Genomic DNA, 72089 nt, shown 5'->3' on the forward strand with positions numbered 1-72089 from the left:
CCACGCCATCATAGATTGGTTTGTTCGTTTTTGGCCTGCCTCCCATCCCTGCACGTCATTGGTGTCCTCACTCTAGAGCACAAAAGGCCCCTGAGGAGTAATCTGAGCTTTGTGGCCACAATCCATACTCCCAGTAGGATGTACGAAGAAGAATATGGCCCTTAAGCAACCACAACAAGGACAAGCACCTGACTTCATTACAGTGAGTGTGACTGGTGTTTGATTTCCTTTTTCTTTTGGCCTGACACCTCGCAGCTGGGGGGCAGTAGGGTCGGTTGCACCATCGGCCCTGGGAGTGGTTCACCCTTGCACCCAGGCGAGTATTTTTGCTTCTTGTCAATTCACAGCCTGCATCTACCTCTGTTACCTATGCGCTCAGTCTGCTCCCTGACATCCTGAGACAAGGGAAAACAGCTACCCCCACTGCTGGGCTGGGGACATATTCTGCAACACTACAACACAGGTGTGAAACAGGTGAAGGCCACCCATGCCGTCCATTCCAGCTCCCAAGCTTTTTGCGTGCAATGGACCCCATCTTCACGGGCTGCAAGGTAGAAAGACTGGGCTGATCATTGGAAAAATACTTTGCTGCTGTAGTGCTGAGCAATGGCAAAAGGCGGCCAATGCTCCTGCATCTGGGTGGTGCCACAATCCACAAAATTGAGAAGTCTGTTGAGAAAACTGGCCCACCATTTACATACAATACCGTGAAGCATGCACTCACATTTCACTTTGAACCACTCACAAATCCTGACTATGAGCAGTTCCTCTTATGACAAGTCAGGCAGCTACCTGAGGAATGGGTGGACATGTTCTACGCTTGTCTAAAAGAGATGGCCAGCACATGCATGCTACCTGATGCTAACGAGAACAAGGCCCAGTTCTTTCACGACTGTTCATCTGCAAATTTAAGGGAAAATATCCTTCAGGTTCCTGGCATGTACATGGCCTATATGCTCATGATGGGTCGCTCCAAAGAAATATCCAAGCCACTTGCTGTGCAAATGGGGGAAGCCTAAAAGCGAACAGTAAAAATGGAACCAGTTAATTTGGTTTCTGTAACTGGCAAGAAGAAAAGTCACCCTAAACTCACGACAACTCCCAAAGTCTGTCACTGGTGCGGAGGCCTCTACCCATGATACAGCAAGATTACCAGCTTGGGTTAAACCTAAAAACACCATCCTCACCTGGGCCCATAAACATTCAAACAATAAGCTGGCAAACCTCTGCTGTTGATGAGGACTTAGTCTACCCTGAAAAATATTTTACCTGTAGACCTTTCTTACCAAATTTCAACACCTTAGTGCTTAATTTCCTCTGGTCGATAGCTCAGGTTGTTAGCATAATAGGCATAAATAACATTTACTTTTATTTCTTTGAATGATCACAGACTCAGGAGAGTATTAAAACCTTTATCTATGCAATATTTTGTGAGTCAAATACCAATACATGTCAATCAACAACTTCTCAAGAAGGAAAATAATGATCAAAGCAAACATTTTTAAAGACTTATTAAAATCTCTAGGGATTGGTACCTGGGAAGGGTGGAAAAGTAAAACGGTACAAGGACATACCACACAAATTTATATTTACCTAGAATGGTGTGAGGACCAACCCCTGGCCAAGGTTTGAAAGACGGACTCTGGCTAGTGGCAGTCTAAGGATCAGATCAGGTGCCGGACAGGTCAGGTAACCTCTTCTAAGTGCAACGCCAGCATCACACCCCTCTCAGGCGCTACTCCCATCGATTTCCCCTTCTAGATGGATCAATTCTTCTTCAGCAATCTAAGACTCTTCTCCTTCCGACTCTCTCTAGATTCTTCTCTCAGAGTGCTCGATTAGCCTTCTGACCTCCGTGGCATCCGCCTTCTTCTGCTGCAGTGTTGGGTCAGTGACCGGTCTGTGACAGGTCGGACAATCTAACTCACTGAGCCTACCTTAGTTATACTATTCTCAGTGTATGTACCAACCCCCAATGTTTCAAAAATCGTGTATTCCCTTCATTTGATTGGTTCAAAGGGATGGGCAGAGGTCATCACACCATACTAATTTCATGTCTTTTTGTAACGTTCATTGTTCTATGTTCCCACCCTTAAATTTACTTTCCCATGCTTTATTCCTTCCATCCATATTTCATTGAATCAACAACAATGTATTCAAATTGTTTTTCTTCTTCCCTTCTTCAGGTCAAAAGGTGCACTTCTCAGGCGCATCACTTGTTAGACAGTTCTTGGCTGTGGTTCAATGTCATCGGCACAGAAGTCACACAAATCTTTTACGCATGTGCAAGTTTAGACAAGATAGAGAATTCAGTCACCCTTCTGGCCCAAATACGAACTAATAATAAAGTCAAAGAAGAACACATTAGATTACAAAAATAAATTAATTCACTGTATACCACTTATTTCTACTCTAATCCCCTTAATTTATTGTAACTATTGCATTAACAGTTTAGCAAGACATGCAAAGTTTAGTTTGAGCATAGCCATGTGCATTACCATTTGAGGTTCAATGCGGCCATTTTAATACTACTGCACAGCTGCAAAGAATTCCCACCAAAAGAAAAGGACGTCATACAACATAGCTGCAGTAGACACATGCGCAAAAGAGTTCCTGCGTTTTCGGCAGCCATTTTAAGTCACCCGGGTTACTTGTTAGTAAAGCACATTGGTAAGCTTCCCCTAGATGAAGAAAATGTTGTGTGGTGCAATTATTAGTAATCACAAAACATGTTGGTTAATTATTACATGTTATTTCGAGAGAATTGAATCTGAGCAAGTTTCTTTACATATGAAACCTTGCTCCATCACCCACATCAAGGCACCTGTCCGGTGCAAGGGAAAAGATGTTCTACATGCAACAAGCTCAACCATTTTGCCAGGGGCTGCCAGTCCACAGCATCACAGAAAGTGCAAAAACAACAAGTCAGTGAATGTTGTGGACACACCAGGAAAGGAAACAGCCACTACAACACGACATCACATTGCAATGCCCTTACAACGTGGTCGTTACAAAGACAGCGTTGTTACCACGCACTGCCATTACCACGCAAGCCATTACATCAACCTGCAGTAGATGGCGTTCTAACATTAGAAATAGTATAGTTTACTATTCCATCACCTTCCCTACTGTTACATAGGCTGGAGTTGGAATAGTAAATTATACATTTCTAATGTCAGCACGCCATCTACTGCAAGTCGATGTAATGACTTGCACAGTAATGGCTTTGCGTGGTAACAACGCAGTCTTTGTAATGACTGCATTGTTATGACACGCGTTATGTTGACACGCGTTGTAATGAGTCATATTCCACCAGGAGCCCTGGACGATGATGGTGACATGGACAATGACAACATCAGTGGTGCAGTGCACGTAATACACACCATGCAACTCAGAACATGGCATGGTTGAAGCATTTCAAACTGTGCAATCACCACTGCTGGCCATCAAATCCCGACCCTGATCACCACAGCATGACCATCAACATCCTGGCACAGCCGGTAGTTCAGACTCTGTCAAAGCCACCCATTCTGTGCCCCACATTAACCGAGATGTATGAATTTGGATCATCCACATCTCTTCCACTAGTGGGTGTGTTCACAACTGATATCTCTCATTTTACCCGTACCACAAGAGTCAAAATATATATCACCTGTGGAGGCCCTGGGATGCTACTGAGCTGTCAGATGGTGGAGTGCTTCCAATTGGTAACCTTTGCATTCAGCGTACACCTGACAACCATCAATGCTCTGCTGATGGAGTTTGCACAGCTGTTCAAAGACATCTGTCTCAAAGACTGCACGATATGCCTTCACATCGATGAGTCGATACAACCTGTGGCATTATGTCATCATAGAGTGGCGTTCCGCCTCTGCCCAAAGGTGGAGAGGAACTCTGAAAATTGGAACAGACAGACATCATTATGAAAATGGAGGGTCTGACTCCCTGGGTATCTCCAATGATAGTGGCCCGCAAATCCAAGCAACCAGGAGAGGTCTTGATTTGTGTGGGCATGTGTTTTTTTTTGTTTTTGCATTTCTGAAGAAAGAACATACCATTATGCATAAAATCACTCAACATTACCCCCCTCCCCCGAGTGACAGTAGGTACAATATTTTCCATGAAATTAGCATACATCAGTCCGATCATGAGCACATATCATCCTGCAATACAATGTTGACATTCACAGGTGAATTCAGATCTCCTACCACCACTTGAGTAGTAGACAATAAATAAGCAGTTAGTGGCGACCAGACATCTTTCGACCGTGATGGTGAAAGACGTTCTTCAGCATAACACGCCAATTGGTCTCTGGAGTGTACCTAGTCCTTTATCCAGGATTCGAATTTTAGAGACAGTTTACTATCCCACGTTTGTGCCACCTTCCTCTTTGCTAGTAGGACTGCAATCAGCACTAATTTCCTATTCTGGGGTTTCATGTATTGTACCAGGCCTAGCAAGCAAAACCGTGGTGAGCAATCTACCTGCTTCATAACCATAGTTGTGAGCGCTTGTGTAACCAACGTCCAGAATTCATGAACTTTGGACCTGTCTCAAGTGAGATGCTGGAAATTGGCCTCCTGTGCCCCACATATTTTACTACAGTGTGTATCTCTCAAACCATATTTGTGTAGTTGGGATGGTGTGTAATATAGCTGTTGGAGATACTTAAAGTGAATTATGCGCAAATTACAATTAGCTGGGGCAACAAAGCTCCCAATTCTCGTCACAAAGAGTGTCGCCCAGCAACTGTTCCCAGCGTTCACGGGCACCACTGGAGGTGGGCGCAGTGTCAGATTGTAAGATGTTGTAGTCGCGTGACTTACTTGCCTCGAGAGGGGCCTGACAAGAGTGTTTGTAGGGGCTTCAAGATAGCCGGTTCTATGGGATGACTGGTGTTACAGACCTTGAGAGCCTCATGCAATCTGTAATATGCAAAGACTGAAATTAAGTCACATGGTGGTGTTCTTTCAGTTCCTCCATCAGTATGAGAGTGTCCTATAGGTATATATCTCCCATTGTGAGCAAGCCAAATCAGCCAGTGAGTTTAGCATCCTTTTTTCTCGAGTCACGAGAGCTTAGGATGGTGTGCTATTGGTAAAGCAGGGGCGTACACTAGTTCTCTGCCCACACGTTTCGCCATTGCGCCCCATGCCTGAGCCATGCAATCAGCTTGGCATATGTCCCTAAATGGGTAGGGGGACTTTGATTGAGATATCAGTGTTATTAAGCGGTCCAGAGCCATGTCATCTGCTTCCAGCGCCACATGCGGAATAAAAGGAGGAGGAAAAAAACAATAATGGGCAAATTGCGCCTGTGTGCATAGATAATACATATACAAATCAGTTGCTGCGAACCCCCCCTGTGAGTAGGGCCTAGTCAAGGTGTCCCAACTACATCTGGATTTTTTGTTCGCCCGTGGGCATGTGTTTACCCAACCTGGCAATCTGCCGGTAGGGACATTTGATACCTACAGCCGATTAAATTGTGGCTGAAGTAAGCGGTTCGAAGTGGTTCTCCAAAATGGACCTCAGGGCTGGGGGTCATCACCTAATGTTGGCCCCAGAGTCCAGGACAATCACCACATTCTCTACCCATGTGGGTCTGCCAAGGTACAAATGCCTCAGCTTCGGAGCGTCCAGTGCTGCAGAGGTGTCCCAAAAGACAATCAGAAGTGTGCTGACAGGCCTGCCGGGTGTTATCAATGTCAACGATGACATCCCTGTGCTCACTTACACCCTCTAAGAACACCTCAGTAGACTGCAGGCGACATTTCAGCGACTAATGAAAAATGGCCTCACTTGCCAGAAGGAAAAATGTGCATTCCTGCAGAAAAATATCAGCTTCTTTGGTTACCGTTTCTGCAAAAATGGTGTCATGCCAGACTCAGCAAAAGACCAGGACATTCAATCCACTCCTGCACCCACTAATTTCACAGGAATCCACAGCTTCCTAGGAATGGTGACATACTGTAGCCGTTTTATTCGAAATCTCACCATGCTCACGGGCCCGCTTCAAGAACTAACAAAGGCCGATGCTGTCTGGGAATTGGGTCCTCCCCAAGAAGAAGCTTTTCAAGTGATGAAACAAGCTCTCTCTGCACAAAGCTTGCCAGCCTACTTTGACCCTCGCTACGAGTCTGAACTCTCAGTTGACACCAGTCCCTCTGGCCTGGGAGCTGTACTTTTGCAGAAACAAGACAATGGTGAATGGGCCACTGTTGCTTATGCCATTTGCACCCTGACAGACGCCGAACAGCGTTACTCACACATTTAGAAGGCCATTGCAATTCATTGGGGTTGTCGCCATTTTCATATCTATCTCTATGGCCAACTGTTTACAGTTCATACTGACAACACACCACTCCTTCCTCTGTTCACTGGGTCCTTCTCAAAACCACACCTGTGGATTGAAAAGTGGATTCTCCAACTGCAGGAGTTCAGTTTTTCTATAATTTATAGACCTGGGACTCAGAACCCTGTGGACTATCTCTCCAGGCATGCAAGACCTGCTCCAATAGGTGAGGAGTTGGTAGCCGAATAGGTGGAGGAGTATGTCAAGCTGGTGGATGAGATGTCCAGACCACTGCCCATCTCGTCGCTGGAGATTGTGGAGGCTATGAAAGTAGACGACTGCCTCCGGATTACATCAGCCGCAGTGACGTCAGGCAATTGGAACAGGCTGATTCAGAACTTATCCCATCACACTGTCAAGGCAAGGCAGATTTTGTTTTCCCTACACCATTCCGTCATGAACTAGCAGTCTCTCCAGAAGTCTGTCTGCTGAGATGCCACAGGGTGATGATACGAGGACAACTGCAACAGTCAGCAGTGGATGTAGACCACAACTCTCACCAAGGGGTGGTCAAGATGAAGTCCAGGAGACTCAGATGTAAAGTGTGCTCCCCTGGCCTTGATTAAGGGATAGAAAGAACAGCGCACTGATAGTATCGCACTGCTGTTGGAAGGTGTTTTTGTTCTAAGCCAGCTATATCACACAGGTGATAGATACATTTTCCCCTTGCTCGTGTTCTTCTGTGATTGCGATTTATTTGGATGCATTTGCATTTCTGATGTTCAAAATCTGAACTTTTTGATTATTGTGTTTTGCAATCAGTGTTGGATTGTGAGAGAAGTACACAGAATGTTCAGTCGAATGACTGTCAGTGATCTTTTTCCATTTTTGCTTTTTAAATTTTCAACGAAAAGTAAACAAGAACATTTTAGCAGAAATACTACAACAAAAGCGCTGCAGCTTCGCCTTGATTGTCTTCTCCTATTCTCTCACCATCTTCCACTATAAAAACATCGCAGTTGATATGCAATTATAGTAGACATGGCGGGGGTCTTTGAGAAATAAAGTCTTAATTTCTGGAGAATTAAATTGCATTTTAAAAGTAAAGCACTGGCACAAGCTGGAGTGCCATGGCACATGAAGCACGGTTTAACAAAGAGTCGAGAGAAACGTCATATTACTGAGGAGAAAGACCTAGTCATACATGTGTGCGTGTGTGCGTGCGTGCCTGCCTGCGTGCGTGCGTGGGTGTGCGTTTATTGCAGTTTTATATAGCACGAACTCACATGGTCAGCGACTGGCTGCCGCCCCCCCCGATCTGACCACACCGACACCTGACACATGAACATGAGACCTGGTTATCTTTGGAAGGCGGGAGGTCGCAAGACCCCCCGGCCGTATTTATTAAGATATGAAATTAAAAAAGGTTTTTTAATTGCATGGTCAACAATTTATACAAAAATCAACAGAACATTAGATACAATATTGTCAACAAGTTTGAGAGGCTAACCTTAACAGAAACTCTAATACAGATTGTTTCCTAACCGAGTCTAACATCCTCATCTTGATTTTTGTATACTACATTTCTGGCCATATGGCAAGGTCGCTAACTGGTGTCAGGTCCTACTAGCTGCGCCTCACCTAGAGATGTGCGCATGCGCAGCCGGGCCTGGTAATTACCCGGTCTACGCCGTGAACTCCATTTACCCACTAAAGGAGGGCCCTTACTCTGCGCCATCCGGTGACGTCATAAGTATGCGCCAGTTACCTTGCCCCTGAAGTTCTAAGAGTGGCCAGTGGCCCCTCCCCCTGGGCGGGAACCTCGCTAGGATGATGCCCGCCCCCTCAGACCTTAAAATAGCTGCTCACCGGTCATGACCTTACCGCATGCCCCAAACCTAATAAATACGACGACCTAGGAGAAAAAATTCTAATGACAACTACTCTAGCTAACACATACATCAATTAAAAGCTACAAAGGGAAAAAAGTCCTACGCACAATTGCAATATCATAACATGTTTCATCACAGTTTACTAAAGGGGGAAAAAATTCCTAAAGAAAGCATAACCAGCATAATATACAAACCAGACACAAATCACTTATGAATATCAAGTATAGCAACAAGCACCTACAGATTACGCTTAACTAGACTAAGACAACATCAACAATTTAGTTTCAGGGATGGTGGGTGGGGAAACCAGAAGCCCCGAGCGCAGGGCACAACACGCTGTGGAGGAGCGTCCAGGAAGAAGAGGGACTCCTGGGCACTCCTCGCCTCTTTATTCCCAAGGGATTGGGTGGGGGTGGCTACGCCCCCCACCCAGCCCCTGCTGGCACGCCCGCCTCTGACCCGGACATCCTTCCATGGTATCCGGGTCAGGGAGGGCACCAACCAATCGGTGGTGGGGCGCGCCCAGGAGGGCACGCCCCACCACCGAGAGGCACGAAGGGAAGGGGCGATCGCCGCGCCGCCATGCGGGCGGGGGGGCCAAAAGCCCCCCCTTTTCACATGGTCAGCGACTGGCTGCCGCCCCCCCCCCATCTGACCACACCGACACCTGACACATGAACATGAGACCTGGTTATCTTTGGAAGGCGGGAGGTCGCAAGACCCCCCTGCCGTATTTATTAAGATATGAAATTAAAAAAGGTTTTTTAATTGCATGGTCAACAATTTATACAAAAATCAACAGAACATTAGATACAATATTGTCAACAAGTTTGAGAGGCTAACCTTAACAGAAACTCTAATACAGATTGTTTCCTAACCGAGTCTAACATCCTCATCTTGATTTTTGTATACTACATTTCTGGCCATATGGCAAGGTCGCTAACCGGTGTCAGGTCCTACTAGCTGCGCCTCACCTAGAGATGTGCGCATGCGCAGCCGGGCCTGGTAATTACCCGGTCTACGCCGTGAACTCCATTTACCCACTAAAGGAGGGCCCTTACTCTGCGCCATCCGGTGACGTCATAAGTATGCGCGCGGGGTGGCTACCAGCCTAAGGAAAGCGTGACTACTCCAACCCGCGCCCCTTTGAAGCACCAGTTACCTTGCCCCTGAAGTTCTAAGAGTGGCCAGTGGCCCCTCCCCCTGGGCGGGAACCTCGTTAGGATGATACCCGCCCCCTCAGACCTTAAAATAGCTGCTCACCGGTCATGACCTTACCGCCACAGGCCAGCATTGTTAACCGACGATCTGGCCTCCCACTACCTAGACCCCAATCAGGAGCAAGCTTGTTTAGCAAATCCCTCTAACCAGGCCCAGAGATTGTTAGACCACAAAACATTCCCCGCCTCAGTCAAGTGTACTCCATCCCCTAGGTAATACTGTTCGCCCCAGATACACCCATGTGGAATCGTCTGCAACCGGGGGGCCCGAAATAGTTTGTCCAACTGTGTGTTGATCCTATTTACCGAGTGATTCAACGCCCTAACCGAGTCCCCCCCTCGCCACTGCCACCGAGGGATAAGTTGCGACCATACTACCGTGCAACCCGGGCAAGTCCTGGCCACCCACCCTGCAGTGGAGATGATCTCCTCAATAAGGATGCGTCTCCCCAACTTGGCCAAATCATTCTCCCCAGGTGAAGTATCACCACTGACGGGGGGGCGGGCTGCTGAGCTAAGAGTCCCTGGAAGAAGTTCCTGAACTGGTTGAGACATAGACCCCCCTCTCCCGAAGAATGAAATGTCAAACCCCTTTTGCGCGGCCCTTTTTTTACGGTCTCCTGAAAGAAAAACACATTCAGCACGCCTCACATACGAGTGATCCACGATCCAAACCATTTCCTTGTGTTGATCCCGATGCTTGTTCCGTGATGGCGTAGATCGTTGATGCCAGGTGGCGAGTTCCTCCCCTGCGTCACAGGTCTGAGAAACTGCAAAAAACCAAAAACAAACCGAGCGTGAGCACCGTCCTGTCACAGCATGTCAATTTGCACATATCGTTTATAACATTCAGAGGACCACCTCCCAATTTCCTTCACATTTTTAACCGGGAGGCCCCTTGCCACTGCCTCAGTTGCTGCCCCAATCCTAAACGAGTGAGTGCCAAATTCCTTGGGGTCAAGACCTGCCTGTCTGACCGTCAGTTCGAAGACCCTTCTAAACTGGTACCTGGTCAAGGGGGTACCGTCGGCGTGACACAACAGTGCGCCTCCCGCCGTGCCCCCCGCTGTTTATGGAAGATTTCCACATGAGCAACCGGACAGCAAGGATTGGCACGGGCTCGGTGGAGCACTATCGTGTGACCCCGTGATTCCTGGTCGGTTTTGGATTTCTGAATTGTCACCCACATGGTGTCCTCCCTGATCTTCACACAGGCCCCTTGTAGGCCGCCCTGCTGATCATGTTTGGACGCTGCCACCAACTCGCCAATTCTCAGAGCCCCATAGAAAGCCAGGGAAAATGCAGCTTTGAACAGAAGTACCTCCCACTCCGATCTACAGACACTGTGAAGTGCCACCAATAAAGCTGTCAGCCGTGCTAGCCCGATGGGCCTTCTTTTATCTGCAGGGTGACCCTGTAAACGGCGCCAACGCCTCAAGGCCTTGCGCACCATAAAGGTGTTAGTGGGGTCTCGCATGCCCTTAGCCTGCGCAAAGAAGGAGACCGCCGCCCTATGCCTGCTTGCAGCCGCTACTGAGCGACCCTCCCTGTGCATCCATTCTAAGTAGGCCGCAAAGCTGTCCTCCTGTGCCCACCCAGCCTCGCGTTCCTGCCCCAAGAAAGTACGGTAAGACAAAAACGCCCCTTCGTAAGCTGTCTTGGTCCTGGGGGCTAAGCTAGCAACCACGAGGTCCTGTAATCTGGGGCACCAATCTGCCAAAGTACTGCCGGGAAGTGAGCCGGAGAGGGGTCTGCTGCAGGAAGATGTTCCCTGAAAACCTGCATTTTAAAGCGAGAGAGGGAGTCAGCTGCATTATTGAGAATGCCAGGGACATGCTTGGCTTTGAAGACCACATTCATTTTCAAGCATTGCAACACAATCTCCTTTATCAGGCGCAGTATGAAAGGACAGCGTGCCCCCTGTTGGTTTATGCACTCCACCACAGTCATGTTATCTGACCAGAACACCACTGATTGATTACATAGGTGTTCAGGCCAGACCTTCAGTGCCACCCAAATTGGGAAGAGTTCCAGGAAGCCAATATTGGTGGTCAGACCCCATGCTCTCCATTCTTCCGGCCATCGTTGGGCGACCCACTTGTTCCCCAGGATGGCGCCAAAGCCCACACTATCAGCCGCGTCTGTCCATAGACCCAACTCTGCTGATGTGGTGGGAGGACCGGGCCACACTACCCTGCCATTGAAGTCCTCCAGGAACGCCATCCATATAAGCATATCCTGGCGAACCTCAGATGACAGCCTCGTGCGGTGATGTTTCTCCCGTAGTCCCTTCATTGCTTGGGCAATGGAGCGTGAGAACGGGCGTGCCATAGGGATGACCCGCAGAGCGAAGTTCAGTTGCCCCACCACCTCCTGTAATTGTTGCAAGGAAACCTTGTGTTTGTGTAGGCATTGACTTAGCGCTGCTCTAAACCTAGACACTTTGTCCCTGGGCAACCTGAAGCATCCTTCCACTGAGTCAATTTCAATACCGAGAAATTCCAAGCAGGTGGATGGGCCAAATGTCTTCCCCGGCGCTAGCGGGACCCCAAAAGCCCGCATGAGCACGCAAAATTCCTGCAGTGCCCAGGCACACTCCTGAGAGCCCGCCGCACCTAAGAAGAGAAAATCATCCAGGTAATGCATGACCTGCTGGTGGCCCGTCGCCTGTCTCATGACCCATTCTAGGAAGAAGCTAAACGTCTCGAAATATGCACATGATATGGAACAGCCCATGGGCATGCATTTATCCATGTAAAACTTATCCTCAAAAGTGAAACCTAGGAGATGATGATCAGCTGGGTGGACCGGGAGGAGACGGAAAGCAGATTCTATGTCTGACTTTGCCATCAGGGCCCCCGGCCCCAGGGCACGCAACAAGTCCACCGCCTGGTCAAATGAGGCATATTTTACACTACAAATTCCTTCATCAATCGCATCATTCAAAGACGCTCCTCTGGGCGCCGACAGGTTGTGGATCAGTCTGAACTGGCCCTTCTCTTTTTTGGGAACTACTCCTAGCGGTGAACACACAAAATTGGGGACAGGCACCCTCACGAAAGGGCCAGATATCCTGCCCAGAGACAGTTCTTTGCTAATTTTTGCGGCCACCACTGTAGGGTTGTGCTTTACTGACAGTTGATTCTTGCAATGGGCGCTACCTGTGTACCCCCCTGCCGGGATCCTAAAGCCTTGGGAGAAACCTTCCTGAAGTAGTGTGGCTGCTGTGTGGTCCGGGTATCTATTTAACCATGGTATCATTGCCAAAACATCTACAGGCGTGGGGATACCCAACCTGTTTGTACTACACTGGCTTTCCTCTTCCCCTCTGACCGTGGTTGCCCTGCTTGGACCTGCAAGATGATTCTGGGTGTGAGGGGTGCCCACAGTTTCCGCACGCATGTTTAAATCTACAGGTGCCCGGGGCCCTTGTGCAGGTGCGCTTATTAAAATCCCAGCACACCCCTTTCTTTTCTGACCCGCCACCCCTATTCTTACCCGGGACCTCACCCGCTTGGGGTGGCCGAAAGGGCTGTTGAGGTCTGGCAGAAAAAACCTTGACTGCACTGGTGGACTGATGGGGGGGCGAGCTCTCTGAGAATTGCTGATGCCATGACATAGAGTCAACCTTGTCCCATGTCAGTGATGGATTAAATTCCAAGGCTTTCCTGAAATTGACATCATACCCTTTCCACGCATCCCCAGAGTACTGTTCACTCCACCCCACAATCCTGCTCTGGTAGCATGCCAATGGCGCCTGCACATTGGGGAGTCGTTCGGCCTTGATAGCCGTGAATACTGCAAAAGTCCTGATCCAATTAAGTAGAGTTTCCTCCACCCTAAATCTAGAACACTGTGCCCTCCATTCACTTGGATGCATCCACTCCTTTAGTGTCTTAGCATGTTCCATTTCCCTATTGTCAAGCAATAATGAATAAATGTACACATATTTATCAGCCCAAATCATCTCCTTCACAGTTTGTGACACATGTTGTACTAAATTCTCACTCCTGGAGGGTATAGAACCATCTCCCAAGAGAGGCAGCGCCACCTCCTTACCATTTCCGGGCACCTGGGCCGGCTGCCCACCATCTCCGTTCGGTTGGGCGGGACTGGAACCTGCGAGGGAAGAAGATGAAGGCACTGCAGTACTGTCAGCCACCGCTGCAGATTTAATCTTTTCCACCAATTTTGCCGCTTCTGCGGCATGATCTGACGAAGACGGTAAAACCCCCCCCTTCTGTAGCCACGGCATCAAGGCCGTTATCTGAGATACCAGTTCAGGGGGGATGGAGTCTAAATTGCCTGCTGGGACTGCCGGCGCCACCGGGGGCATAACCAGTGGCAGAGGTGTAGGAGGTAAGGGCGCTGCCGGTGGCGGCAAACCCGTAAGTGGGATGGGCACCACGGGTGAAGGGGCAGGCCCGGCAGGGGGGGGGCGCCGGCGGATTGACAGGGGCTGGCACTGCAGGAACAGGAACGTTTGGCGTAGGTGCCAGAGTGGCTGGAGCCGCAGGAACAGGTATAATAGGTACCGGAACTAACGGCTCCGGGGGGGTGGGGGCAGTGTACCTGGGCTTCTTGGCCTTAGACCTCTTAGGCGGGGTAACAAAATCCCCCCTTGGCAAGGGGGCTGCCCTCTGGCGAACAGGCCTACCCGATGGGCCAGGAGCCTCATCAAACCTCTCATTAAAGCGGGCCTCTAACTCATCAATTTTCCCCAATCGCTTGTTAATGTTGCTCATTTCCAGCATCATGGTCTGCATCATAACCTCCATCCTGGACCCACCTTTACCACCCCTTGGCCCTGGCATGTTCAAAAACCACCAAGAACTGCCTACACTCCTAGTGATACAATTGAGCGTACTTGCGCTTTGTACCTTCACCAGATGGAGGATGTCCAGGGGGCTGTAAGCACCATGCAACGGCGGCCGCAACACCACCGGCTTATCCGGCTATGTCAGGGGTGAGTAAACCTAGTGTAGACCCACCCGGCGGCAACCAGGAGCGATGAAATGCTAGCCCCCCGCTCTCCTCTTACCGACCAATCCTGCGTACGCGCCGCCGGTATTGTGTCTGCAACCGCGTCCTACGTCCACCTCTTTGAGCTGATCAATTGAACTGCAGCGATGTTTTCTGTAATTGCCTGTAATAGAAAAAATATCAGTACCTGGGAGTATGAGGCCAAAGCAGTTGTTGAAACCTGCGCCTATAGAGGGTTGCAATACCTGGAAGCTTGACCCCCTTTTTTATCCCCCCACCTCAACACTGTCTTTGCCTGTATGTCTTTAACAATTTAAACGAACACCCCAGGTTTCTGTTTACAAAAGGGGGCAAATTAAAACAATCGCACTGGTAGAAAGACCCTTGTTTCCTAATTAAAACGACCCCAAAATTGCAGTAATTAAATTAAAGGCATCCACATAAATTCAAAGGCACCCTTTCCCCAGATCTCCCATCCAGGTGCTGCCCTGGTCGACCCTGCTTCGCAACCTACACAGCTCCCCTCCGTGTAAAGGTTCAAGTAAATTCGGCCCGTTTAGCCAAACAAAGGTTGTGGTGCTGGGCGCGCAAAAAACAAAGAATGAATGCGGCACTTAGCTGACCTAATGAACACACCTCCCCGCGCTAACTTGTGTGGCGGGAAATACTCCTATTGTGCCCCGATCAAAGACTGTTGCATGAAAACGCATGAAAAAAGCTACCCAATGAGCCACAGCACCCGTGAGTCGCTCCTTAAATTGCACTGGCCGGCTGATCCCCGATGCGGCGCCCACCCTCGCAAAATACCTCAGGCTCCGCCGACTGCCTCGAGTAACCTGTGACCCGCTCCACCGCCGCTCCGTATACCGGTGACCTGGGCTCCAGCGCGGTTCCTCCGATGGACTGACTCGCGATGCCGCTACAATTCTACTCAGCTCGGCGGCCCTGGAACCAGCTCCCGGATGTCGAAGCCTGTAATGAAAAAGGAAAGAAATTAAAAGAAACCAGAAGCCCCGAGCGCGGGGCACAACACGCTGTGGAGGAGCGTCCAGGAAGAAGAGGGTCTCCTGGGCGCTCCACGCCTCTTTATTCCCAAGGGATTGGGTGGGAGTGGCTACGCCCCCCACCCAGCCCCTGCCGGCACGCCCGCCCCTGACCCGGACATCCTTCCATGGTATCCGGGTCAGGGAGGGCACCAACCAATCGGTGGTGGGGCGCGCCCAGGAGGGCACGCCCCACCACCGAGAGGCACGAAGGGAAGGGGCGATCGCCGCGCCGCCATGCGGGCGGGGGGGGCAAAAGCCCCCCTTTTCAAAAGCGAAGGTATTGGAGCGCTTTACATGAGCACCAGTTACATTACACATTCGGTTTTTGGTGGGGACAGGGAGATTAAATGATATGCCCAGAACAACAGGATGTTAAATCGAGGGCGAGACTAGAACCTAGTACCCCAATTCGAAACTCGGCAGCTCTGGCTGTTAAGCCACATCCGCTCACATAGGGCGAGAATATCTATATTTTGAGAACTAAGCATGCACTGCCTCCTGCATATAACGAGCAAACATTCATGATCAGAACGAAACTCTTATAGATAAGAGATAAAGGGGAAGCATTATGTGAAGATGGCAGGCCGACAGACAAATCGTATGTAAAGGACGGATGGTGCGGTGGTACATGGGAGATAAACGTAGAATAGTTTATAATGAGAAGAGAGAGGTGCGTTACCTGAAAAAGAATACAATGCTTTTTATGTTGAAAAGAGAGAGACGAGTTGGCACAAGTGCAAACAAATAAAAACACATTTATTCTAAATACGGGCGATAAATGGCCGGAAATAGGCGTAAGAAGGGTGGGCTTAAAAGCTTCTTCAGGGATAGGTGGAACATTTGGGTGATGAGGCGGGAAACTTCGCGTGGGCATGGATAAGGGAACAGAAACTTAAGTGAACAGAGAGGAGTCCGCCATTAAAGTAGAGTCAAGTGCAGGAGTTGTGCTTTTACTGAGGTGCTTCTGATACGCCTCAATTTGTGATTTAGAAAAGTGAGGCACTTAGTTGCAAAGACACAAGATGCACGCCTCGAAGGCGAGAACAATTCGCAGCACGGGTGAGGAAAACCTGCTCTGATTCAAGTGAGAGAAAAGTGGCGAGGCATTCAGGCGGATGTGCTGCTGCTGCACAGTGTGTTCAAAATAAGTTTGTGCTGAAGATGGAGAAAGAGCTAACAGAAACACAGTAGAAATAGGCAAAATAAGTACTGCCGCTATTCGCATTCTTCTGGTAGACAATGTATTTTGCCCAGTGGTGCTAATTTTGGCCCTTTAGTAGTGAAGTGCGTCCCTTAGAATCTAAAAGGCTCTTTTTTTGCGTTTTTTATAGCGCAAACTCAACCCGAAGGTATTGGAGGGATGTAAATTAGCACCAGTTACATTACACAAGGACACATTCATTTTTTGGTAGGCACAGGGAGGCTAGGGGGCCCATTAGGATATCTGGTGGATCGCCACCGCCGGGCCGGCTGTGGCAGGCACCTCGCGGTGCCCGTCACGTTGTGCATGCCAATGCACACCATGCACATTTTGCATTGCTGCAGGTGCTGCTGACAGCACCACCAGCCGCAATGTAAAATGTGATGAATCCGACTACCAGGGTGGCAATTGCATCTTAATTGCCGTAGCGGGACTGCCGCATCTCTGGCACTCGGTTCTGTTTACTGTTACGGTGGCGGGTGGACAAAGTGCGCCTGCCACCGTAATAGGCGCCTAAGTGTTTTGCTCAGAATCACAGAATGTTGAGGAGACACTGAGGCTCAAATCTGGGGCCAGATGTACGACCATTGGCATTAGCAACTCACATATTGCTAAAAATTGCGAGCCGCAATTTGCAAGTCACCAATGCCAATGTACAACAGTGCTAGAGACACTGTTCGCGATTACCAATGGGGTTGCAAATTGCATGTCTCATCAATATTCATGTGGCACTCGCAATTTGCAACCCCATTGGGAATGCGTGGCCCTCCCAGGTATGGTGGCCTGCTGGGCTCAACAGACCTCCATGTCTGGGACTGCTTTTAACTAAAACAGTATTTTTTTTAATGCAGCCCATTTTCTTTAACGGAAAACCCAGGCTGCATTTAAAAAAAGAAAAATGAAACGTTTTCGTTTCATTTTTTTAAGGGCAGGTAGTGGTCCCTGGGACCACTGCCTGCCCCCAAAAAATATTTTACCCCGCATTCACAAAGGGAAAGGGGTACCCTGGGAACCCCTTCACTTTGGCGAGTGCTTTATCGCCCTATTGAAAAGAGCAGTAAATTGCATGTGTTTTGCGACCACAATTGCAGTTGCAAAACATTCTTACATAGGGTAGGGAGTTGCTATTAGGAAGGGACACCCTTGAAATTTCCCTTCCTGACAGCGAGTCACAAATCCTATTTAGAGAGTCGCAAATAAATTGCAACTAGCTAAAAAGGGTTTGAACATGGCCCATTGGTATTTTTGCATGCACAAACAGGTTGCAAACCCATTTGCACATGCAAAAATGGGTCGTTCATCAGGCCCCTGTTTCCCTAGCTCCAAAGTCGGCAGCTTTGGGTGTTAGGCCACATCCATTGGACTGTTTAACTCCTGCTTGCTTACAAGAAACAAGGTAGAATGCCAGGAATTAAGTTTTATTTTGCAGTTCACAACTCTGAGCTTTGGCACTACGACACAGGACACCATCAATTATTTTTGTTTGCCCTTTTCAGCCAAGAGCATGTTGCATTATGGGGATTCACTTTTGCTTGTAACAGTTTATTTATGGACAAAGTGCTGTTGGCAAAAATGGCAGAATTGGCTTGAGGTATTATGCATGACATAGAGCCACTTGCCAGCTGTGTTAAAAAATTTACAAAGTAGACTACTCCATCTAAAAAATTGCTTGTTTCATGCCTAAAACCAAAAGTCAACTTTGCTTCAATATGTTATGTTCACTCTTTCAGACAAGCACATCATGCATTAAAAGAATCATTGGAAACTTGGAAAGAATTTTCTTATGTATAGTGGAAATTTTCATGCTAAGTGTCATAACACAATAAAGGTACATGGACAGCAGCGCAACCTTCCCTAACACACAGTTGCAGACGGAATATCACACGATTCTCTCACACATGCAGGACAAGCACAACTCTGGTACATAACACACAAAAGAGGGAGTGAGAGGAAGTAAAGGACTGTTGGACGCTCTCTGTCAACAGACATAAACATACAGAGAGAACACAACAACTCAAACTTCCCATACATTTGACATACATTCATGCAGTTACATAGGATGATGAACCCTCACCTGCCAAGTGCAGTATGCTTCCATAGTGGGTTCCACATCTAGCACTGGGAGGCATCAGAGTACTTGTCCTCACTGGTGTACAGTCTCGTAGTGTGGGGTTCCCTAGTTCGAGTGAAATTGTCACTCGTGTCTATATTTTTGTTATCCCATTGTTAAACTCCTGCCTACATTGAAGTTATATGTTCATCAGCTAAAATTGTTTCACACAATAACAAACAGGAGGGCCCGTTAATAGACTCAAATTCTCTTTTCTATTAACGTGTTTCGGTGCTCAAATATTACCACTATGGGGCCAGGGTCTTCCCCAGGAATATAGTTATCTCACATCAAATACTGTGAATTAATGACTGTTTCATAAGGCCTGCCCACCAGCCTCAGAAGGGATGGGGTGGTGCTCACCAGCCTTAGAAGGGATGGGGTGGCAATGTGGCAAATTTACTACTGCCTCACTTTTTGATTTAATTTAAGATCTGTTTTCAAATACCAAAAGTATCCATAAAAGTAAAAAATATGCACAGTGAGATACACATATTACATAATAAAAACACAATATACGAAAACAAAAAACTAAAATCCAGTACCAAACTGACAATGTGCAAAACAGTACAATATTCAAGCTCATTCAGTATTCATAGTTCTACGAGCTCATATCGCTACTCTCAACAATGCACCTACATGAGTGATTACCTATGAAGTGGAAGAAAATCTTGGGGGCTGCCTTAAGGTTGTTAATATTACGCCTTTTTACAAGGAGATGCAAGAAGTGCCTATGCTCTCCAGATTGTAAATTGATGTATTAATTGCTGATTCCATGATTGACTATTTGGTTTACTTGTCAGACCCTAGAACAGTGCACTGAGAGTGCCCAGGGTGTGTAATTCCAAATGCTGCTACGGAGCTTGCAGCACTGGTTGTGCCACCCGCAGAAGCGGCCTTGTAAAACGTGTCTATGGTCTGCCATTGCAGAGTCTGCGTGCAGTCTGGTACTATCATGCTGACTGGGCAAGTGTACCCACTTGCCAGTCCCTAAACCTTCCCTTGACTTCATGTTAGTCACCCCTATCGTAGGCGCACGGGCAGGGTGCATTGTAAGAATAAGGTAGGACAAGCCCAGATGTGTGTGGCATGTCTTAATAGTGAATTACAGCCATTTTCGTTTTTCACTATTGCAGGGCTACCTGTTCTCCATAGTCCAGAATGGGCTGCTAGGTTATTACATGTTTATAATCCTAGCAGACTCAGAGAACATGATAGAAATTCGAGTTTAGTATGCCTGAACTCAGAATAATAAAATACATCTTTTAGTGAAGTTTATTTTAATGTTCTGTGTTTGCAAATACCACTTTTAGAAAGTAGGTATTTGCTTGCCTAACCATTTAAGCCTGCCTCTGCGAGGCTGTGTATTCCTTGTCTGAAGTTTGAGTGACAAGGCTGGGGTATTCCAGGAGACAGAATGAGTCAGCCCAGTGCTGAATAGAGAGATCTGCATCTAGATGGGAGAGAGGAGTTGCACCTGGGACTTGAATAAGACAGTGCCCGCACCCCACAGAGCTGACTCTACCCCCTGTGGTGCGTCTGATGTCTCTGCCCTGCACACTGAAAGAAGAGAAGGAAGACTGTCAACACAGTGCTCCAGGACTGTACTTGCCTTCCACTATGCTGGCTCCACCTCCTGCGGGGGGGGGGTCTGATGTGCCTGCCCTGCTCTGTGAAAGGAAAGGAGAAGTCTGGTAAACAGAGTGCTTCAGAACTGGCTTGAACTGGGCACAGGCCCCTCTCCCCTCAGAGAACAAAGGATTTTGGGGTATAAGTATTGGGACCCTGATCCCATGAGATTAGATCACTTCTGTACTTACCAGACAAAACCTCTGCTGAGGAGAAGGAACCTGAAGAACCTGAGGAGAGACTATTCCCAAGCTGAAGTGCTGCTTGGGGGATTGGCCTGCAGTGGTTGCCTGACTGCCTAAGAGAGGAGAAAGAACTTAGTGAACTTTACTTTCAACTTGTGCAAAAGATCTCCAAGTGCTTGGAAGAGAGCTTGCCCCCTGACCGGAGTCCCAGGATCAGTGAACTTCACCAGCCTTTGTGAATTGCTGCTGGAAACGCTGTTTCAGTGGCTACAGAGGCAAGGATATGTGACCGGCTCTCACCACCGCCCTAGTGTCCTGTAGGCATCGCATTAAGCAACGTCCGCCTCGAACAACGCAAGCTCTGCGCTCATTGACTCCGTCCTGATGCCGTCACTGAGCGATAGCCTGCACACGACTGGTGGATACCACGACGTGCAACGCCTCGCTACACCGACTCGTACTGGTCTGACCGAAGAGGTCCCTGCTGCTCACTCCAAGTCCTGTGACCGCACCGGAGTTGGGCACCACCTTGCACGCTTCGCGACGCACCATTCGACTCGCACCGCTGTCTGGACTGATCAACACCAGCTCCTGAACTCCAGCTCGGTTGCCACACCGCAAGCTGCAAGCACCGCATCGAAGCACCGTCTCGCTCTGCAATGCACGCCTTGGATCCACCAACTCTGTCAACGGGCCGCTGCCTGCACCGCATCGAGAGACAACGTGTCCTGCAACGCTTCCTTTCAGCAGCGCGACGAACACTGGAACCGACTCGCACATCCGTGCCGGCCGCCTCAAGTAAAAGGTACTGTGACTGAGTCTGTCGACATTTGAGTGGGCCTGTACCAACGTGGTCCACTGGATTTGCTAGACTCTGTTATTTTCAACAACGCTGTAGTCCGTCCGAGCTACCGACTCGCTCAGAACCTTGATTTAAGCCTTTTTAACAAGAACTCTTGAAAGCTAATATTACTGTGGATTCTTTTTGTCGTTTATTGGTCTTGTGGTAACTCTATATAAAATATACTTATTTTTTTATATAAAACTGTGTGGTGTCCATTTGTAGTGTTGTCACTGGGTTTCTGTATGTGGTCACAAATGCTTAACTTACAACCCCTCTGAAATAAAGCCTTGCTGCTCGTGCCAAGCTACAAAGGGGCTGAGCAGGGGTTATTTTAGGAGTGTAATCCCCCTAATCCTGACAAGAGGGGAGGGTCCCTATTTGTCACAAGTACCTACCTGTGCCAACTAGAGACCCCTATTCTAACAGAAAGCATAACAAATATTTTATCATACCAGCCCCATGGCGGCACAGTGGACCGCCTCAACAACCCATTGGTCTGGTCATATACCCTGCAGTCAGGCTGTACATTACAGAATTCAAATAGGCAGTCATGCTCGTCTTCCCCTCTCTATAGTCATTCTTTAAGTATCAGTTAAAGTGCACAGAACTAGCTTTAACTGATTTTTATTAATACAAACGTTTCCCACGGGGTCCATTAAAACATGCTGAAAACTAATCTTGTGCAAGCTGGATTCCACCCTGGCTATCCAGGGAATCTCAATGTCTTTGACACAGATAAGGAAATCCATAATAATATTTCTTGTAAGACGCTCCTCCTTATTTTTCCATGCTGCTAACTATATTAAGGGTGGGAGGGCTCTGATGTAATCTTCTTTATAGAGGAAGCCTAATGCTCTATGGCAGATTAAGTGTGAGGATGAGATTGGAGCCGCCAGAATATTTCTGCAAATTCTCTTTTCTTTGGTTTGGATAATGTCACATTTATGGCTGCCCCAAACCTTTGCTCCATACATTGCTGCAGGAATACACTGTGTTTTTATAAATGTGTAATAGGGTCATAGATGCACCCCTGCCCCTGGGTTGTTGCAGGCTGAATAAAGTTCCAGTAGCCTTTGTTAATTTAGTCCTGCAGTGAGCAATATGCCGAGCTCAAGAACCAGTATTAGCAAAAGTTAGGCCTAAATATGAAAAAGTGCTAGTGCATTTCCAGCTGTTGTTGCCAACTGTGAGGGTGGACAACCAATATTTTTTGAGACCGCAGGCAATGATATAAGATTTTGTAAAATTGATCTGTAAATCAAATGCACCCATAAAATCCATGAAACCATGAACTAGGAGAAGCAGGACTCTTGATGTGCCACTAGTACAGCGTCATCCTCATACAGGAGTGAGGGTAAAGTGGAGTCTTTGAAAAGTGGGACATCTGATGTGATATTAATTGAAAAACGATGACGATTGTTAATATATAACATAAATACAAGTGGGGCTAAAACACATCCTTGTCTCACTCCACGAAAAATTCCTATGTTTCACACAATAATCAATGTTTTTTGTATTTGAATATTCCCACTGTGGGGTCAGGAATTTTCCCCAGGAATATAAATGTCTCACATCAAATACTGTGAAGCAATGGCTGCTTCATAGGGCATGTTCACCATTCTCAGAAGGAATGGGGTGGCGCTATGGCAAATTTTCTCATGCCTCACTCCTAGAAGAGGCCTCACGATGTGTCATTGATAAGACTATCAGTATGTTTCACATGGCAGGTCACTGTAGTCATAGCCTATGCTATGATAGAGGACATATTATGAAGACACACTCACAGCTGACTGGTATGGCCAGTGCCAGTGCATAAGCCTGATAACAGGAAGCATATGCCCAACACCAAAGCATCTCCTGCCTCACTACCAGTGCTATTACTGCAGTAGTAGTAAGGGTTCAGTGACATAATATCGATGTTAAAAATATTGATGAAAAAACTATAGAATGCAAAAATATCAACTCCCTATACTTAAATAGGTAAGTACAAAAATAATGAATCAAAAATATCGAAACAAAAAATATAGATGTAAAAATATTGATTTAAAAATATATATAAAATAAAATATATTAAATATATTAAATATAAATATTATTTTTAACAAAATAAATTACATTTAATATATATTTTAACTAAATATAACAAATACACGTAATTAAAAAATATAAAAACACAAACATAACAATTTATACGTATACATATATTTAACTACTAGCGTTTTTTTAATTTTTAAACTTTAAAATTATATACAAATAAATATATATATATATATCGCAATAATAAAACATTCTAAAATAAATTAAAACATTACATTATTACAAAAAATGAACCTTACATTTCACAATACAATAAATGCTATAGTGGGGAAAATGTTGGATAGCAAAATAATTACATGTACTATTCTAACTCCAGTGAGTGCAACAGTAGGGAAAGTGTTGGATAGCAGAGGGGTGAAAATTAATATTCCCACTCCAGTAAAACATACAGTAGGGACAATGTTGGATAGCGGAGAGGAAAAAAATATCATTCACACTCCAAAGAGTGCAACAGTCGGGAAAAATATTGGATAGCGAAAAGGAAAAATTACTATTCCCACTCCAGTGAGTGCAACAGTAGGGAAAGTGCTGGATAGTGAAGGGATAAAAATGACTATTCCCACTCCAAAGAGTGCAACAGTAGGGCAAGTGTTGGATAGCGGAGGGGTAAAAATTACTATTCCCACTCCAGTGAGTGTAAAAGTAGGGTAAGTGTTTCATGGCGGAGGAATTACATTTACTATTCCAACTCCAGTGATTGCAACAGTAGGGAAAATGTTGGAAAGTGGAGGGGTTAAAATTACTATTCCCACTCCAGTGAGTGTAACAGTAGGGAAAGTGCTGGATAGCGGATTTGTAAAAATTACTATTCCCACTCCAGTGAGTGCAACAGTAGGGAAAGTGCTGGATAGCGGAGGAGTAAAAATGACTATTCCCACTCCAATGAGTTCAACAGTAGGGAACGTATTGGATAGGGAAGGGGTAAAATTTACTATTCCCACTCCAGTGAGTGCAACAAAAGGGAAAATGTTTGATAGCGGAGGGGTAAAAATTACTATTCCCACTCCAATGAGTGCAAAAGTAGGGAAAGTATTGGATAGCACAGGGGTAACAATTACTATTCCCACTCTAGTGAGTGTAACAGTAGGGAAAGTGCTGGATAGTGGGAGGGTAAAAATTGCTATTCCCACTCCAGTGAGTGCAACAGAAGGAAAAGTGCTGAACAGCAGAGTGGTAAAAATTACTATTCATATTTCAGTGAGTGCAACATTAGGGAAAGGGTTGGATAGCAGAGAAACAAAAATTACATATAACATTTAAACAAAGGAAAAAATGTAAAAAATCATAAAAATAAAAATAAACAATATAAAAAATATATGATTACATATATTACACATATAAAAAGAACACACATTATAATATAAATTACATATAACAAAAAGCTACAAATATTATATGAAATACATTAATAAATACATTTATAAGCAATAATGATTTAAACAGAGCAAATATTAACAAAGAAAAAAATTATTTAAACCATAAATGTATTTATTGTATTTCCTACCCTATAACACCACATCAATAAAAAACACTTCAAAAGTTTTATTTGAAGGTATTTCCATAATTAACATACTTAATATTCAACTAAAAAAATCAATACAAAAATAATAAACATTCATTAAATACACATGCTTCAACACTATAATATCCAAAACACACACCTAAAAGTTATTACACACTAACCATAATTAATTCATGATTATTTAATTTTAAATAATTAACAACATATTAATAATTCATCAATTAAACATAAATTATCTCTCACCCTTCCCACCATTTACACCTATAAACACCACAAAACACATATAAAACTAATTACACAATTACTAGTATTAATTGCCAATTAATTGATTAAAATTAACAACTTTTTATCAATCCATCAATTAAAAATAAATGTATTCCCACCTTTCTCACCATTTAAACCTATTAACACCACAACACACACCTAAAACCAATTACATAACTGCCATCATTAATTTCCAAATACTTAATTAAAATTAACAACAAATTATTAATAATTCATCATGAATTACTTTACACATTTAACACTATAACAACTCAATTAAACAATTATTAATAAATAAAAAATATTCAATACATTTATTATTATTAAACCCACAACTCGCTACCGAACTAAAAATGCAACAGTTAAATAAAAAAATATTAACTACTAAAATTTGAACACATGTAATAAAAATACAAACAATTCTTATACAAAAAACATATATCACATACATATAAAATAAATTCTAAAATACATAACATTAATAAAAAGACGATATTTTTAACAACAATATTTTTGCAAACGATTTTAAACACTTTGATACTTTAAACATCGATATTACTTACCTAAAATCGATATTCTTGACCACAATATTTTGACTGTCGATTTTTCTGACCCACAATATTTTTACCTCGCTATTTGTGCAAGTCGACATTTTTGCATCGATATTCTGTCTCTGAACCAGTAGTAAGTCAGTGATGGCTGGGTCCTATAATTCTAAGGCAAACGTTGAGGACCCCCTCTATACAGGTTAATTAAGGTCAGGGAGTAGAGGGGAGAACAACTACACAATCTGAAATGACTCTCTCGTGACCTAAATTTCCTTTCCAATTCTGAAATTAAATTCAGCAAGGGCTAAACAGCAACAAAATTTAAGAAGACATTTTTGTTTGTAAATGTTAACATTATTTATTTGGCTTCTTTGTTTTATGAAAATCCTTCTACTTTCTTTTCCTTTTTTTTAAGAAAAGCATTATTATAAACATTTTCAGACAAATATGCATGATTGTTACATAAAATTTAAATACAAACCATTCTTTGATCAGTGACCCCTGAGTAGGAAAACAAGGCTAAAATTCATACATACTACATGACAGACTTTCAACCTCATATACACTCATGCTACATTCACTAATGCATACATCTGGAAAGTGGGAGACAAAAAGTTGCACAGTCTCCACGACCAATTAGAATGACTGCGTATAGCAGGATCTCAACAGCATTGGTCGACGTGCGTTTTGTTGGCTTAAAGAATGGTGGCATCACCTTCCTTAGGACCATATCCAAATATGAGAACAACACAAGAATACCCAGGGGATACTAATACTGTCAAATATCGAGGTCCGATAGTGGAGAGAGCCACTGACAGTCTCTGTCTGTTGTGGCTGTTTTCTTAGTTGATATACCATGTTCTAAAAACCTCATGTGTAATGTGCACTAGATAGAGTATGTATACATACATTATACCAGCAGGGTTGAATCTCCTTATAATGCAGACTATTTTCATCAGTAAGTCCCATTGAATCGTTCTGTGCCGGTCAGCTTTGTAAGTGTCTCATTATATATATTGTGAACTCATCAAAGTCAGTGCCAAATGGCTCATTGCATGTAGGCACAGAGTTGTCTATAAGTCAATAACAAAGGGACCAGACGGACAACCCAACAAGGTCCTATAATTCTCCAAGGCCCTATCTGTGCAACTTTCTGTCTGGAAAAGCAGTACGGTGAAGGCTGAGGAGAACAGCTTGTAGTTAGCTTGGACCTCCTTAACCACTGAAAGTGTCTCTGACTGCCACTTTATTTATAGATGAAGTTTAAAGATTTGCATAAAAAATGTTTTTGGATTGTTCTTTAAGACCTTCGTTTATTTCAGTACAATGAATGGCCTTTAAAAGAATCAGTGAACCAAACCTTTCTGATGTGACAAATATATTATTGACTCAAGTCACTTGTCTTGTTTCTCGAATGTATTTATTTCTATAGATGGAGAAACCTAATAGCCTATAAAAACACACGCAAAAGAGATTGTTCTACTGTGTGAATCTTGAATCTTGAACAGAATTATTTCAAATATGATGATCTTGGAATAGGAGGCGGCAGGAAGAAAAGTAACTGTCCAGGATCATACAGTATGGTCAAGCTGTGACTGAAAGCAGAGTTTCTGAGTCAGGGTCCTGCAACTAATATTTGCCCTGGGCACAACAAGCACTACTGACTGGGCTAGGCACATTATGCAAGTACACTCAAAATAGCCTTTGTTTTGTATAAGATAGGGCAACAGAAGTAGAAACTTCATAGAAAAGCTACGCCCCAGGCATGAACAGTTCAAGCTTCTCTCCTTCATGGGACAGGTGTAGCTAGGGTACCAGCAGCAGAATTATTCTCAGCACAGGACAGGAACAAATTGGGCAGCAGCAGTGCAAGATTTACTTTCTTACAGAAAAGAGACTGCATATCAATAGCAAAGCAAGTTTCCTTCCCGCATATAAGGCAACAAGTTCAGTCTGTTATCTTCCACAGAACAAATCCAAAAGGGAACACAAGTAGAAGCTTTTATCACTCACAGAACATGCACAGATATGGCATGAGTCTCATGAAGCTTCACATAATGGGAAGATTGAATTGGTGGATGAATGAGTGAATATGTGAGTTCTGACACCATTCTCACGCAGGTGATATTGCAAATGAGCTTCCTGAATGGTCTGCTGCTGCCACTTGGAGACCTTCCATTAAGGCTGCCTCTTTGGTGTTCCATAAGTGGAGAAGTGGCTGTTACCTACTAGGTAATTCTTATTTACAACACCCAAGCCACAGCCTAAGTAACTATGCTCCATGCACACGGGTGCTATTCTCTTTGAAAAGGTTTGTAATGTACATGTGTTAGGCTCTGTGGGATCCCAGACTTGGTACTGCACCTGTTCAAAATGTAGAGGGCTGGCATCAAATACACTTTTGATTTTTAACAGGATAACACCTGATGCACTGGATTCACTCTAACTACAAACATAAAATGAAAAGATACTGCTGTACAAAATAATCTCTGTTCAGGTGTTTTGTCCCTCAGAGACCAATCATTTTTGTGTCATTTATGCTACCACCTCGAAGTATTGATGTATATAAATATGTGAGCATATATGAAGGCTTATACATGTATCTGTAGTAGGTGATCACCTATTGTTAGGGACTAAACTCGTCTTTTCCTTGATTCTCTCTTTCTGTGGGTAGTTGCAAGAGAGAGCAGCTGTGTAGGAACCATAGATACCAACTCAAGTTGAGTAATGCAAGGGGCTACAGACCAGGGCTGTAGCTATCAATGGTGCACCAGGAGCCATGGGCCCTGTCAGGGGTGGACTGTCAATATATTCCACTGACCTTTTCCCCACGGGACTGAAGCAATTCAGGTCGATTTTGCAAGACTGAGGTAAGTGTCTCTGACTTCACCTCCTCTGAGCAAAGAGAGAGAAAGAGGGAGACGGAGTGGATAGGAGAAAAGGAGAGGAACTGGTTTGAAAATTTACTTCATGGCAGCTTCTGATTTCCAGCCCAGCACTGATGCCTGTGATCCCCAATCGTGGCTGCATTTCACGATTTAACTGATCCATTGCTTGCATTAGGGCAGAAGACATCTTTGCTACATCACAGATACCAACCCCAATGTGGAAGAGAGAAACTAAGCTATCCTGAAAGAAGGATCAAGAGGTAGGTTTAATAAATAAGATAAACTCTTGGGCTAAACAATATCATGAAACCATACATTAAGGAAATGAAACTATGAAATTCATCAGGAAATTATTACAAATATAATCAATACAAAATGTACTAGCTCTTCGATACAGTGTGCATCTATTTGTATATATACAGAGACCCATGCAGTTGTTTCACTATACCAAGAGAGGACACCCACCAATGGAAATCTAGGTCAGGGAGAAGATGGCGGGAGACCAATGTCCCTCTCCAATAGCTGTGTGCCGTATAATGAGATGACCCAAGAAACTAATTTGGCAATAACTCTGTACTGATCGATCCCCCCCCTAGCTTACCAAAGTCTAGAGGCATCACTGTTCTATTTATCTAGCCATTCCATCTGACTGGGGAAGTTTATGCCTTTCAGCTTCCCAGAACCCGGAAGGTGGAGTCTGGTCTTGGCCAAGCAGCTTATTCCAGGCATGTGGCTTTTGATAGTCTCTGATTCATGTTTTAAAAGGGCAGTCCATATGCATTATTGATCCACAGTCCTATCACCATTGTCTTTGTTGCACAATGGTGCAACATACAGGTGACAGTGATACCATGCTCACTCACACCATAGGTTAATGCATAGTAAATTAGAATCAATGGATAGAACATAGCATTTACATTCTTAGAAACAAAAAAGCTCATCATCTGCCAAAAGAAGTTTTTTTACCTATCACTTTTGCATAAATTTAGCTGTTTGAGATTTCTCTCTTACTATTTAAGCATATGTTTCAAATATAACGGGAAAAATAAAGGGGACAAGGTACAGTCGTGTTAAGTGCTATGGCCAATAGGCAAAGTGCCCGAAATCTAAATGCTGCTCTTTATATGTGCAAGTGGTGAGTGATTTAATATATGCCAAAATACTGTTCAGTAATGATACATCTATGATAATGACACAAGTGATGTCACCAGGTTAACTGTTTAAAATATTTTTCTTTGTTAGTACTGTTTAGAGCCAGAGATTAGAAACATTCTGCAGCTTAAGTGAGAAAACGTTGAATCTGACATATTGCATTGCACTTTTATGTTTATTACTATTTAATTGCACAGAAAATTAGCAGTCACAAAAAGCAGGGTAAAAACAAGGTCCTGAGGAAAGCCTACTTACCCTTCACGGGCTATAAGTTATGCTGGTTAGTTCCACTACCATGGACTCGTTTTTTAATACTGGTCTCTGTGCAGTTTTGTATGTACACCATTGTTAAGTAAAGTGATCCTTCTTTTTATTTTAAGGTTTTTAATTTACCTCACAAGGTGTTAGTGGTGTTTATATTCTGTATCCTTTGCTGTAAATATGTGTTCTTCCATTTTCTGAATTGTATGTATAGCTCTCTGATGCCCTTTAGGGTCTTGTTCGTGCTAAAGAAAACTACAAAATACTTTAATTAAAAAAACTTCCCAAGTGGTGCAGATTGGTTAGAATACCCCAAACAATCATGGATGGGAATTTCAGTTAAAAACCTTTATATTTCTTTGGTGTTAGCCATTATCACTATCCTTTTATTGCTTCTGAGTCATCAAGGGCACCATACGCAATTGTAATCACTCCTTCCAGCCAGTATCTTAGCAAGGGGGGCGGTACGCCCCAGTGGAATGAGTTTTGGGGGCGGCGGCCTCTACCCCCGCTCTTTCATGCAGCCATGGCTACAACACAAAACCAGCCAGCACCCCCCACCCGGTCTTTTACGCCAGGCGGCAGAAGCAGTAACCGCTACAGCAGCACAAGGACTAGCTGCGCCACTGCTTCCAACTTATCATTCTGCATCTTGGTTGCCAGGAGGAGTGAGAGTGGTTTGAAGCCCATACTTATAAAATTATTATAAAGGTAGTGAAACTGAATATAACTGTGAGTGAAAAGTAGAGGTGGGCATAATCAAGTACGTTTATGAAATGACATGAAAATCCATAAAACATTTGTCAAATTACACATTTAGAGCAAAATGCTGTTTGAGGGTGTTGGGACAGGAATGCCCTCTACATGATGTAAAAGTCATCCTCTGGCCTGTCTGCTCAGTTGGGAGTGATGAAGCGAGTTCCTGGAAATATATTGTGTTTTGGCCTCTCAAAGTTAAACTTCCATAATAAATAATTGTATTAATAAATGCACGAACATGTACTTATCAACCTAGATTAAAATACATTCACGACACACGGGACTAATTCATATGCTCTATGTTGCATTTGCAAGTATGTTAATAAATAATAAATTAACCTTGTCTATTGTTTTTGTCAACATTAAATGTGGCTGTTTAATAATGGCATCTGCCTATTATATGTGCTTTTGTTTATGCCGTGTCTTATATGTAGCAAAGGCTTGTGGAGAATCCTGTTGGCCTAAAAAGAAGATGGTAAATAAAAACGCTGCTGTTATGTGCTTAAAGCTAGATAATATAAACTAATGAGTTAACATTAGCAAAGGGGGTGGGTAACAGAATAGTTTTCATTACTTGAATTAATTAAAGTTTTGTGTTTGTTTAAATATTAGTTCTTGAACGGGCCCAAAAGAAAATGGCTGGCAGTGCTGAAAGAAAATATGAAACTTGACCAGAGTGAAGCCTTCACTCACGTGCAGGAAGAGGAACTCTCTTTTGCTGATTAAATAAAGAATACATCAGAAGCGTTATGGTCAAGACGAATGTGTTCTTGTTGAAAGGACCAAGGACAAAAAGCCTGGAAAGCCTGCCAAGAGTAGGAAGTGAACTTTGCATTCGGACAATTGTTGCTCTTTTGAGGAAGCTAGAAGGATGGTAAATCTAAGAACAATAAGGGCTTATGATGTGCCCCGGACTTGGTCAGAAATTAATGACCTAACAATGGACTGACGTGAAACAGCCAATTAGAAGCATGGATTTTGTTGAAGGAATGCTGAATTAGTAAGTTTTAGATAGAGAAAAGGTATAAAACCTGACCTCATGAGAGGAGGTCTGCCGGGCTTTTCCTGATTCCTGAAAGGCGTGAAGTGCTGTCAGACTTTTGACACACGTAAGGATAGCTGGTTTAATTACTTTTCCTTTTAGGTTTAAATGAGTTTAGTCAGGGAAATAGAATGTAGGGAATGAGACTTTTTCTGCTTTAATTCTTTGCAAGCTGATCTGTTTGAAATGTCAGTCTAATATGCCTTTACCTTGATTAAATGATGCTTTCATTTTACAAATAAAAAGATTTCTAATTCTAAAATGCTCTCTGTTTGATAATAAAATTAATAAATTAGATTTGAACTGACAAGCTGGTCTTGTTTATTCTTAGTCTAGTTACCATCAGTTGATCCATTTACCTAAGTGACTTAATTAGATGTTTCCATTATATTTTTATGATTATGATGATGATAAACTGCAGTTGTATATAATGTGTAAATAGTTTGTGAATAGATATGATTAATTAGGTCACATGATTCAGTTGCCCAATATTTGTCTTGGTTACTTATGGGCCTGGTGAGAGTTTATGATTAATGGTGAGTATCATGGTGTTGGGTAGTGTTGTTGAGACACATTTTCTGTAGGGGCGCTGGAACAATTCCTTGGTAGCAGAGTTAAGGTTATTATGGTAACGGACATGCTACATGGTAATGTCATAGGATATATGTCTAAAACATGTTAAGTTCGTTTACTCGTTACATATAGTCGAAAGGTTTTTTCCAGCAGTGTGAAAATTCCTGGTTGCCGGCAAAAGAGTAGTGTAACAGGTGAAGTTGCACAGTGTATTTGTTCTGTTTCAAAACGGCGGTATTGATATATTACTAGTGTTGTGGACGTACAGCACAAGTTTAGGGATTTTAGGTGTGATAGGTTGAATGTATAGTGAGGATTGTCTATGAAATCGTAGCTTTGAGTATAGGGACTAGGAGCTTGTTTTAAAACTCACTGTGAAAAGAGTAGTAGGATTTATCCAAGCTTGAGTGAAGGGTAAGGAAGCGTCGTCTATTCTTACTGGCGAATGAGGATTTTCTATTGGCAGGTTAAAGTCCTACCAAAGATTTCATGTATGCGTGGTTAGGGTTTTCTGTTTGAATGCGTATAAATGATTTTGTGAGAATAGCATCGTCTATTTCACGAGAAAGAATATTTGAATGATTGGGAAAACTACTTTATTTAGCGAAACAGACAAATGGTTTGTTTTTCTGTAGTTACTAATTGAATTCCATTGAAAAGAATTGTCAAAATGGCGCTGTGAAAATATTTTGTAAAGGAGGGTGAGTGTACGGAGCGGAGACAGCGAAGCTGCAGCGGCAGTATACGTCACAAGGTTCGCACTGTGATTGGCTAGCATACGTCACAGCAAGCGCACTGATTGGTTCACGTGACCAAAACGAGCTGATAGCTGATTGGTCCTTTCTGAGAACAGTACTTCTATTGGTTGAGCAAGGTAGTGACGTGGCTTAACCTGATTGGCTTGTTGGTGAGTTTCGCGCACGGATTGGCTAGAGTAGCGGACGACAAAGAAATACTTACGATCTATTTCTAATTAAGCGGAATTGTTTAGAAACATGAGTTATTATTACAGAAAAGAGGAAAAGAAGCCTACATGGTTTCAGAAATTGAAAAATATATTTAGCCCCGATAAGAAAATTGAAACGCGTGGTGGAAAATTACTTCATAAGTAAAAAAAACCGCAGCATATATGGAAGGCGAATATGGTTATCATACTTGTCTATGGATGGAGAATTGGATGCAATATACTAAAGATGATGGTGTATTAGCATTACCGGAAGATGGATCATTTAATAATAAAGTTTTGAAAAACTTGAGAGAAAAAATGACGGCTCTTGTGCCAAAGCCTAGACCTACACGATTTGAGGCTTTAGTTGAATGGGAGGATGAGATGATTGAACTTAATAGGGAAAGCAGAGGTATAACAAGAGGTCCAAAATTAGACAATAATAGGGAAACTCATGAGGATAGAATGCATCGATGGAGACGTGCAGATATGTGTGATGGCATGTATATAACAAGGTTACCAGGTGAGGCAACTGGTCAAAAGTTTACTGCAAAGAAAAGTAATATTGATGAAGAATTAGATGATGCGGTTTTAGAAGAAATTTATATTACAAAACGCAAACCGCCACCTTATCAACCAGATTGTTCATGGTCTACCCCGAGAATTTCTTCAGGAACCTCTCCAAGTGCACCTCCTAGAGAAATTGATGAAAATTCACCCAGATTAAATCAGAATAACGAAAAATTACCTGAAAGAGTAGGGACAAGAAGTAATTCAAGTACATCAGTAGAGAACAGAAATTATTCTGAGATTCCAGAACAGAGAAATGAATTCCCAGGGAATTTAATAAGAACAGAGAGACTTAGGGATATACCAGAAGTTTCGGAATATTTAAGAGCAAAAGAGGAATTAATACTAAGCATGGGCGGAAAATCCGCTTCGCTCGCGGATTTTGCGGATTTTCGGTAAATTCGCAATCCGCGAGATTCGCGAATCTCCCGCAAAATCCGCAAATCCGCGAGCAGCGGATTTTGCTCGCACTGTTCGCGTGAGTTCGCGGCTTCCCAGTACAACTTCGCGCCCCGCGAATAAGTGCAAAATTGCAGAAATACGATCTTAGCAAAACTGAAACTACTTACCAGGTTCAAAAGTTCAGGCTCATCATTAGTAGCCATTTCCTGTAGTGCTTCCTGAGGGGCCCCTCCAGAGTTCAGTTGCCAGTTGCAACTATTATGTGACCCTGCTCTGAACCTCAGAATAGTTACACATATGCCACAAAGGTCCTGAATTACAGCTAAGGGAGACAAGCAGGAGCCAGGCTGGAAGTTCAAATCCATTAATCAGCCCCTAATTAATTGTTGTCAGTTGGGGCAGGGCAGGTGTTGTAACTAATTTTGCAACAATGAAAGCACTTAGCAAGTGCAAAAGATCACTAATCAGGAAGCACTAAGGAAGCAGGTGCCAGCTAAAAAAATATTCTGTGACACATTAATCAGCCCCAAATTAATTCAGGTCACTTGAGGCAGGGAAGGTGTGCTTGCGTTGCCACAATAATGTACACTGACTGGACAACCAGAGGGTGCTGTGATGAAACAGAGGGTGGCATGGGTGGGCCAAAGGGTGGCATGAGTAGTCAGAGAGTGGCAGTGGTGACAGAGAGTGGCAGTGATGAAGAAGAGTGTCCCAAACAGGCTGGACACGTAGAAACAACAAGTTCGCGAAACTTGCGACCCGACAGGTAAGTTTGCAATTTGCGAAATTGTACAAAACCCTCGCGAACTGGCAGAAACCCGCGCAAACACACAAAAAAAATCCGCAAATTCACGAGAATTCGCGGATTTTGCGGATTGCGAGTTCGCAAATCCGCAAAATTCGCGAACGCGAGATTCGCAAAATTTGCCCATGCTTAATTAATACAGCAATTAACTAAAGGGATGGAAGCAATAACAGTACCAGTAACAATTGGTCCTGTTGTACCGGTTTTTGACCAAAGAGAAAATAGTCACTCAGCTCTGACTGTTCCATTAAATGCGGAAATTCAGAAAGTGGCTGAAAAATTTTATTCAGATTTATCAGAAATACATCGAGAAAAAACAATGTCAGATTTAACTTTTAATCGAAGTTTGTCAAATGATCAGACACCATCTGTTGCAGGATCTGATTCTGGATCTCCAGAAAAGAGCATGAATAAAATAGATTTAACACAGACTCCACAGACCCTACAGACCCCTGAATTTAAACTACTTGATGTTGTAAAATTGAAAGCAGATTTGGAAGAATTAATAATTGGCACAATTGGATCTGACAATTTAAAATTATATCAGGATGATGAATTATTGTTTATTTGCAAAAGCATACAATGGAAGACAAAAAACAAGTATGATCAATTAGAGGAAATGGCTGCTGAATTAGAAATAGATTTGAGTAGACAGAAACAATTACAAAAACATTATAGAGTGGATTTCTCTGAAAAGGAAATTGAAAATATGAACACCACAGGAAGAATAACTCATGTAAAAGAATTAATTGTGTTTCTGAAAAAATTAGGTGAATTAAGTAAATGGAGAGTGAAATGGACAAAGAAAAGGGAAGACAAAAGAGAAAATGGAGAAGTAGTGACTGAGTTTCCAATGAGAGAAATAGCTGGCGGAGGGTATGTGCATGTCCCTTGGACAAGACAGGGCATTCTACTATTTACAAATGATTTTCCTCGGCTGAGAGAAAGCCAGTAGAATGGTATCGCCAGGTGGACAGATTCATCAAAGTTTCAAAAGTTCTGTGGATTGATCTTGATGGATTCTTTGACATTGTTGCCCCATCAGATCTTTAGACAGAATATAACATTTCTGTAAGTTGGCCCAGAGAAGAACCTGCTTGAGATAAAATAACAGGTGCTCCTTCAGCAGATGTCATGGATTTATATGACAAAGTAATTGTGTGGTTGAAAACCAAAATTGCCCCAAAAGAAGTAGATTGAGTTAAAATTGACAGAACAAATCAAGAACCAAAAGAGTCAGTACATTCATTTTATGAAAGATTACTGCTGGTATTTAAACAATACAGTGGCTCCGAAAAATTAAGTGAGAAAGACATGAGCCACTTCATATACAGGTTTGTTTATGGCCTAAGACCTGAAATTGGTGAGATGATTAGAAATGGGATTGTAGGTTGGCAATCACTCATAGTTGATGATATCCTGAGGAAAGCAAAATACTGCAGTGACTAAATAGATGCCAAGCAGAAAAAGATTAAGGAAAAGCAATGTGAGCACAGGTGAAGGTAGCTGAACAGCAAATAGCGACCTTAGAAAATAAAAATGTTCACCAGAATCAAGGCAAATTTAAAGGGAATTTCAATAAGCCAAAATTTAATGTGAATATTGAAGAGCTCAGGCAGAAGCTCCCATGTTTTAATTGCTGCGAAATTAGACACTGAAAGCGTGAGTGTAAGAATCCGCCCAGAAATTTAAAAAATACATAATTAAATCCACAGATGCAGAGTGAGATAAATCAGCAGCAACAGCTACAGCGACAGTTAAATGAAATAAGTCTGCAGCAACAGCTACAGCAACATTTAGTGAATCAGCAGAGCCATATTCCACAACCGCCACTTCCAAACTGTGTGAATGGGCAGAGATACAGTCCTGAAACAGGATTCTGCAGAGGTGAATAGGTAAACAGATCGCCAAGAGTGAATGTGTCAAATGTTTCTCAACAATGTTGGTTAAAAGAAAATGAAGGGAGTGATTCTGAGGATTACTCATGACGGTGCCTGAGCGAGGAGGAAGAGTGTGTGCTTGGAGCCACTCTTGAGGTAGATCAGGCTGGTCCATTTGTAAATGGTAAAGTGAATGATGTAGAAATCACTTTTCTAGTGGATACAAGTGCTACCCCGTCTACTGTTAGATCAGTGGAAATAGAAAACCTTCCTCTCTCTGGTGAGACCATCCAAGTAGTTGGCGTAGCAAATCAACAGATTAAAACAGATTAAACAGAACCAGTTAAAGTCGAAATTGGAAAATTTAAAGACAAACACAGATTTGTAGTCTGTAACAGCAGTCCTGTAAACCTATTAGGGAGGGACACTTTATGTAAAAGGAATTGCAAAATATATTGCTCACCGGATGGTATTGAGCTCGGATGTATGACGTTAGAATGCATACATTTACAACGCGTACCTTTACAACGCGTTCGTAACAACGAAAGTTGTTACCACGCATTGCGCTGGGGGGGCGCCAAATTGAACAATTTAATTTACTATTCCAACACCAGTCCCCGTGGATAGTACGGAAGGTGTTGGGATAGTAAATTAAATCATTTACTATCCTTGAGCGCCCCCCAGTGCAATGCGTGGTAACAACTTTCGTTGTTACGACCGCGTTGTAAAGGTATTCCGTTGTAATGCTTGCGTTCTAAACGCTGCATACCATTGAGCTCCAAACTTTGGAAGAAGATGGTCTGTACAAGCTAACAATGCTAATGGTTGAAGAACAAAAGAAACTATTTCCTGCTTTTGACAAAAATAATTTACCTGAAGAACTGAAAGAGACAGTAATGTAAGAATTTGGGATTTATCTGGAGACGAAATGGGTTTAATGAAACATGTGGACCCAGTAAAAATTACTGTAAAATAAGGAGTAGATTTCCCAAACATTCCTCAGTATAAAATGAAGGCTAAAACTATTGAGGGTGTCATTCCTGTGATTGAGAAATTTATAAAACAAGGTTTTTTAAAAGAAATTGAGAGTAGCCCATGTAATTCACTGATTATGGGGATCAAAAAGCCAAACGGAACTTACAGGATTGTTCAGGACCTGAGAAAGGTTAACCAGATAGTCGTTCAATGTTGCCCAATTGTACCAAACCCAGCGGTAATTCTATATCAGATTCCGCATGATGCAGAATGGTACACGGTCATAGACCTATGTAACGCTTTCTTAACACTTCCACTGCATCCAGAGAGCCAACAAAGTTTTGCGTTCAGGTTCCAAGATCGCATCATATCCCTCAAGGGTATACTGAGAGTCCATCTATTTTTAATCAGTTGTTAAAGAATCTTCGGAAGATCTAGATTTACCTGGTAGATCAACATTGGTGCAGTACATTGACGATCTTCTGGTGGCTGCAAAAACACGAGAAAATTGTGTAACAGACACCATTACCCTTTTGAATCATTTGGCAGATGAGGGACATAAAGTGTCACCAGCAAAATTACAGTTTTGCAAACAAGAAGTAAAATATCTTGGTCACAGGATTATAAAAGGAATCAGACAAGTGACAGTTGAGAGAATAAAAATGATTCGAGCAATACAACCTCCAACAACACAGAGACAAGTCAGAATGTTTCTGGAATGGTAGGTTATTGTCGTCAATGGATTAGTGGATTTTCAGTAATTGCGAAACCACTGCAGAGACTGACAAAAGCAGACATAAAAGACCTGATTACCCTAACAAAAACTGAGTTAGAGGCGTTTGAGCAGCTAAAAAGAAGTTTGTGTGAAGCTCCAGCATTGGGGATGCTGTTCTGCAGTGAAAGGGAAGGATGTGCATTATCAGTTCTGATTCAGAGACATGGAAAACTGAGAATGCCAATAGCTTATTTCTCAGCTATTCTTGATCCTGTTGCAAAAGCATTACCAGGTTGCTTAAAAGCAGTAGCTGCAACAAGTGTAAGCCTTGAGCAGAGTGAAGGAATCATAATGGGGTTTCCTGTCAAAGTATATGTACCTCATTCAGTTGAAATTCTTCTTACCAGAAGAAAAACTCAGCATTTGACAAGTAACAGGTTGACCAAATATGAAAAGGTTATTTTGGGATCAGATAATATCTCAATAGCAAGCTGCGTGAATTTAAATCCTTCCACATTGTTGCCTGATGGTACTATTACTAAAATCAAAAATGAGACTGATGTTGACCATGAGTGCTTGGATGTTTTAGATTTTTGCACTAAACCCAGGCAAGACATAAAAGATGTACCCCTGGCAGAATCAGATTTTTTTTACTTTGTTGATGGTTCCTGCCTAAGAACAGATGAGGGCATTCTGAGAGCAGCATATTCTGTCTGTACAGTTGCAGAAGTAGTTGAGGGTTCCTCTCTTGAGGGAATTCGTTCAGCTCAAGTGGCAGAATTAATTGCTTTGATTCGTGCATGTGAAAGAGCAAAAGGAAAAAAGATTACCATAGTGACTGATAGTCAGTATGGATATGGCTTAGTCCATGACTATGGCCACCTCTTTATTTATTTATTTAGTTTCTTATGTCGCGCCAGAATCGACCCAAATGGGGTATCTCCGCGCTTTGCACGCCAGGATGGTAAGGTATGTATCTCTATAAATGAGCTGTGAGCCATTATTCTTCCATGAACAAGGTTGTCTTGAGCATTTTCCTGAAGGATATGTGATTGGTGTTTTGTCTGAGGCTGAGAGGGAGTTTATTCCATAAGATTGGCCCCATAAGGGAGAGAGCACGGCCAACTTGCCTGGTCTTCTTAATGAGCGGGGATTTTAATAGCAGTTGGTTGCTTGATCGGAGAAGGCGATCAGGTTTATAGAGCTGGAATTTTTGGGCTAGGTATTTGAGGCCATCTCCAAAAAGGCATTTATGCACAGTGCAACAGATTTTAAACTTGATACGTTGCCGTATCGGTAACCAGTGGAGTTCTCTCAATAGTCTCAAAGAGGTTATTTGACTTCTGCGGGAACACCAATCAGGAATGCAAAATTGATCAAAAGATTGATTGATGGCATTCAGTTACCAGAAAAAATTGCTATTGTAAAATGTGCAGCACACAAAAAGGGCGAGGACTATATTACTAAAGGTAATTCCTATGCTGATGAAATGCAAGGTACTGTGCGAAAAACAATTTTCAATTAATCGGGAAAAAGACAATGAACATGTTTTGAACTCACTTATGCTAACATCTGTAGTTGAGACATGGCAAGGAGTAATAGATCTACAAGATGAGGCAGATGATGAAGTAAAAGACACATGGCTAAAAGCAGGTTGCAGACAGCGGGAAGAAGATGAGGTTTGGGTTTACAAAGATGACAGACCAGTAATGCCAAATTGCATGATTGCTGACATGGCACGGATGTACCATGGTCCAGGACATTTAGGAAGAGACTCTATGATCAGGTTGTTTTGGCAAACATGGTTTAATCCCAAATTTAGGAATATTGCGGAATCACTTTGCCAGAGATGTTTGATCTGCCAACAAATTAATCCAAACAGAAAAACAGTTGTGAGCATTGGAACCATAGGACGGGAGGGTGGTCCTTTTACCAGGTTGCAAATGGATTTCATTAACATGCCACCCCACAACAGACTAAGATATGTCTTAGTGATTGTCTGTCTGTTATCAAGATGGGTGGAAGCGTTCCCAACACGTCACAATGACTCAGTTACTGTGGCAAAATTGCTTTTGAGAGAGATCATACCTAGGTATGGATTTCCAGTTACAGTTGAAAGTGATCGTGGCACACATTTTGAAAACAGATTGCTGCAAATGATTTGTGAAGCCCTGAATATAAAACAAAAGCTACACTGTGCATACAGACCAGAAGCATCAGGTGCTGTTGAACAAATTAATGGGACAATAAAAAATAGACTTGCCAAGATGTGCCTAGCTACAGGAATGAAGTGGACAGATGCACTTCCACTAGTTCTAATGACTTTAAGAAGTACACCAGATAAGAAAACAGGTCTAAGCCCCCATGAGATCCTCATGGGCAGAGTCATGAGATAAGCATTTGTTCCAGTTAAAAAGCAATTAGGTATTAATGAAAGTGCAATTATGAAATATTGCAAGAACTTGTCTGATGTGGTGACTTCTGTATTCCATCAGGTGGGAACTGATGTGATTTCAAAAGAAAAGGAGCAAGCTCATGATCTGTTACCAGGAGACTGGGTGAGAACAAAAGTACACCGGAGAAGGAACTGTTTAGTACCCAGGTGGCAGAAAGCAAAACAGGTGATATTAGTCACAACAAATGCAGTTCAATCAATCAATCAATCAATCAATGCATTTATATAGCGCACTACTCACCCGGAGGGTCTCAAGGCGCTTGGGGAGGGGGTGGTCTGCTACAGCCAGGTCTTGAGCTGCTTCCTGAAGGCGAGGTGGTCTTGGGTCAGGCGGAGATGGGTCGGGAGGGAGTTCCAAGTCTTGGCGGCCAGGTAGGAGAAGGACCTTCCTCCTGTGGTGGCTCTTCGGATGTGGGGGACGGCGGCGAGGGCGTGGCTGGTCGATCGAAGCTGGCGTGTGGGAGTGTAGAAGTTGAGGCGGCTGTTGAGGTATCTTGGGCCTTGGTTGTGCAGGGCTTTGTGTGCGTGGGTGAGGAGACAGAAGGTGATTCTCTTGTTGACCGGGAGCCAGTACAGGTCTCTCAGGTGTCCGGAGATGTGGCTGTGTCGGGGGATGTCAAGGATGAGTCTTGCTGAGGCGTTCTGGATCTGCTGGATTCTTTTCTGGAGTTTGGCGGTGGTTCCGGCGTAGAGGGAGTTGCCGTAGTCCAGTCGGCTGGTGACGAGGGCCTGTGTGACCATCTTCCTGGTCTCGGTGGGGATCCACCGGAAGATCTTACGTAGCATGCGCAGTATGTTGAAGCACGACGAGGAGACGGCGTTGACTTGTCTGGTCATGGAGAGGGAGGAGTCCAGGATGAAGCCCTGGTTGTGTGTGTGGTCCGTTGGTTTGGGTGCGCTGCCCAGGGCGGGGGGCCACCAGGAGTCATCCCAGGTGGAGGGAGAGGAGCCCAGGATGAGGACTTCCATTTTGTCTGAGTTCAGTTTCAGGCGGCTGTTCATCATCCACTCGGCTACGTCTGTCATCCCTTCATGCAGGTTGGCTCTGGCGGTGGCGGGGTCATTGGTGAGGGAGAGGATCAGCTGGGTGTCGTCGGCGTAGGAGATGATGTTGAAGTTGTGTTGGCGTGGGATGGCCGCAAGGGGGCTCATGTAGACATTGGAGAGGGTGGGGCTGAGCGAGGAGCCTTGAGGAACGCCGCAGATGACTTCGGTGGCTTCTGACCTGAACGGGGGGAGGCGGACTCTCTGTGTCCTTCCGGCAAGGAAGGAGATGATCCATTCTAGTGCCTTCTCTTGGATTCCGACGTTGCTGAGGCGCTGCACTAGGGTGCGGTGGCAGACAGTGTCGAATGCCGCGGAGAGGTCCAGGAGGATGAGGGCCGCAGTTTCCCCGTTGTCAAGCAGGGCTCGGATGTCATTGGTGGCTGTGATGAGGGCGGTCTCGGTGCTGTGGATGGCCTGGAAGCCAGACTGCGAGAGGTCGAGGGATCCGTTCGTCTCGAGGAAGGCGGCCAGCTGCTTGTTGACGGTCTTCTCGATGACTTTGGCCGGGAACGGGAGGAGCGAGATGGGGCGGTAGTTTTTGAGTTCGGTGGGGTCCGCTGATGGTTTCTTCAGTAGAGCGCTGAGTTCGGTGTGCTTCCAGCTCTCCGGGAAGGTAGCGGTGTCGAAGGAGGCGTTGATTATGTCCCGTAGGTGGGGTGCGATGACAGCGTCGGCCTTGCTGAAGACGTGGTGAGGGCAGGGGTCGGTTGGAGATTCGGAGTGGATGGAGTTCATCGTGCGTCGGGTTTCTTCGGTGTTGATCGGGGTCCAGGCACGGCGGGTGGTGGTGGGGGGTGCAGGTGCGGTCGTGGGGTGCGTTGGCTGTGTGATGAAGCTGTTGTATATATCTGCGATCTTGTTGTGGAAGTAGGAAACGAGGGAGTTGCAGAGGTCTTGTGATGGGGTGATGTTGTTGTTTCCGGCGTTGGGGTTGGAGAGCTCTTTGACGATGTTGAAGAGTTCCTTGCTGTTGTGTGTGTTGTTGTCCAGTCGTTCCTTGAATGCGGTTTTCTTGGTGGTGTGGATCAGTTGGTGGTGTTTTCGGGTGGCGAGCTTGAGGGTGGTCATGTTCTCTGGTGTTGGGTCTCTGCGCCAGGCTCTCTCGAGGGCTCGGCAGTTAAATGCAAAGGTTTAAAAAGGTGGCTTCATGCGAGTCACACCATTCGTGTACCACCTCCTGAAAATCCTGATGAGGATAGTGACACGACAACTGATTCAGACTCTGAAGAAGAACCTGAAGAAAATCCAGATTCTGAAGATCGACAAGAAGGTCGACATCTGGAAGATTCGAATGTGGATGAAACATTAAATGAAAAAGATCTAGAGATTATGATTCTAGATTCAGAAAACGATGAAGATCTGCTAGAAAAAGAAGCAGAAAAAAAATCTGAGTCAGAAGACAATCAAAATCAGGAGAGTATTGAAAATCAGATTATAAGCTCTGAAAGCAGGAACAAGAATTCTGAAACTGGGAAGTTGGAAGTAATTCCAGAAGAAGAAGATGAATTACCGAGTACCAGCTATAAGGATGATGTTCTTAACGGAGTGAAACTGCCGAGTAAAGAAGATCCTAGATATAAATTCGAAGTCTCAGAAACTGATTCAGATGAAAGTGATGAAGATTCTGAAATAAGAAAATTCATAAAAAGAGCTTGGAGAGTTGAATGTAATGAAACTGAGCCAAAAAAGAATTTCATAAGAAAAGGAGATAATTGGCCAATAGAAAGCTTAAAATTCAAATTAGTGAACAAGTCAAAAGAACAAATAAATGAAAAATCAAGTCAAAAAGGTGACTCTGATAAGAAAAATCAGGTAGGAAAGAAAATAGAAGTGATTAGCAGTAGAGCAAATAGAGTGTTGAAGCCTAATCAAAAGTACAAGTCGCCTGAATGGACATATATCAAAATACCACCAGTGGTGGAAATTAGTAGCAGTAGTCAGGAGGATTTAGAAGAAACCAGTGACAATGATTGAAGTTGTTTTCTTTTCAGGTTGAGGTTTATTTTTGGCATAAGGCTGAAGAAATTGTGTTAGGTGACACAAGGTCAAAGAAATTGTGTTAGCTGGAAAAATACATTGATGTAAGACGCAAGGTCGAAGAAAAGCTGTTAGAGGGTTACTAAGTTCTAAAAAAAAAAAAAAAAAGGGGGAGGTGTATATATAAAAAGTTACAAAAGTACTTAACATTTTTGTCTTAAAATTGTTGTTTTTGATTTTCTGTAAAAAAAAAAGATGCCTAATACTGACAATTCAAGGTGTGCTATTTTTAGAAGATGCTTTAAAATGTCTTCTATTTGCGTGATTCTAATAATTTTGGTTTGGTTGATTTTGGCAGTTATCTTTTCCTTTTGGGATAGATAAAGAGAAATACAAAGCTAACATGACAAGTGAAGTAGAAACTGAACAAGTTAAACATGATGGCAAAACTAACAAAGTTATTGAGCACAAACCAGAGATCCACCAAGATAGATCTGCTGGAGATTTTTCTAGCAATTCTTTTTCAAGACTTTTATCAGAATATGTTAGAGTGATGGATGTGAAGGACTGTTACGTCTGTGTGAAACTTCCTACTTCTGTTTCAGAGGAGGTTACATATAACATGCTTCCCCTTACCTGTGACATTACATGCAGTGTTATAGCTAGCTTGTTCTATCAAACAGGTCGTCTGGAGTACTATTACTCAGATTATGATGACATTTTTGCAAATTTAAAAGTTGTAAATAGCTTGAACAAAGTAAGACCTGCTAAACAGATGAGGGAATTCTTTATAGTGACTAATGAACTTACCTATGAGTACGCTTTTAAAAACAATTTGACATGCAAAATGAGAGCTGAAGAAAAATCATTTCTGAATTTGGTTGAGGAGAGAAGGGCAATTTACAAGAGGAATGAGATGCTGAAACAAAACAAATCAAAGTTTTGGCAAATTGAGGATGAAAAGCTCAATGGTGGAAATGAGAACCCTGCTATTCACATAGATGAACCTGTTAGTGGAAAATTCTGTATTAGAAGAGACAATACTTTGTATGATAATTTCTATATGGGTGCAAGTCAGTGTGAGGATACCTATCGCATCATAGGGGGATGGGGATTTAAAGGTGGCAAAGACCCAATTTTTCCTGGAATTTATTTTGTCTGTGGGAACAAAGCTTACTTTAGCCTCCCAGACCATTGGTATAGGACGTGCTATCTTGGTTTGGTTTTTCCCCCAAAAATTTCATGTGGACAGAAATGCAAAAGGTTCATTCAAAATTGGCAAACACCTGAACAGGTACAGGAGGGAAAGTTTTTCTGAAATCATGGGTGACATATTTGGTGCAATCATTCCCATGGTAGGAATAACCCTGAATGCAAACAAAATCAGAAAAGTATCCACAATTGTAGATAGATTGTCCACAGACACCGCAAGTGGTTTCCAATTAGTCAACACAGAACTTGTTGCCATGAGAAGCATGGTAAGGCAGAACCGTTTTGCTTTAGACATTCTGCTAGCAAAAGAAGGAGGAGTTTGTGGGATTTTACATGTCCAGCATTGCTGCACCTATATCCCAGATAGTAGTCAGAATATAGAAATGTTTATCAAAAACGTCACTGAATTGCATACAGAAATAGAACCTCTAGAAGATGACAATTTTTTAGAACGTCTGAGTAAGAGATTTGCAGCAATTGGAAACTGGTTTCGAGAGATTGGCAGTTCAATCATTGGCAAACTACTTTATCCTGTAATAATCAAAGTCATAGTGACACTTTTGTTAAAAATTAGTTGCATGATACACAAGAGAAAGAAGTATGTGAGGGAAAAGAGAAGGATTTATAAACTCAGGAAAGAACAGGAGAAGGAGATAGATTGGAAGAGTTTCATAGAGCACAATACGAGAGTTGTAGACAAACTGCTGAATCTAAGGTTTAGAAAAACTAACACAAAGAGTGTTCAAAACATGTTGTCCTCAAAAGTTAAAATGTGGGTAAAAACTTTGGGTGTAGTTTGTTATTCTGAAATCACCAGATGAGGGAGTTGATGAAGCGAGTTTCAGAAATATATTGCGTTTTGGCCTCGCAAAGTTAAACTTCCATAATAAATAATTGTATTAATAAATGCACGAAAATGTACTTATCAACCTAGATTGAAATACATTCACGACACACAAGACTAATTCATATGCTCTATGTTGCACTTGCAAGTACGTTGAAAAATAATAAATTAACCTTGTCTATTGTTTTTGTCAACATTAAATGCGGCTGTTTAATAATGGCATGTGCCTATTATATGTGCTTTTGTTTATGTCGTGTCTTATATGTAGCAAAGGATTGTGGAGAATCCTGTTGGCCTAAAAAGAAGATGGTTAATAAAAACGCTGCTTTTATGTGCTGAAAGCTAGATAATATAAACTAATGGGTTAACATTAGCAAAGGGGGTGGGTAACAGAATAGTTTTCATTACTTGAATTAATTAAAGTTTTGTGTTTGTTTAAATATTAGTTCTCGAACGGGCCCAAAAGAAAATGGCTGGCAGTGCTGAAAGAAAATATGAAACTTGACCAGAGTGAAGCCTTCACTCACGTGCAGGAAGAGGAACTCTCTTTTGCGGATTAAATAAAGAATAAATCAGAAGCGTTATGGTCAAGACAAATGTGTTCTTGTTGAAAGGACCAAGGACAAAAAACCTGGAAAGCCTGCCAAGAGTAGGAAGTGAACTTTGCGTTCGGACAATTGTTGCTCTTTTGAGGAAGCTAGAAGGATGGTAAATATAAGAACAATAAGGGCTTATGATGTGCCCCGGACTTGGTCAGAAATGAGTGACCTAACAATAGACTGACGTGAAACAGCCAATTAGAAGCATGGATTTTGTTGAAGGAATGCAGAATTAGTAAGTTTTCGATAGAGAAAAGGTATAAAACCTGACCGCATGAGAGGAGGTCTGCTGGCTCGTTCCTGATTCCTGAAAGGCGTGAAGTGCTGTCAGACTTTTGACACACGTAAGGATAGCTGATTTAATTATTTTTTCCTTTTAGGTTTAAATGAGTTTAGTCAAGGAAATAGAATTTAGGGAACAAGACTTTTTCTGCTTTAATTCTTTGCAAGCTGATCTGTTTGAAATGTCAGTCTAATATGCCTTTACCTTGATTAAATGATGCTTTCATTTTACAAATAAAAAGATTTCTAATTCTAAAATGCTCTCTGTTTGATAATAAAATTTATAAATTAGATTTGAATTGACAAGCTGGTCTTGTTTATTCTTAGTCTAGTTACCATCAGTGGATCCATTAACCTAAGTGACTTAATTAGATGTTTACGTTATATTTTTATGATTAGGATGATGATAAACTGCAGTTGTATATAATGTGTAAATAGTTTCTGAATAGATTCGATTAATTAGGTCACATGATTCAGTTGCCCAATATTTGTCTCGGTTACTTATGCGCCTTGTGAGAGTTTATGATTAATGGTGAGTATCATGGTGTTGGGTAGTGTTGTTGCAACAGATTTTCTGTAGGGGCGCTGGATCAGGAGCATCTGGTATCTCGTTTTATTACCTGCATCACAGGAGTGATGCCTACCAGCACACTCATGTAAACATGTCAGTGCATTTTTTGTTGAATTTATGTTTGTGGTCTGACTGTTACACACAAAATGCATGCCTGAGTGAACCAGAGTGATGGATGCCCATGGGTTTCATTTTGGAAGCTCCTGTCCTATTCATGGGTACAAATTGGAGGTGTGGGTACTCTCCTGGACAGTGTAAGTGTATTGCTGGTCTTCTCTAGACTGGAGAAAGGGGACCTGTGAATTGGGGAAAGAGGAGTTTCCCCTTAATAATTCAATAAGGTCCTTTTACAGCAGCAGGCTGCTGATTAGTCTTACTGAATACTACTGTTTGGCAAGTGATGGGGTGAAGAATTGACTGCAGTCATTCTTGCCCAGAGTGTGAAGGGCCCTTTAGAAGAGGTCATCCTTTTGTCTATATGTCTGATCATGGTTGATAGCCAGATGCTGACAGCTCACACTTCTTTGTGCCTCTTTTGTAGGTTCTCGAACCTGAAGTCAACCCTGCTGTGATGAGCATGATTGTAAACCAAGGCTGAGGCTGAAAGATAGCATGAAAAAAGACACATTAAAGGGAGCCCAACTCAAACCGGTTCTGAAAGTGCAGATTGAGGATATACATTCCTACCTGCTATTCTGTATAAGCAAGGGAGCAGTTGACACACTTGTTGGTCCAGTCCCAAGTTCTCTCTGGCCAAGGAGGGAGTGCTCCACAGTGTACTCAAAGGAATATTTTGCACCCTATGATGATGTCTACCTATCAGTCAGTTTCCCAGAGGTTTGAGGACATCACCTGGAGTCTGAAATGGAGGAAATACTGTGGTTAAATTCAGTCATATTTTGAGGAAAACAGAATTGGTAGATGGGTGAGTGGAAACAAGGCAAGAAGCCCATTCATAGTCTGCCAGGAAGCGTAAAACATGCTGCAAGAGTGGAAGGTCTCAACGTAAAAAATGAAGTGTGATAGGGATGTGATATCATAGATATACTATGGCCTAAAGATCTTTAAGCTCATAGAGACCCTCACACAATCTCTTCACTGCCAGGCAGCTATGTAGTGTGAAACTGTTCGACTAAAAATGACTGCAGGTGATTGAGGAAACATATATTATGGAGACTCCCAACCCACCCCTAACAGCAGATGCTCAATTAATATGGCAAAGCTAATTTAGTCATGTATCATTGCAGACTAAAGAAAACTATGCACTACCTGCAGTGTTCAATTAGGTACAATAATTAGCTCATGGGTCCGAGGTTTTCCTTAGATTAGAGACCCGACGTTGGTGCTGTTGAATGACAGGGTTGTGCAGTCCTGGTTCTTCTTTACACCTCTTTCCTCCACCTCCCTATAATGCCTCTGACTTACCTAGCATGTGCCTCTGCTTTTCTATGCTTGCTCTCTCCCTTTAAAAATTATTTCTGTCTGTCTCTTTCCTTTTTGCCTTTATTGCTCTAGATCAAAATGTGATGATGAAAAGTAAGTCCAGTGCCCCAAAATAAGCTCTGGTGCACACCACCCGCAATCACCTGCACAAATTAAGCACTGACTTTGTGTCAACATTTATCACAGGTTGAAACATATTACAAGTTGTCACAAAGCTCTTGGCCATGAGCAAACAAACAAAAGAAAAAAGACAACCTTTAATTAATTACAGGCAATATCAAGCAAATTTCACCAATGCCCACCAAGCAGGGAACAAATGTTATCTCATTACTTCTACAGAAGAGAAATAAAGATTCAAAATAATGTCAATGAAATGGAACAAATGCAGCAGGCAGGACCCCCATAGGGCTGGAACCAATTTCAGAGTGAGGGTGTGGAAATCACAATTTTACAGCACACAATGCAATCAACGAATCGCTGCTCTTGAGTGTCTGTGAAGCTGAAAGCGCCCAGGATTCAGCAACTGTGGGTCAGATATCGCGACACATAGAAAAACACACACTTATTTATATGCATCGAGGCTTCCATGAACTATAAATTCATTGAAATTACATTCTTAACCGTAGCTTCAAAAGACGAGCCAACCAAGGTAGACACTTTAAATGATGGCATTATCACACAGGATCACAATTAACATCCTCTGTACTGCCACTGATTGTACTGTACATCGCATATCTAGTCAATAGTTGTATAATTGTCATTTGATTATGAAGTTGGTGATGTCAAATGAGATGACAATGCTTTGTTGGACCTAGCTTTATATTTCAAATCATCTTCTTAATATTCTGAATTTTCTTCAAGATTATACTTTTTCTTCAAATTAACTACAATTACTTTGGTAAATATATTTGATAATTTAATATCTGCAGTCACAATTGTAGCTGTAGTAAGCTGTCAATTTTCAGTGTTAACAGCAGGTTAGGATTATTTTTCTTCCAAAGATATTCCTATAATTTGTAATATTAAAAAAGTATTTTCATATAGTGCTTTAAGTTTCAGCGTTATAATCTCTAAGTGCTATAAACAGCTAGGACTACTATTAGACAGTTTAATGGCCCTAATTGTGCCGAATTCGGATGAAATAAGGTTCATTTTGCAAGCTTTCACAGGATTTGACCTTGTGACCTGCAGGCTATATCAAGTTTTTTTGTGACCTCACTAGAACACTTTACCTTACTGTGTTATAATTAGCAGGGTTGGAATAGGACAGAAAATATGTCTGGGCACCAAATAAGAGTGGCCTATATTAGCTTATCATATAGTTTAGAAAGAGGCCCACATTTGGAAATCGGAACAATTTTGATCTTTTAAGACATTCTGTTTAAGTGTTTTGCAAGGTATGGCAGACTGCATGAATTTGAGCTTGTTGCAAGCAATATTTGTTTTAATATGAGGGAAATAAACAGCAAAAACAGGCCCAGCAAACCATAAGACAGGCCCACAAACAGCCAAAACACGGCCCACACTCTGGTCTTCAGACCGGGCTGTTGGGCATATCCTGATTGCCCTACAGGCCATTCCGACCCTGGTAATTAGGACTGAAAGAAAGTATTGGGGCATATTTACAAGCCCCTATCTCCACCACAACGCCACTTTTTCTGACGCTGTGTTTAGAAGGCAGCGTTAAGCCTCTTAACGTTGCTTAGCGCTGCCTTGTAAATGAGGGCCCGTTTCACGCTAAACTTTGAATGAAAGGGGCAGGCAATACATTTTGTGGTAGGCGTTCCATCGCAACGACCCTTTTTTGCACTGCCCATATTTACAAGGGTAGTGTAAATATGGGGCTGTGCCAAAATTAAGACAAGGTAAAAATTGGTCTTACCCTGGGCAAATGTTTAATTTCTGCCTGTTTTTGCTGTTTCAGTGTGTGCTGCGTTGTGCAGCACACATACAAACAGCAAAAGGCCAATGACTGTTTATGTGCAGGAAGGTGTCCCTTCCTGCACATAAACAATCATAAAAAAGATGTATTGCAACTTCTATGCGTGCTTTGTTAAGCAGCACACATATTTTATTTATTTTTAAAGTTTTGTATAGCGTGAACAAGACCCAGAAGGATATCAGAGCACTTCACAGTAATGGAAGGGAGGAACAAAGTAAAGGGGACAATAAAGAGGGTAAGGAAGGGTAACATAATGAGCTACTAAGATTGTACAAGGATGCGAGTAAACATTACTTAATAAGGTGAGGCAGAAATTCATGGACATTACAGTTGTTAGGCAAAGGAAAAAAAAAGGAAAAATCAAAGGATATTTAGCAAACAAGAGAACCTTGGCCGACTAAGACAGGAATGAGCATGGAAAGCATGGAAGTTACAAGTCACCCTTTCAGATTGTTTAAGTGCAGGAAGGGACACCTTCCTGCACATAAACAAACAATCTTCATCTGTAACACAGGCACCCTTGCACTAAAGTGCAAGGGTGTCTGAGTTGGCGCTAGGCGGATACATTTGCACCAGCACAGGGGGAAATGCAGGGCTGCACCATATCCATGTAAATACGGTACAGCCCTGCATTTCAGAAGTGGCGGAGCGTGGTGTTACGCCAAGGAGGCTAAAGCCACACTCCACCACTTCCTCGCAAATATGCCCCTTGGTTTCCTGCATAAGCAAAGTAACAAACTGATTTACTGTCTTTCACTTTATATGTATCTGCAAAATGTCAGTACCAGTTTGGTGGTATGTGCTATGTTGCTGTTTATTACAACACAAACCAGTTGCGATTCACAGCGTAATTTAACGGATACCTCATGAACATCGAAAAACTGAAGCTCTTCACAAAGAAGACGTGATTTGTGAGTACTGGGTTTTTCCGTCCCATAGCTGAAATGTCATGTATTTTGCGAATCAGTAATCAAAGTGGTATTTTATATTAAAAAGGTGAATTAGTGTTTCAGTGTTTTCTCTAGCAGCCGTATTGAGAAAGCCTGCATTTCTAGCATTGGCTGCCAGCCTTTTGACTTGGTTAATGCTTGGTTAATATTTGACTAAAAGCAAAAATATATTTCTGGACTGAAAAAGCCCTGACTGCCATAGTACTCCTTTGCACTGAAGGGAACTACTTTGTGTGCCGATGTGGTATTTATGAAATAGCAGAATACAGTTATTCACTGTGAAGTTAGCCAATAGCCATAGTGGGCTGATCCATTGGCCATTCTGTATCCGGTGCAAGGTAAAAGAAAAATATGACAGATGCACCAATAGGAAGAGGGGTGGCTGAAAGCCCCTATAAGTATATGTCTAGTTTTAATAAAATCAAAAGCTCTTGCCGAATACCAGACCTAAAGAGCAAGGAAAAGATAGAAAGGTGAAACAAGCAGCAAACGTCAAGAGCACCTTCTATATTGGCAGTGTTGTAAACAGGCTATCCACTTACATCTGTGGCCTTTTATTTCCTTGTTCAAACGTTTTTGCCAACAGTTATGTACCTGAACTTATCTTCAGTCCTTATGATCATTTTCTTCCTTACACTGTATTTCCAGATTTAACATAACAAAATAAGCATTAACAAAGGCAATAGATCTTGTCTGTGAAAGTTATTGCCATTGGCAATGTTTTGTAGTCATGCTGTTAGCTCCGTAGATGCTTTGCAGTGCTGCTAAACCTAATAAAAAATGCTGTGATGTAGCAAGGGCTAATGCACTGTTTTGGTTTAAAAAGTGCATTAGCTCTGTAGGCATCATAGTCCCTTTTTCATTTGTTTTTTAGCCAAGCTGCACAGTAGACACACTGTAATACAGCATGGCTATGAATCACTGCCAAAGTCAGCAATGCCCATGCTCTAGAGCATGAAAAAAAGGCAATGAGCTTGCTTACCCACCCATATCAGCTTCAAGACCATCGTTGTTATACGCTTGAAGACTTCCCTTGGTGGTTGAATGGGGATGTTATTGAATAGGTAGAGTAGTTTGGGAAGTATTACCATTTTTATTATCACTATACGATCAGCTAGTGATAAAGGGAGCTGGATCCATCTCTTAATTTTGTCCTCCAGTGTGTCAATGGCTCTACCGTAGTTCGTCCTTATGATTATTTCCGGGTCTCTATGAAACCATATCCCCAGGAAGCGTATGGGATCCGTTTGCCACTCCAATGGGTATTCCATTGCGTGCGGCAGGGTAGTGTCTGTTAGTGGGAAGATGGATGATTTTTCCCAATTTATCTGAAGCCCTGAATGCCCCCCAAATTTAATGTATGCTCGGAATAGTGGGTCCAGATTGCGTTCAGAGTCACGAACATATAGTAACATGTCCGCATAAAGGGAAATATGCAGGGGTCTACTTGGGAATTGGAGCACCAGATGATGATGCTTCTGCCATACTATGCAGGCCAAGGGCTCCAGGGCTAAGGCAAATAGGAGAGGGGATAGTGGACAGCCTTGTCTGGTCCCCTGTTCTATATTAAAGGCCTCCGAGACGTAACCATTTATTTTAACCCTCACTGTGGGTCATGTGTATAATAGTTGAATCCATTGAATAAATATTAAAGGGAAACCCATCCTGTGAAGTATTGTGGTTAGATAGGACCATTCTATTGAATCAAAAGCCTTATCGGCATCCAACATAACCGCTACTGCTTTCTTGGTCGGGCTCAGGTAATGGGATACCGCAAAGAGTGTCCTAGTGTTGTGTGTAGTGTTTCTGGAGGGTATAAACCCTGATTGGTCCGGGAGGACCAGGTTCGACATGAGAGGTTGTAGTCGTTTAGCGAGTATTTTAGCGAGAATTTTCGAGTCTACATTCAACAAAGACAATGGTCGGTATGAGTTACACCTATCCGGGTCCTTTTCGGGCTTAAGAAGCGCTATAATCATTGCTTCACGCAGCGTAGGGGGGAGTACTTGTTCGTCATGTGCAGCACCAAACATTGCTACGATATGAGGTGCCAGTATGCCTTTATACGTTTTGTAGAATTCACATGTGAATCCGTCCGGGCCCGGAGCTTTGCCATTTGGTAACGACTGGATCACGTCCGTTACCTCCTCTACAGTGATTGGTAGTGATAAATACGCTCTTTGGGTGTCGGAGAGCCACGCTATGGCAACGTCTTCAAAATAGTGGAGCGTTTCCCTGTGCGTAGCGACCGGTCGCGACTTATATAAGTCACTATAGTTTTGAACAAAGCTCTGCAGGATACCCAATTGGTCCGTGTGTGTAGTTCCATCATCATCTCTAAACTGCTTTACAGTGTGGGTTTTGCGACCTTCACATATTCTGGACGCCAGTACCCGACCAGGGCGACCTCCTTCTCCGTATGGTATGGCTATATGATGCTTACTAAGCTACTTAATCTCGTCTGCTGCAAAGGTTTGATGTTCTGTTAGCGTGTGCCTGATTTCACTAAGTATAAATGGGTATGGCGTTCTCTCATACTGATGTTCCAATGTACTGAGTTTGGACTCGCAATGTTTCAGCTGTGCTCTGATATCTCGCAGAATCCCCGCTGTTGTGCTGAAGCAGACTCCACATATTGTGGCTTTAAACGCCTCCCATAATAGGCCAGCGTCATCAGTAGAGTGTTCATTCATTTGAAAGTATTCTCTGATTGCCTTTTCTATGGTGTCTGCATAGTGTGAGTCTGTAAGTGCTGCGGCATTAAACCTCCAGCTGTAAGGCAATGGTGTGTAATTAGGAATTTGTAGGGATAGTTTGTTGGGATTATGGTCTGATAGAGTTTTGGGCATGTGGGCGATATTCCTGGTCCATAATAGTAGGTCGTCCGAGCCCAGCCAATAGTCTATGCGCGACCAGCTGCCATGTGCCGCCGACGCATTTGTCACTTCCCTAATCCCTGGGTAACGCGCTCTCCAGATGTCTTTGAGTCTTAAATCCAGCATAACATCTCGCAATTTTGCTCGGGCTTGTTTATGTTGTTCAGTTGTGTTGCCCGATCTGTCCATGCTATCATCTAGTGCAATATTCAGGTCCACACCCCAGAGCAAAGCCTGGTCAGCCTCTGTGCCTAGCTGTTGCCCGATCTCGTGATAAAACTCAGGTGCATCTGTGTTGGGACTGTATGTGTTAACCAGAGTCAGTTGCTGACCAAGTATAATATAGCGGCCATTCGTGTCTAGTGCCGTTTTGTCAATCTTAAAACTCGTACCTTTCTTCACTAGTATTGAGACCCCTCTAGAGTAATATGAGTATTTGGAGCAGTGAATAAATTCCGCCCAGTGCCTACCCACTTGTGTATGCGAGTGTGGGGCATCGTGTGTTTCCTGGAACATTACTATATCAATGGGCCATCTGTCTAGACATGTGAAGATATGACGTATCTTTTTCGGATTAGTGTAACCCCTTATATTCCACGTGAGTACGTTTAACATTTGTGCATTTAATGTAGGTGGTGCCATAGGGTTTGACAGAGCGACCTGTGAACGTTCTCTTTCTGACCTAGGTGATAACTCCATATAGTACATGCAGGCATAAAATATAAAACAGTAATCATTCTCGGGTTGGACGTCGGCAATGCATCTTAAGCAGTCTGATCCATTAACTAAAACAGTGCCCCTTGTGACCCACCCCCCACCCACAACAGCAGCCCAATCCTGCTGATGCCATACCCCAAATAAACAACCCAATTGCATAGAACTTTCGTGGGGATCTCCCATTGGGGGGACCACCTGGACTGCACATCTCCATCCAATCTAATGGTCGTGGACGGACTGAGTTATCGAATAGCAACTTAAGCCTTGTACCATCACATTCAAATCTAGTAGGTTTTAGTGTGTAGCGTGTAAGCCCTCATTTAGCACTGCAGCTGGCAAGGGAACTTACTTCAGTCTGCGATGTGAGGCCTGATTCATGTGACAATGTTTTACCAAGGTTTACCTGAGAAGTGGTGCAGCCAATGTCAGGGCCCATAGTGGCATTAGTAGCTATAGTACACCCAAAAAAATAACAGGTAGTTCCCTGGAGAGTCTTGCATTCACATGCGCAGGTTGACCCAAGCGCGCACTGCATATCTTCAAAGTCCAACTCCCAGCCGTGTTGCACATTACCAACCAGTTTCTCCCCGACTCAAGTATATGTGAGCTGTTTCATGGACAGTTCCAGTTTGCAGGTATAGCTCCCCCCACTGATCGGGTATAGGCGCTCTACATCCGAGTAGTATTACTCCATATATTGTGTACCCAGTCAGTGTGATAGTACCAGTGGCCGTTACGACATGACTGTGAGCGATAATTAAGAATGTACATGGCAGACTTACCGCCTCCAACGTGGCCACTGCAACACAGCACTTGTGACTAGTCTAAGCCTTAGGTACCGCTCCTGGTGAACCTCCGCCTGTCGTGAGTGGGAGCTGCGATGGTGTTTCATTCCCAACAAAAATTGTTCATTCTGCATCCTGTTCTTGGTCCTGTCATTTGCGCTCTTTGCGGTGATTGGCGACCTTCTTGATGAAGTCGTTTGCGGCTTTCGGTGTGAGGAGCATCGTCGACTGTCCGTCCCAGGTGACCTTCAGACGCGCCGAGTACAGCATGGCAAATTCCATCTGTAGTTCACTCAGTTTTGCCATGGCGCTGGTGAATTCTTTGCGGGCCTGTTGCACAGCTAGTATGTAGTCGGGGTAGAATTCGAGTCAGTTGTTTTGGTAGTAGAGATCTTTCTTCTCGCGCGCCATCCTCAATAGAACATCTCGATCCCGATAATTTAAGATGCGGCTCACTATCGGTCTAGGCGGAGTCCCTGGCGGCGGACGTGGTGCCAATGTGCGATGGGCTCTTTCTACTATAAAAATTGGTGATAGGTGTTCCTTGCCGAAGAGAGTGAGACAGAGTTCCTCCACGTATGCCTCCATTTTGCCAGTATTTGTGGATTCCGGTACGCCTGCTATGCGGACGTTGTTGCGTCACTTCCAATATTTTTTCAAAGCTGTGCATTTAGTGGTGCTGGCATGAGCTTCGTCTTCTACTGCTGAGATCCGGGTTTCAGCTTCATCTAAACAATCACCGTGGCAGTCAACTTTCATTGCCATTGTATCCATGCGGCTAGTAAGATGATCGAGCTTGCCATTGATGTCTTGGAGGCTCGTCTGGATGGCTTTCAGTATGGATTCCATACCCTGGGCCGGAGTATGGTCTGCGTCAGTCTCTGAATCTGAGTGTGAGGTTAGACCCCGGGTCGGCCTGCGTTGCTCGAACGTGAGCTTCTGTTGCTGTTTATCCGGCTTCCCCATTTGGAGACAGTGGGACTGCGTTGGAGTCTCGAGATGGTACCGTTGATCTGTCAGTTGTGCATCGAAAGTGTCGCTCCGAAGCACTTCAGGTGGGTTCAGTGTGTGAGTTCCACACTGCTAGGTTGACTTGGTATCCAGGCGGGAGTGGCGCCGTAATCAGGTAGTGAGGTTTCACCCTGCATAGTTGTTTGGTGTTGGAACTGCAATTTATGTCTAAATGAGGAGAGTTGGTGAAAGACCACACAGATAGTTCAATAGTAGGCCTGCACAGCAGGATCTCCGGGCATGTACCGAGTTGGCGCGGTCTGCAGCCTGGGTATATAGTGTTTGGTTCCTTCTTACACTCAACACAGCTTCATGCGCATGTCGTCTGCAGTGCTTTGATGCGGCACATGGTGCATGTAGTAGAAGGGGTCAGTCAGGTCAAGCGGCCATATTGGTACGGTCGTCTGGACTGTAACAGGTGTAGTCCTTGTGGTCGCAAAGCTGTCCTTACTGCTAGCCGGTTGGGCCTGAGATAGTTAGCATAGCATTGGTCCAATATAGTGATCACCAGCATCTACAACACCTACAGCAGCGTCGGTATTCCCACGTTGGAGATGTCAGGGCCTACGCTGTTGCTGCATGCAGCAGGGATCGCTGATCTGCAGCGCAGTATAGGACGCCACCACAGTAACTGTTCATCATGTGGGGGCATTTAATTTGACCACCGCCACCAGACAGGCAGGGGCAGTGAGTGCGCCAATTGGAGCTGGACTGCGTGACCATGATAATACGACGTATTTAATGGCAATCAGTACGCAGTGGGGCCCTGCGTGTGGTGCGCTTTGTGGTTGAGGGGTATTTCTACGTTACCGATTGACCTGTGACAATGACGCACCTCTCACTGCAATGCACTGATGTTAGTGTGAGTTATTACAGCGCACCGTTATAGGGCTGTAGTTCCACTAGTGCTCGCCTGTTTATTGTACATGTCACCCACCGCTCCGTGTAGTCGCAGCTTCTTGGCTCCAGCCCCGCAAAGTTGCTTAGCGGTCCGTTGCAGCTTTACATGGGCGCCGCCATCTTGCATCTTGTTTTCGCGCCTTCACCGCAACACAGTTCAATATGTTCCACAGTGTGTATATGTGCCATCGGAACAGCAGAGAAGCCGGGAACGTAGCACCTTCTATGATTATCCATGAAGCTTGCATTGAACATTCGCTTGCGCTTGAGTGTTCTACGGGATTGCAGACCCTCGGGCCGTTGGTATCTCGGGGGTCGCCATCTTGTCCCTCTGCGCGTGAGTAAGTCTGCCTCCATTATAAACACATCCATTTCTGCAAATATGAGCTATATAACGTTCCCGCATCGGTGGCAGATGTTGTTTTCAGAATTAGGATGTCACGCTTGGGAGTTTTGACTTTGCGAAGCGTATTATCCGTTTATTAAGCAAGTTGCAGGCGCCATCTTACCCGGAACAAGCTGGCTCGCCTTCCGACCCACCGAGTTGATTTAGTCCTCTTGCACCAACAGTCTTGCCTTCTTTTCACTTCCGTTAGTGTCTCTGCATATTCCCCTTGCAGATCATTGTTGGCACTGCGAAATTAGGTTGCTTTATGCGATAGAAATCGCGTGAATCAGTGTCCGTCCGGCTGAGCTGCCTTTTCAGCCAGCCATCCTGCAGTGCGCCCTCTAGCGCCCTTTTGTCTTAATATTTAACAGCATAACTTTGATCTCCCTACACCATGTATGGCTCCAGATTGTGTTCTATGGTGTCTCCTTCCTTATGCTCCTGTTCAGGGTTTGTAACTCCAAATTCAGCAAACCATTAACAACCCTATTGGCAAAGCTCCAGAAGTTTCTGTACCTAGCCTTAAAAATGGTCCCTTTTTGGCTACCTTCTCTCTCTGATGCCTGAGCAAGTACAGCTTCTTTCCAGTTGTTAACAACTGCACCCCCAGCTTCCACCAGAAAGCCCAAAAAGTTTGCCTCCAAGGTGATAGTGGTATCTTACTCTGGTTCACTCCACTGGAAGAAGCCACACTACTGCATTGCTCAAGATGACATAAACCACCTCATGCTCAAAACAGGGAGGATGCTGATGATCAGAATATTGATTCATTTGATACATAACCAGGTACTCTACTTACCTGCACTGCTGATAGTACTTTTTTCTTTTACCTGTGGATAGCACCCTATCCCTTTTACCAGTGAATGACCGTCTCTCTCTCTCTCTTGCCTCTCCCACCATGCTCCTAGTGTTCAAGTCCAATATCCTTGACCTGCTGAGCATTTGATTCTGCTGAGGGGAAACACTTGGCCTGGGTGGAAAGAATTCCGCTTGCGGAATTCGGGAACTCTGTGCTATGCATGTAATGCAGAGTTCCCTCTCTGCCTTACAGTGTGTAGCGCAGTCGTGACTGGTGCAGGTAAGTGCGGTGGGGCGGTGGAGTGGGGTGGGGTGAAGTCAACAGACAACGGATTAGGTTTTATTAATTTATTTAATTTTGCATATTCTGATGTCTTTCGACCTCCCACCCCATTACGCCCCGACCTGCCTCACTACCCGACTGCGCTTACCTGCGCAAGCCGCCACTGGTGTGGCAGAATTATTTTTCTATTGGTGCACCCAAGGATTGTTTTGGTATGCACTCTGTGAGCTCAACCAGATTGGCCAGCCTTCACAAAGCATGCGCACAAGATTTGACAGACACTAGCGTGTCTTCCAGTCACCATGGAACCTTCTGGTGCCATTTTTGTGACAATGGTGAGTGCTAGTGGCTATTTCTTGAGCAGATTCTCTATTCAAGAAGCAGCTATATCTACTGAAAGACATTTTTGAGTGAGTGTTCTACTCCAATGGACCGTTCAGGTTTTTTTTAGTGCAAAAAATCTGTTTTTATGTAACTTTTCTGTCAACAAGAAGGAAGTGCTCCACAGACTCCAACTTCCTCTTCCTGTCCTGCAGGATCCCCCCAGTGCTTTGTCCATCTCCCGGTCACTTTTCATTTGGGATTCTAGGTGAAAGGATCACTCTCTTTGTCTGCAATTCCTATTGCATTTATACCATTGGATTTTAAGCACTTTTTGTTTGTGATATCACAAGCAAGCTCTAAAACTTGTGTTTACGTTTTTGTTTGCTTGATTGAGGGAAAGCACCAGTATTTATTCATATTTTTATTTGACTTTCAAATATGATTGTGGTGTGGTGGGTGGCCATGAATTTAATCGTGGGCCTAGTTATTTATTAACATTACATTTTTTATCTTTTGTAAGGGAAATAAATTGCACAGTTCAGTACATTTTCTCCACGTTTGTTAATTTGCACTGTTAATGTTACTATGTGGCCTAGTCTGTCCATGGGCCATCCAACCAGTACGATTTATTTGGTACAAGAAACAACTATTTCTGTAGTATATGTTGTTTTAAACATCATTTAGGCCAAGGATGGCGTTGTATTAAATTAACAATGTAGGTTTTCTTTATTTTTGTATTTCGCATTCTCTCCTGCAAAAAGTGTATTTTGGTGGGGTATTATTTGATGCCTTGGGAGGATGTGTGTTGTTGTGAATTATTTATAGCTCAGTTAATTAAGTTGTCATATTTGACATAGCTGAATAAATTGTAGTGTTCCCTTCATTGTTACCATGCCTCCTTTCTGCGACCAGTGTGTTTGTGTTTGCCATCAGCCTCCATTTGCTTTTCAACTTCATGCCTTGTGGCCGGGGACATATGGGTAGTCAGTGTCCATAGGCCTGCATGTGTTCTTTGTGGTCCATGCCTCCTTGCTTGTTGTTTGACCATGTGGCGAGCAACCATTTTCTGTAGCCAGCCAGTGTGCTTTTGCCATAGGCCTGCATGTGTTCTTTGTTCTGTCCATACATCCTTGCTTGTTGTTGTTGTTTAACCCCTTCGGTGCGCATGACGGCCCCCAGGTCATGCGTCACAGTGAGCGTGTGTGGAGGACGGCTAGGGGCCGTCCGAATCCCCCTACTATTTAAATCGCCCATACAGGGCAAAAATGTGTGCAGCGCCGAAGGGGTTAAAGATGTGGCCACTGACCATTTTGTGTAGCCAGCAACTGTGCTTTTGCCACAGGCCTGCATGTGTTCTTTGTTGTGACCATGCCTCCTTGCTTGTTGCAGTTGTTTGACTATGTGGCCAGTGGCCATTTTGTGGAGCCAGTCAGTGTCATTTTTCTATAAGGCTGCATGTGTTTTTTGTTGTCCATGCCTCCTTGCTTGTTGCTGTTGTTTGACCGTGTGGCTGGTGACCTTTCTGTGTAGCCAGCCAGTGTGCTATCGCCATAGCCCTGCATGTATTCTTTGCTTTGTTCATGCCTCCTTGCTTCTCCTTGTTGTTTGACCATGTGGGCAGCAGACATTTTGTGCTGCCAGCCAGTGTGCTTTTGCCATATGCCTGCATGTGTTATTTTTTGTTGTCCATGCATCTTTGCTTGTTGTTTGACCACATGGCCAGTGGGCATTTTGTGTAGCAAGCCAGAGTGCTATTTCCATAGGCCTGCATGTGTTCTTTGTTGTCCATGCATCCTTGCTTGTTGCTTGACCATGAGGCTGATGGCCATTTTGTGTAACCAGCAGTGTGTTTTTGCCATTAGACTGTTTGTGTTCTTTGTTGTGTCCATGCATCCTTGCTTGTTGTTGTTGGTTGACCATGTTGCGGGCAGCCATTTTGGGCATCCAGCCAATTTGTAAATCCTTTTTTTTCCAGTTTTGAAAGCCATCTTCTAGGGAGATTGATAGGAGATGGCTATACCATTTTGTTTTTGTTATTATTTTTACTTTTCCCTGATATCTCTGTAATATGATTGAGTATCATTGTAGTATATGTATATATGAACAGTGTTTAATATTAAACACATTTTCCCCATTTTTCCGCTGCACATCTTTATCTCCCAATAGATATCTCATAGCCCTATAGTGCACCAGCAATTGATTGTTTTTTTATTTTGATTTATTCATTACCTTTTTTCTTATTTTTTTGACAAAATATTTTTTTTATTACCTTCTTTATATTTAAAGAAAAGTATACACTTTTTTTTACATTTTCCCTCCATCCACCCCCTGCCTGCCATAGGCACCTGCTGTACAACAGCATTATATTTTTAAGAATTATCATTACTCATTTTCCACCGGACCCTGTGCCTGCCACAGGAGCACAACAACATTTATTTTGTAACGATTATTCCATTTTCACATGGACCCATTTTCTGCAATTGGACCCCTATGCCTGCCATAGATGCACACCAGCATTCATTTTTTAATTATTATTTAGTTTTACATTGCACCTCCCCACCTGCCTTAGGTGTCTCCCCTCAGATGCAAATGTAGCAAACAGTTATATCTGCATGTTGTTCTCCTGATTTAAAATTAAATAATATGTTTTGGTGGTATGGTTTGAGTTTGGAATGGATACACTATTATTGTTAATTATTTATGATAATATGTAAGCACACTAAATCATATTGACTGTACTATGAATAATTCAAACGTGCCACGTGTTACTAAATGTTTTACTTGCTTGTCCGCTTTTATGTGCACAAGAAACATTATACACAATACTGCCAGACTGATGGCCGGCACAAAGTGGCCTGACTACAACACATGAGTCCTCCAGTCTCCTCTGCTTGTACAGCTAAGTGCCACTGCCAGCTGCCAGCTTGAAAATAGCCACAAGAAAGGTGCTGCCAAGAAAGGGGCCCGTAAGGAGGAGAAGAAGAAGCAGATTTCCACCACATGCTTGTTGCCCCAAACCTATTTCAGGAAATGTGGGCCTGTCACACCATACTAGGAGTAGCATTCCCGCATCAATGCACTCCCCAACCTAAGCCCAAGGCCATTTCTGTCAACAAGTTAGCCACTGCAAATATGGCAACGAGCAGAAAGTCTGAATTGGACTTGTCTCAGCCGCAAACTAGTATGCAATAGCCGCACAAAACTGAGCAAAGTGGCAACAGGAGCCGCAGCCAGCAATAGTACACCTTCCTTAAGTAGGAGGCGAACAGCAGGTTGAGGTTCTTGAACAATTGGCTTCCCAATCACCAGCAAGAAAAAGGAAAGGTGCTCCACCATCATCTCGAAGCCCCCCTTCTGATAATCTGTTCAGGGATTGGACCCTGGCTGAGTCAGAGACCCACCATGAAAGATAAGGGAAAAGGAAAGTTGGAGGAGTACGAGACAGTCATTGTCATGGAAGCTAGCTCAGAGGACCCCAACCTGACCCCTCCCATTAAAGCTCCTCTGAGGGATGGGGCAATGGTACCACCACCACCAGCTTCCATATTTTTAAGGCCCCAGCTTAGACCTGCATCCACCTCAGTCGAAGTATGCACTGCAGAGAGGCACTAACTGCCTCCAGTTCTTCGGGCATTGGCAGTGGCACCAGTTGCCAACTAAAAAGCTCTACTGCCCAATTTTGGACTTCTTTATGATTAGCGAGCAGGAGGATAAAATTGCAATATGCTCCATTTGCCACATTTGTGTTCATCAAAGTAAGCCAGTTTCATACTATGGTAATGGAGGCCAAATTGACCCAAAAGACAAAACATTACACAATCCGGTGGGCGGGGCACCTTAAGGCAATGTTTGCAGGCGGCAGTGGTGATGAGAGAAGGGAATCAGCTCTGATTGTGGTGGGAGCTGATAAGGAAGAGGAGGGTGACAGCCTACGCAATGCAGCCTGACCCCAGCAGTGCGCCAGTATCATCCATCTCAGCAACCTCAAAATGACACAAGACTCAGATGAAGACACCACAGCATGCAGTGACTGACGAAAGACGCACGTTGAGTTTACCACCTCCTGGTTTTCTATGGAAGTCACCTGCATCAGTGGCCCCAGAAAATAAAAAAAACAGGCTGCTATTGCGGGTATGTTAGACAGGAGCGGTCCTATGAACACAACCATCCAACACCACATTTGCTCAATGGGCAGCTGGCTAAAATGTTGGTGCTTGACCTCCTCTCTTTTTCTTTTATGGAAGGAGTGGAATTTTTACAATGTGTGGCAGCAATCTGCCTGAAATGGAAGGCTCTCAGCGGAACCTAGTTTGCCAGAGTGGCTGTCCCTGTGCTCCATCATGATGCACTTCAATTGGTTTGGCAAGCTTTGCAGCAGAGTACTGCTCATATTATCCACCTGATGACAAACATGTGGAACAGCTGTCAGGCAACTGATCATATGTGTATCACTGCACACCACACTGGATCTCTTTTGTGGGGGTTAGACATCAGCTATCTACAGGTCTCAGGCCTGAAAAAACTTTTAAAGATGTTTGGTGGCATGCAACAGTAGCCATGTTCGCCATGGAGAAATCCCATACAGCTGCAAACATCTTGGAAGACTTTAACAGCAAGGTGTTTGACTGGCTGTAACCCAGAGGTCTCAGAGTTGGATTTGTTGCCAAGGACAAAGGCAGTAATATAGTTAAGGCCATGACAGGTGATGGCTAGTTCAGGGTCCTGTGTGTGGCATATTGCATCAAACTGATTGTGCAGGACTTTCTCAAAAAAAGAAGACATAGTCAGCAACATAATGACCACCTGCAGAAGACTCTGCACTCCCTTCAGCCATTCTTTTAAAGCCCAGAAGCAGTTGAGGATCATTCAGCATGCCAATAAAGTACCAGTTAAAGCCCTCATACAGTAGGTACCAACACATCCTCTCTCGACTATTACATTTTGCAACATCTGTTTGCGCAGTATAAAATGAACAATGACTGTGTCATTTAAAGACGAGGGGATGCAACGAATGACCAAGGAGGTTGACAAATGAGGCCTAGTCAAATGCCTGACACAGATGCTGCTTCCTTCTGAAGTTTTCATAGGAGAAGTCACCAAGGAGGACAGTACAATGAGCCAAGCTATTCCATAGTTGCATCTGCTACAGGACCAGTTAAAAAAGTGTTGCAAAGGTTTACAGGTTTAAACGGAGATGCGCATGGCTTAGTTGAGAGCTTAATCCTTCGCTCGGCTGTTAATCAAAGGCTGCAAAGAGACATCATGCTGTTCAAAGTGTATATCTGTGTAACAATAATTGATCAATGGTATAAAAAACACTGGTCACTTTAATTCATTTTTTAGAAGAGGATGTTTCATTCTACAATACATGCATTATTGCTCCAGCCTGAGACCTAGAAGAAGAACAGCTGGAAATTAGAGTCTCAGGCAGAGGTTCTGGGGTGCAAGCTTCAAGTTCTAGAGAGGACAGTGCTGTTGTCTCACAGCAGAAAACACAAGGAAAAAGAACAACTGCAAAAACAACAGGAAGAGATAAATCGGACCGAACCTCTACAATGGCTTGATTTCAAGTGGCAGGGCTTAAGTCCAGTACAAAGGTAAAAGCAAAAGAGGTTGAGCAAATGGTAGCACCAATGACCATTCAGAGGATGTTCCAGGCCTATCTGGGTGACCCAAAGGTCTACCCATTGATCTATTGGTATTGGAAGATGCGTCAATGGCCAGAGCTCAGCAGGCTAGTAATAAAAAGCTGGCTTGTCCGGTAGCCAGTGTGTCTGCTGTGTGTGTGTTCAGTTCAGATGGTGCAGTTGTCACAGTGAGAAGGACCAGTCTCTTGCCTCAAAATGTAGGGAGATTGACCTTGATTCAAATGATCCAGCACTTCACACCAGACAATTATACTGATTCTGAAACACCATATGAGGAAGTGGTCAATTGGGCAGATTCAAGTGCTTTACCTGACCAACTTCTGTGTGAACCACCTGAGTTTGAGGACAAGCTCTACTTCACTGACCGAGTAGACCACCCTAGAACTTTCTAAATATTGCCGAACTGCTTTGCCAAAAAAAATGGATATAACTAGACGAACATCATATATTTATTTGTGTCTGACTTATGCAGTCTAGCCATTTTAGGCAAATGTATAGCCAGATTGGAGTTGGACCAGTGTGCACTGAAGAAGCCTCCTCATTCCCTTCAAGGACATTGGAGTCAATGCCTGCTTCCATCCAATGCCTATTTTTTTTCATTTCTAAGCAGGGTTTCCCCAGTAAAGATCATTTGATGTACAACACTGCCAATGTGTTGCTTCCATCAAACGAAGAGATACGCTTGTGTACCACCATGCTTGAATTGTAACAGGTAACCATTGCACTAATGAGTGACATATTATTGAGTGGTTGTGAGTGATTACTGTTGATTTATGTGATTGGCCCTTCTACACTTAGCTAGATTTACTTGATTTGTCCACTCCTTGCTGTACTTTTTTTCTGGTTCTTCAGAGACCAGTTTAGTTAGTTCAGTTAAAAAACACTAATTTACACAAAATGCACAAATTACTTTTCATTTCTTGTCCATCAACAGGAGTGCACTACAAATCTATCTCTCTCAATATCATTTCAGTTGGGATGAAGTCAGACTGATTTGTTACTCTGAGTCCGGACTCAGGACGGGACTACCTCAACAACCAGAAGAAGGATGTTATTGACTTCAAAGGTAAACCAACATGATGATGACTCCATGACTCTAAGAGGCATACTCAGCTCTGTGGACTGGAGAGAGGTGTGTTGATTTAGGAAATTCTGCCGAGTAGTGGGTGTGCTGGCTCAAATGTGAAGCTATTCTATAATGTGGTTGTGGTCTGGGAGCTTGTTGCAACTGGAGACAGACATGTGATATCACATGATGGATGCATTCGCCTAAATATTACGATGACAGATGTGAGATTGATCGTCCTGGTACATGCAGCTACTTGACCCAGATTGGTAATAAAATTGCTCTTAATTCTCATCACATATGAGTCACAATAAATCACACATGAGTCTCAAAGAATGATTGCACCAGCATATGCTCTTGCTCTGCCTCTTGGTACACTCCTCATAAAGCTTACCTTCTGTCCTTCTCCTTGAATCTACAATATTGTTTCTGTTTTAAAATCTACAGGGCTTCTTTTCTTCTGCATGAAAGGTGAAAGCTTCCTAACACTCCTGCTTACTTTACTGGACCGGTTCGCAAGGCACCCACAAAGACGGATATTCTTAGAAGAATACAGATGCACTGCTCAATTTGGCATTTATATATAGTATCAGCACTATGTTGGTGCACGCCTCCATAAATTTGGATTTTTCAAACCTAGATGAAAGAAAATGTAGATATACAATAACTTGGGTCACTGAGGCTGTGATGCATTTAATTGAACTGTCAGTCCTTCATTTTCTTCCATAACAGATTTGATCATGATGATGAAGATGTGCTGGTCATCTACCCACTGAATATTGTTGTTGTCTAGTGTTTCTCTTTGTTACACTTTTCCTAAACTACCCATTCCCATCCATTCATCAAACCCATAACCCTCTTTCCCCAGGCTGTGTGATATATTTTGAGGTGTGACTTATAGATTTACACCATAAATGGATCACACACTTAGAGGGCAGATGTGATGCAAGTGACACCAACTCACTGTGGGATTTTCTATTACCTGAGCAATAGCACACACAATGCATAAAAGAGATCCCTAATTTGCATAAATAACATAATTCATCAACATCATCATTTAGGCCTTGAGTTGAGTAAATGCTTAACCTTGTCCTAAGTTCACGTCTCATCACTTGAGGATTTAGGAAGTTTAGTTTTACTTGATTAAAAAAAACTACTTGCTCAGAAAAATTTAATATTGCTATTTTTGTTATACTATCAGGTCTTTGAGTCATGGTAGGAGTCTGGTCTCCATCTTTGTAAAGTTATGATACAAATAAATAACCCTCTAAATCTGTGTTTTATTTCAGTCTAGTTGCCTGTGATGGATAATCCTTCTGATTAATCCTACAGTTGGAGTTCTCCTACGTAGGAGTGGGACCTCGCTTCTGATGTCTTCCCTATAAACATGCAAGCCTGTTGCGACTACCACTACCATTAAGGAGACACCTGGCAAACCTTACAATAAGGTTTTAGAAGATTGAGAGAGGTAGTAACAATTGCTTCATCTATTCAAGTAAGAGAACTATGGAGTGAAGTGAGGGAGGGGGAACTGTGGGCCCTTCCGAGCCCCCATTAAGGGTGTGGTCACGTTTCACTGTGATCTGAAGTATCGTCTCAATAATGCACCGAGAAAGAAGGAACAATAATGTGAGATGACAACTTTTCACATTGGAGTGGCACTTTATTACACAAAAACACATGTATTTCAATAAAACGCATTGCTAGTGAACACTCTTAAGAAAACCTGGCTTCACTCTGCCAGGAGTACATGCTAAATAGAAATCGCTTCTAAAATGCTGCGAGGCAAGCTGAAATGAGTAACTCTTAAGAATGCATAATGGAAAACTGCTAGAGATCCAAAGACATGGAGTACATTTGTTATGAAATCATAGTGCCAAGAATCAAGTCTTTCTGATGAGAACTATAAGGCAAGCTGGAGTGAGGATTCATTAAAAATCACAAATTGAATCAGCTAGAGACTCAGAAAGACACAGAATACATTCTATTAAAATGTAGAGAACTTGAAACAAGCCTTCCTGAAGAGAATAATTCATGCAGGTTCAACATTTTAAAGAGACCCAGAATGCGAGGTACCAGGATTATTAAAGGCACAATTGAAATTACTTAGGGAATGAAACCCACATTTCTGGAGTGAAGGAGAAACTCAGGCACTGCAAAAATATTTTAAATCTATTCAAAATGCAAACTACACTTGACTGCAATGCTAGTAATGCACATGTTAGGTTAGGAGGAACAACGTTATTGCTTTGCAATTGCAATAATGTTTTAGAGTAAGGGCAATGCAGAGGAGAGAGAAAAGGACAATTTTAAAGTGCCAGAAACAATTAGAGCTTCAGCCAAAGATGCTTAGATAGTGGCCTGAAGGAGACCACACAGGCGTCAGTGACCCAAGTCACTGCAGCGGGGTAGTCTGGCGAATGGACTGAGGAGCAGATCTTTATAGTCTTTCAATGATGACCATTGACAACATAATGACAACATTATCAGGTGTCTTTGACCTACAGGACATGGCACATTTTGGTCACGTCTGGAAAATATTTAAGAAAACAGAAGTGCCACCCACGCTACAAAAGGTTTCTCAAAAGGTCCCAGGATGTTTGACCATGAATCATAATGAAATTGCACATCTATTGACCAGGATTTGCGTCACTTCAGGGAAACTTTTATAAGAAAGAGAAAAATTTAGGAAGATATTGGTTGCATGTCTTAGTTACATTAAGGCTAGCAACAGACACAATAATATGAAAGATGACAGATGGCAAGTGGCCCCTACCATCAGGTATTGCGTGATGTCTCTTTTAGCTCAGGAAGTTCCCTGTTCTTGCGGTATTGCTATTCTTGCGATATCTACGTGGGTGTAAGAGAAGAGGTGCAGATCGAGGAAGTGGGGGCTCCGGGGGAGCTAAGCCTCACTGAGAAGATTTGTATGAGAGAGACATTTTGGGGCCTATTCATAAAAAAAGAACAGCTGGGACAATTGGGTCAATTTAACAGATTCCTTTTATGCTAGCTGGTGGGGGCTTATCAGGGTATCATGCCTCAAGGGTGGGCAGAATTGGCCTGGGGTTTAAAATAGACCCTGCTTCAGAAGTGAACAAATTTTGCTATTTACTGATTTCTGCTGAAGATTATGAATTAAATTTTTTTTAAATAGATTGTTGTAGGCGAAATAGGCATAGGCATTTGCCCAAGTGGTCAATATAGTTACGGAGGGTAGTAGGACAAGGGTATAACTAGCTGGTATACATTTAGGTAAGTTGATTAAAAAATCAAGCTACGCTAAAAGGCAGAAGTGCAAAGTAAAACACAGCCTAAACAATTTCCCTTTAATTGTTTTAACAATAAATGTACCCCACCCTCTCCACCCACAACTTGCCCAACCCCTCCCCCCCAAAAAAAAAATCACTGCAACTGATGTCCAAAGAAGAAACTAATGTCCAGCTCCCCTTCCCTGATCCCACCCTCTTTACCCATAACAAAAGTCACTCCCACCAAAGCAAATATATAAAATAAAAGCACTAAAGGACATCAATATGGGCGTGAAGGCATGCCACTGCTCGATGAAGCAGCGCCAGCTTGTGTAGGCTGTGGCACTGGAAGCGGTCATGATGTGATGTAGAGGGGAACAGCAATGCTAGATCCTAGCTGCCAGCGGTGCTGCCAATGGTGTGCCTGGGATGGAGGCCAAGATGTTTGGCTGGGGGTATTGGGTCCCGGGGCAGAGGCTTCTCCGTCCTTCAGAGCCCCCATAGATGGCCTCCACCCATTGCCGCCGAAGCCAGGATACTATCTCCTGCCAAGATGGTGGACCAAAAGGAGTAGATATAACAAGAGAGAAGAAATTGAAAAAAGACAAATAGTAAATAATGCTCAGTGCAAACACTTGTTTATGTAGTGGCAAAGTAGCAGTACATTGTTGGTTCCCTAGGGCCATTATAATGTTGGATGTCCTTTGCCACAGGACCAAGTTTTCACCACACATGTATTACATAAAAGACTGCAAGAAATTAATCCAGAATACCACCAGATTTAAACTGTGGGATATCTTCTTTAAAGGATTTCCTAAAAATACTAAACAGACACTTTATGTGTACGAATACAAATAAATGACCGCTTATAATGAGTAAGGCATTCAAACCTCCCTTTTCCTTGCTAGGGGGAAATCAATTTTAAGACTGTATGAAATGTGTTTTTATTGTAAGTAATGTTTTTATTGTCTTATGCACTGTATCTTTTATGGTCTATATGACCGAAATAAAGAATTTTTGGATTGGAGTAAGGCATTATTCAGCACAATTAATAGTATTCTTGTTGTACAACATTTGTAAATGCATACTAGCATCGGGTACTTTGCCCACTCTCTGCAGTATGCAGCTGGGGTAGCTCCAATGGACAATTTATTATCTTATTTTAATTCAAATACCCCTGCCTCTTCTCTGATTGCATTTCAATTCTACTCTGCCTCTAAAGAGGCAGATAAATGATAACAATACTATGTCACTGTGTCACCTAGAAAACATGGATATCCTGTCTCCCATAAGTAGACAGTGAAAAATAAATGATGCACTGGAGTGCATGGAAAGTAATGGGAAATTGATTTTATTTGGCATGTTCATCACAGAGTACCTATCTGCCAAACTCTAAATCAGGCACATTGTCCCACTTTACTCCCAAATAGCTTAGCTTAGCATTAAGTAAAGCTACTTTACTGCAGGTTTAGTAAGAGGGAGTAAGTTAGGTAGAGGTTTTGCTACAGAATAGTGGTGTGTCATTGATCATCCATGTGCTAAGCTTTGGCTTGACAAATGCTACATTAACTGAAGGAGACACACATTGCATAGCCAACACTGTGGTGCCGAAAAGAACCATGCTGCTGTTAGGTCACGGGTGGCAAAATGCCATGTGCAGGCATGTGATGAATGGTGATGGTGAGATATCTGCCTCGCTTAACAATTACAATATACTTAATTTGTCAATAATCAAGCTATACAAAATACCACCAAACATCCCTGCCACTGCTAGGACGTCCCTACAAACACCTCATGGGCCGCCTCCATCCCACTGGAGCTGCTAATGCTGCCGGCCCAACACTGGTGGCCTGAGTGGCTACAAGTCAAAGTACACATTGTATGTATCAGATTAGCCTCCTAAGTATAAGTATTATT

Source organism: Lissotriton vulgaris, chromosome 11 (genome assembly GCF_964263255.1).
Source record: "Lissotriton vulgaris chromosome 11, aLisVul1.2, whole genome shotgun sequence".
In the NCBI taxonomy this organism is placed as follows: domain Eukaryota; kingdom Metazoa; phylum Chordata; class Amphibia; order Caudata; family Salamandridae; genus Lissotriton; species Lissotriton vulgaris.